Below are 64,885 nucleotides of genomic sequence, written 5' to 3'. Positions count from 1 at the left end.
CTAGATACTACCATGTTAACAGATTAACAGGAGAGGTCTTGATACTACAATGTTAACAGGTTAACAGGAGAGGTCTAGATACTACAATGTTAACCTGTTAACAGGAGATGTCTAGATACTTCAATGTTAACAGATTAACAGGAGAGGTCTTGATACTACAATGTTAACAGATTAACAGGCGAGGTCTAGATACTACAATGTTAACAGATTAACAGGAGAGGTCTAGATACTACAATGTTAACAGATTAACAGGAGAGGTCTTGATACTACAATGTTAACAGGTTAACAGGAGATGTCTAGATACTACAATGTTAACAGGTTAACAGGATAGGTCTAGATAGTACGTTACCAGATTAACAGAAGAGGTCTAGATACTAAAATGTTAACAGAATAACAGGAGAGGTCTAGATACTACAATGTTAACAGAAGAGGTCTAGATACTACAATGTTAACAGGTTAACAGGAGAGGACTAGATACTACAATGTTAACAGATTAACAGGAGAGGTCTAGATACTACAATGTTAACATATTAACAGGAGAAGTCTACATACTACAATGTTAAAAGGTTAACAGATGAAGTCTAGATACTACAATGTTAACAGATTAACAGGAGAGGTCTACATACTACAATATTAACATATTAACAGGAGAGGTCTAGATACTACAATGTTAACAGATTAACAGGAGAGGTCTAGATACTACAATGTTAACAGATTAACAGGAGAGGTCTAGATACTACAATGTTAACAGGTTAACAGATGAGGTCTAGATACTACAATGTTAACAGTTTAACAGGAGAGGTCTAGATACTACAATGTTAACACATTAACAGGAGAGGTCTAGATACTACAATGTTAACAGATTAACAGGAGAGGTCTAGATACTACAATGTTAACAGATTAACAGGCGAGGTCTAGATACTACAATGTTAACAGTATGACAGGAGAGGTCTATAGATACTACAATGTTAACAGGTTAACAGGATAGGTCTAGATAGTACGTTACCAGATTAACAGGAGAGGTCTAGATACTAAAATGTTAACAGAATAACAGGAGAGGTCTAGATACTACAATGTTAACAGATTAACAGGAGAGGTGTAGATACTACAATTTTAACAGATTAACAGGAGAGGTCTAGATATTACAATGTTAACATATTAACAGGAGAGGTCTAGATACTACAATGTTAACAGATTAACAGGAGAGGTCTTGATACTACAATGTTAACAGGTTAACAGGAGAGGTCTAGATACTACAATGTTAACAGATTAACAGGAGAGGTCTAGATACTACAATGTTAACAAATTAACAGGAGAGGTCTACATACTACAATATTAACATATTAACAGGAGAGGTCTAGATACTACAATGTTAACAGATTAACAGGAGAGGTCTAGATACTACAATGTTAACAGATTAACAGGAGAGGTCTAGATACTACAATGTTAACAGGTTAACAGATGAGGTCTAGATGCTACAATGTTAACAGATTAACAGGAGAGGTCTAGATACTACAATGTTAACACATTAACAGGAGAGGTCTAGATACTACAATGTTAACAGATTAACAGGAGAGGTCTAGATACTACAATGTTAACAGGTTAACAGGATAGGTCTAGATAGTACGTTACCAGATTACCAGGAGAGGTCTAGATACTACCATGTTAACAGATTAACAGGAGAGGTCTTGATGCTACAATGTTAACAGGTTAACAGGAGAGGTCGAGATACTACAATGTTAACCTGTTAACAGGAGAGGTCTAGATACTACAATGTTAACAGATTAACAGGAGAGGTCTTGATACTACAATGTTAACAGGTTAACAGGAGATGTCTAGATACTACAATGTTAACAGGTTAACAGGATAGGTCTAGATAGTACGTTACCAGATTAACAGAAGAGGTCTAGATACTAAAATGTTAACAGAATAACAGGAGAGGTCTAGATACTACAATGTTAACAGATTAACAGGAGAGGTGTAGATACTACAAATTTAACAGATTAACAGGAGAGGTCTAGATATTACAATGTTAACAGATTAACAGGAGAGGTCTAGATACTACAATGTTAACAGATTAACAGGAGAGGTCTAGATACTACAATGTTAACAGATTAACAGGAGAGGTCTAGATACTACAATGTTAACAGATTAACAGGAGAGGTCTAGATACTACAATGTTGACAGGTTAACAGGAGAGGTCTATAGATACTACAATGTTAACAGATTAACGGGAGAGGTCTACATACTACAATGTTAACAGATTACCAGGAGAGGTCTAGATAGTACGTTACCAGATTAACAGGAGAGGTCTAGATACTACAATGTTAACGTGTTAACAGGAGAGGTCTAGATACTACAATGTTAACAGATTAACAGGAGAGGTGTAGATACTACAATTTTAACAGATTAACAGGAGAGGTCTAGATACTACAATGTTAACATATTAACAGGAGAGGTCTAGATACTACAATGTTAACAGGTTAACAGGAGAGGTCTAGATACTACAATGTTAACAGATTAACAGGAGAGGTCTAGATACTACAATGTTAACGTGTTAACAGGAGAGGTCTAGATACTACAATGTTAACAGATTAACAGGAGAGGTCTTGATACTACAATGTTAACAGGTTAACAGGAGAGGTCGAGATACTACAATGTTAACAGGTTAACAGGAGAGGTATTGATACTACAATGTTAACAGGTTAACAGGAGAGGTCTAGATACTACAATGTTAACAGATTAACAGAAGAGGTCTAGATACTACAATGTTAACAGATTACCAGGAGAGGTCTAGATACTACAATGTTAACAGATTAACAGGAGAGGTCTAGATACTACAATGTTAACAGATTAACAGGAAAGGTCTTGATACTACAATGTTAACAGGTTAACAGGAGATGTCTAGATACTTCAATGTTAACAGATTAACAGGAGATGTCTTGATACTACAATGTTAACAGATTAACAGGAGAGGTCTAGATACTACAATGTTAACAGATTAACAGGAGAGGTCTTGATACTACAATGTTAACAGGTTAACAGGAGAGGTCTAGATACTACAATGTTAACAGGTTAACAGGATAGGTCTAGATAGTACGTTACCAGATTAACAGGAGAGGTCTAGATACTACAATGTTAACAGGTTAACAGGAGAGGTCTACATACTACAATGTTAACAGATTAACAGGAGAGGTCTAGATACTACAATGTTAACAGGTTAACAGGAGAGGTCTAGATACTACAATGTTAACAGATTAACAGGAGAGGTCTAGATACTACAATGTTAACAGGTTAACAGGAGAGGTCGAGATACTACAATGTTAACAGGTTAACAGGAGAGGACTAGATACTACAATGTTAACAGATTAACAGGAGAGGTCTAGATACTACAATGTTAACAGGTTAACCGGAGAGGTCTAGATACTACAATGTTAACAGATTAACAGGAGAGGTCTAGATACTACAATGTTAACAGATTAACAGGAGAGGTCTAGATACTACAATGTTAACAGATTAACAGGAGAGGTCTAGATACTACAATGTTAACAGATTAACAGGAGAGGTCTAGATACTACAATGTTAACAGATTAACAGGAAAGGTCTTGATACTACAATGTTAACAGGTTAACAGGAGAGGTCTAGATACTACAATGTTAACAGATTAACAGGAGAGGTCTAGATACTACAATGTTAACAGATTAACAGGAGAGGTCTAGATACTACAATGTTAACAGATTAACAGGAGAGGTCTAGATACTACAATGTTAACAGATTAACAGGAGAGGTCTAGATACTACAATGTTAACCGATTAACAGGAGAGGTCTAGATACTACAATGTTAACAGGTTAACAGGAGAGGTCTACATACTACAATGTTAACAGGTTAACAGGAGAGGTCTAGATACTACAATGTTAACAGATTAACAGAAGAGGTCTTGATACTACAATGTTAACAGGTTAACAGGAGAGGTCTAGATACTACAATGTTAACAGGTTAACAGGAGAGGTCTTGATACTACAATGTTAACAGATTAACAGGAGAGGTCTAGATACTACAATGTTAACAGAAGAGGTCTAGATACTACAATGTTAAAAGGTTAACAGGAGAGGACTAGATACTACAATGTTAACAGGTTAACAGGATAGGTCTAGATAGTACGTTACCAGATTAACAGGAGATGTCTAGATACTACAATGTTAACAGATTAACAGGAGAGGTCTAGATACTACAATGTTAACAGATTAACAGGAGAGGTCTAGATACTACAATGTTAACAGATTAACAGGAGAGGTCTAGATACTACAATGTTAACAGATTAACAGGAGAGGTCTAGATACTACAATGTTAACAGATTAACAGGAGAGGTCTAGATACTACAATGTTAACAGATTAACAGGAGAGGTCTAGATACTACAATGTTAACAGATTAACAGGAGAGGTCTAGATACTACAATGTTAACAGATTAACAGGAGAGGTCTAGATACTACAATGTTAACAGATTAACAGGAGAGGTCTAGACACACACTGTAGATGGTACTCCTTACTCATTTTTCTTGGACTGTTTTTTACCTGCTTGATTTATAGACTCATAAAGACAGTAAACTAATGTTATTGAACATTTGATCAATATCTTGGACTCTCAACAATGTGATCACACCTACATTAAGCTAAATTTGTTTTACAAGATCCACATAATATAACCAGTATCACAGCTTCACGATAGTCATAGTCTTCTCTATCTCCAACCCTCTGGGGACAGTGTGAACATCTGGTAACAGTGCTGCTCTATTCTGGGACAAGCATAACCACCCAGCCCATGTAAATCTCAGTTTCACTCCCACAGCTACAGGTCTAGTAGTTAGACTGGGACATATATGAGTGACTGGTTTAAACCTCTATGGTGGATTCAGGTTAGTTACAATTACAGATATTATGACAGATCAAATGTATATTATTCAAACATATTTCATGTTTGAGCCCAGCATCATGTCTCATTCACAGATGTAACAGACCTGCTCATCAAGATAGTTCATATATTGCTCGATGATCACATCACATGTTTGGTTGTGAGGTTCATATGGAGATTCGATTTATGGGGCTGATGCTGATGTAACATCACCATTGTTCATTTTTTACATCTGTGGATCTGACTCTGATTATGAACAGGTAATGTGTGTTTTAAAACTTCATATAACTTTTATAAGTGAACTTCACGACCATGACAATAAATATTCACAAGTGTGATGAGGATGATGGGGAACTTGTGATCTGAATGATGCTTTGTAAACATACTCAAAGTTGACCTCCTCTACTGACCAGTGTTCCATGTCACTGTCTACCCCTCAGCACCTGGGATAAGTTTACATTATAGACACCATCACTGATATATTTAGCTCAGTGTAATTTAGTTCAGTCAGTGTTCCATGTCAATGTCTATTCCTCCTCAGCACCTGCAGTAGGTCCCAGCTGTATCAGTACAGTCACTGTGCAGTCTGACTGAGGGAGGTTTTTGTACGGCTCTATATCACTGTGTGAACACATGTTTACTATTGGGATAGTGGAAACTCTGACAGTAGTAATCTCCTGTATCTTCAGCCTGGACTCCACTGATGGTCAGAGTGAAGTCACTCCCAGATCCACTGCCACTGAATCTAGATGGAGTCCCAGACTGAAGTGTTGTAGCTGAGTAAATAAGGAGTTTAGGAGCTCCTCCAGGTTTCTGTTGGTACCAGGCTAGATAGTTATTAGAATACACATTACTGCTGGTTTTACAGTTCAGAGAGACTGTCTGTTCTGGGAGAACAGCTTTCACTACCGGAGTCTGTGTCACAACGTACTGTCCTCTGGATTCTGAAAAATATAGTAAAAACATTTATAGGAATGGAATGTTACATATAGTAATGAATAGTTCTGAATAGAAATATTAACATTGATACATGTAAACACTGTAGATTTAATTCATTTTCAACAATACATTCTCAAAATTGTAACCTTGTATGTAGAAAACAAATGTCCAGATGAATATGGTGATAAAAGTCATGGTTGTTGTGGGTTCTGTTGTCATGAAGAACAGATCTCAGTCATGAAGTGTTCAACTCACAGGGATATAAATGCTCTTAGAGCAGCGGAGCAGATGCATTATGCAAATTAATGTTTCAAATCTATTTCAGGTTCCAAGTAGTTTCCCATCAGAATACATTTTGAGATTAATTTTATAATAATTAGGTGGGTAATTAAATTTGTCTTATTTCACACAGTTTTATGCCCAAGTGTGAATTGGAATTATTTATTTTTGCATATCCCAACTCCCCCTGAGACAACCTCGGAGAGTGGGGTCAAGGCCAGGGTCTGCCGTTGCCAACGGCGACCCTGGAGCAATTAGGGTTAAGTGCCTTGCTCAAGGTCACATCAGCATATTTTTCACCTTGTCGACCCAGATATTTGAACTAGTGACCTTTCAGTTACTGGCCCAACACTCTAACCGCTAGCTACCTGCTGCCCCTTTTACAACATCAAACAGCAACTGTTTTATCTGATAACTAATGTATGGTAACTTTTATGTCACACCACCATTATATTATTATTCTGATGATGATCAGATATAATGAACTGTCTGTTCACTCATGCTCGGTCTCTCATGTAAGTTCCTCTAATCAGTTAGTGAACACTTCTCTAAACTAAAGCTGGTAGGATTCCTCTGGTAGTGTTGTCTGTCCTCTGTGACTTTACCACCACTGTTAAATCTGAGATCAACATGTTTAATAAAGGAATATACAACATGGATCACTATCACTACTGCTGCTGCTGTTGTCTTTCATATGGACAATATGGAGGAATACTAGCAACACTGATCTAATGCTGGACTGTACCTCCAGACTAGGAGAACCTGATACACAGAGGAAGGAAAAATGACTCATATCTGGATTTAAGATACAATTCATATTTGTATTATCTAGAAACAGCTAATTTGAAGTGTTTGTTCTACCTGCAAGATGTTAAAGTGTATCTGTGTTGATTATGATTCTGTATGAGTGATCTTCACTGTAACAGCTGCAGCATCACAACACAGAGGTTTTTGTACCAGCAGTAATAGTGATTGTATCACTGTGGTGAACTTTTGGTAGCGGCACCAGACTTGATGTTGGAAGTAAGTAAAGTCCAAATGATTTATTCCAAACTATTTATTCAACTTTTGATGTCGTGTTTCAATTTCTCTATACGTTTTGACTTGATATTGAGGATTTTTCAAATTAACTTTTTTAGATGATTTAAACAAAACACACAAGCCCTACACATACTATGGCCACTTTTAATATGAATGTTATTACATCTAATCAAATCTGACCTGCCTTTAAACTATGAAGTGATTAGCCTACATTTTAGATTAGTTGTATGAATAAACATGCTGCACCTACAGTAGTAGGAGATGTACAAGAAAAAGTCAGGTTTGGTCCATGTTAAGGAAATCAACATGAAAAACACTTTATTTCTAATTGAGTAGAATAATTCATTTCTGAAATGTATTCATACTATAGTAGAGTTAATTATTTGAACCACAGTCTAAAGAAATGAAGAGTGCCAAACATGCAGGAGGTTGTTGTACCAGCAGTAATAGGGATTGTATCACTGTGGTACACTTTTGGTAGCGGCACCAGACTAGATGTTGGAAGTAAGTAACACGCTCTTTGATATTTCTTTCTGATTCTTTTTGGGGGTATTTTACTCTGTGAAACTTCGTCTATCTGAATATATTGCGATTTTTCATATTTTACTTCCTAAAAAATATATATTTTTTGTATTACTTTTGACTAAGCCTTCTTTCAAATGAAATGTTATTTAAATAACATGTTCAAATGTAGGTGTTTATTTAAATGTGTGGTTTGATGGATTGCAGAGGAGAGTTCCAGTATGATAACTATTTAATAATATGGAATATGGTTGTTGCATTGTGTATTACTGTTTGTGTGCCATTTTTTAGTTCTATTTTTATTATCTTTAACTCAAAAAATGTTGGTTAAATTTAGATTTTGACTGAGCCTTCTTTCAAATAAATATTTATTGAATCAAAATGATAAATTGTAGGTTTAAATACATGTCTTATTTGTATAATTGCAGAATATAACTCCTAATTCTGGTATAATAACTAATAGTATTTTATATAGTATTCATCATTGTTGCATTGTGTTCATGGTAGACTTCACTGTTAGTGTGAAGACAAAGGATCTCAGTTATGGTTGTAACTGACTTCATAATCCAACATGGATGATATGTGATGTAAATACTATGAATATGACTTGGCAGTTCTGATCAGATCCATTCCTAAACAATATCTGTATAACATGTATAACTGACACCATATGACTAGTAACTCTAGTTATTTAACCACTTTATACTTGTTTGGTTCATAAATCTGCTTTGTATCCTATTACTTTATTGTTTTCTCCACATCTTTTAAATAATCCAACTTCTACATTCATATTTAGAGGGCATTTCCAATTCACTTTATTTGGTTGTGGACCTTAATGGAGATAATCTCTTAGTGTTGCTGTACTTGTTGTAATTACTTAGTTGATGTGTTCTGTTTGTTCCAGGTAACAGTGCCCCCACCCTCACCGTCCTGCCCCCCTCTAGTGAGGAGCTGTCCAGTACAACAACAGCCACACTGACGTGTCTGGCCAACAAGGGCTTCCCCTCAGACTGGACCATAAGATGGAAAGTGGACGGGACCAGTCAGAAGCAGGAGACCAGTTCTAGGGTCCTGGAGAAGGATGGCCTGTACAGCTGGAGCAGCACCCTGACTCTCACTGGCCAGGAGTGGACCAAGGCAGGAGAGGTGACCTGTGAAGCCCAGCAGAATTCCCAGACTCCAGTCACCAAGACCTTGAGGAGGGCTGACTGTTCTGGGTAGAACCCTTCAGTGACACAACCCTGTGGAGGGAGGCTGCTGGTTCCTCTGCTTTGACTCTGTTCTGAGATCAGATGTTCTCTGTCTTATTGATCACTGACATGTAGACTAACAGGGGGCTTTGCTTGAGTTCATGTGTCAATCGTCTCTGTAGACTGATGATGTATCAGTGTTAGATGTGATGTGTTCTGTTATATAACTATTAGAATCTGTAGGAATGTTTGCTTTGATGCTTTGATGAATAGATGAAAATAAAGACTTATCTTAGAAACAAATATGTTTTTGTCTCTTTCAATAATTTTACTTTAGTCTTAAATGTTGAATGACATAGAACATTTTTCATAAAGTAGGACTCACAGTTTCTATGAAAACTATCTGACCTAAACCTTATTGCTTAGTTATTTATGTTCTAACCACAACGTCATTAACAGGTAGTTCATACTAACAAAGGATACTACTATTTTCACAGATTAACAGGAGAGGTTTAGCCATTTGTAGTACAGTAGGTACTCTTTATTCATATTTCTCAGAAGTTTTTGACCTGCTTGACTTCTAGATTTATAAATACAATAATGTAATGCTATTGAACATTTGATCGATATCTCACACCTGCATTTAGCTACATTTATTTAAAAAGTTGTCCACATAATATTACCAGTATCACATCTGCAAGATAGTCATAGAGTCTTCTCTACCTCTAACACCCTGGTAACAGAGTGAACATCTGGTGACATTAGAGCTCTATTCTGGGACATGCAGGACCACCCAGCTCTGTCTATGTAAATTTTAGTTTCACTCCCACAACTTCCAGTCTAGCTGATGAACAGTTTCACTGCCTGAAATATCCTGGACTGGGCCAGATGTGGGGGAGTGGACTGGTTTGAACGTTTATGGTTGATTCAGGGAGGGAGACATAACAGATACATAAGTAATCAGTAATAAATGGACCATACTTAAATTAGATATGTGCATAAACATGTCTCATATTTGAGCCCAGCATCATGTCTCATTCACTAATGTAACAGTCAGTAACCTGCTCATCAAGATAGTTAATATAATGCTAGATGATCACATCACATGTTTGGTTGTGAGGTTCATATGGAGATTCTATTTATGGTGCGGATGCTGATGTAACATCACCTCACTTGAATATGGACTGATATTGTGTGTGTTTTATAGCATCAAATAACATTTATAGGTGTACTTTCAGACTGTGACAAATATAATGAGTCAACCATGACATGATGATGATGATGGTGATGTTGGTGATGATGATACTGTTGATGACAATGGAGAACATGTGATCTGAATGAAGGTTTCTAACGTTATTCAAAGTTTTGTCACTGATCAGTGTTCCATGTCACTGTCTCTTCTCCCTCAGTCACTGTGCAGTCTGACTGAGGGAGGTTTTTGTACGGCTCTGTATCACTGTGTGAACACCCAAACACTGTTGGGGTAGTGTAAACTCTGACAGTAGTAATCTCCTGCATCTTCAGCCTGGACTCCACTGATGGTCAGAGTGAAGTCACTCCCAGATCCAGTGCCACTGAATCTAGATCGAGTCCCAGACTGAAGTGTTGTAGCAAGGTAAATAAGGAGTTTAGGAGCTCCTCCAGGTTTCTGTTGGTACCAGGCTAGGCGATTATTAGAATACACATTACTGCTGGTTATACAGTTCAGAGAGACTGGCTGTCCTGGGACAACAGCTTTCACTACCGGAGTCTGTGTCACAACGTACTGTCCTCTGGCATCTGAAAAAGACAAAAATAAACATTTATATAAATGAAATATTACATATTGTAATGAATAGTTCTGAATATAAATATTAACATTGATATACTCTACATGTATACACTATAGATTAAATTAATCTCAAACAATGAATTCTGAAAACTGTAACCTTGAAAGCAGAAAACAAGTGTCCAGATGAAGATGGTGATAAAAGTCATGGTTGTTGTGGGTTCTGTTGTCATGAAGAACAGCTCTCAGTCATGAAGTGTTCAACTCACAGGGATATAAATACTATTAGAGCAGTGGAGCAGATGCATTATGCAAATTAATGTTTCAAATCTATTTCAGTTTCCAAGTAGGTTCCAGTTATTGGAGTATTTTATCCTTCATGTCACAGCTTTTCTATCAAACAGCAACTGTTTACTCAGATAACTAATGTATGGTAACTTTTATGTCACACCACCATTATATTATTATTCTGATGATGACCAGATATAATAAAATGTTATTGGTCACATACACATGGTTAGCAGATGTTAATGCGAGTGTAGCGAAATGCTTGTGCTTCTAGTTCCGACAATGCAGTAATAACCAACAAGTAATCTAGCTAACAATTCCAAAACTACTACCTTATAGACACAAGTGTAAGGGGATGAAGAAGAATATGTACATATAAATACATGGATGAGCGATGGCCGTGCGGCGCAGGCAAGATACAGTAGATGGTATCGAATACAGTATTTGCATAAGAGATGAGTAATGTAGGACATTTAAACATTATTAAAGGGGCGTTATTTAAAGTGACTAGTGATCCATTTATTAAAGTGGCCAGAGATTGAGTCTGTATGTTGGCAGCAGCCTCTCTATGTTAGTGATGGCTGTTTAACGGGCTGATGGCCTTGAGATAGAAGCTGTTTTTCAGTCTCTCGGTCTCAGATTTGATGCACCTGTACTGACCTCGTCTTCTGGATGATTGCAGGGTGAACAGGCAGTGGCTCGGGTGGTTGTTGTCCTTGATGATCTTTTTGGCCTTCCTGTGACATATGGTGCTGTAGGTGTCCTGGAGGGCAGGTAGCTTGCCCTTGGTGATGCGTTGTGCAGACCGTACTACCCTCTGGGGTTGCCATACCAGGCGGTGATACATCCCAACAGAATGCTCTTGATTGTGCATCTGTAAAGGTTTGTGAGTGTTTCTGGTGACAAGTCAAATTTCTTCAGCCTCCTGAAGGCGCTGTTGCGCCTTCTTCACCACGCTGTCTGTGTGGGTGGACCATTTCAGTTTGTCTGTGATGTGTATGCCGAGAAACTTAAAACTTTTCACCTTCTCCACTACGGTCCCGTCGATGTGGATGGGGGTGGGGGGTGATCCCTCTGCTGTTTCCTGAAGTCCACGATCATCTCCTTTGTTTTGTTGACGTTGAGTGAGAGGTTATTTCCTGACACCACACTCCGAGGCCCCTCACCTCCTCCCTGTAGGCTGTCTCGTCGTTGTTGGTAATCAAGCCTACCACTGTAGTGTCATCTCCAAACTTGATGATTGAGTTGCAGGCGTACATGGCCAAGCAGTCATGGGTGAACAGGGAGTACAGAAGAGGGCTGAGAACACACCCCTGTGGGGCCCCAGTGTTGAGGATCAGCGGAGTGGAGATATTGTTTCCTACCTTCACCACCTGGTGGGCGGCCCGTCAGAAAGTCCAGGACCCAGTTGCACAGGGCGGGGTCTCGACCCAGGCTCTCAAGCTTAATGATGAGTTTGGAGGGTACTATGGTGTTGAATGCTGAGCTGTGGTCAATGAACAGCATTCTTACATAGGTATTCCTCTTGTCCAGACGGTGTGATGGCATCGTCTGTGGACCTATTGGGGCGGTAGACAAATTGGAGTGGGTCTAGGGTGTCAGGTAGGGTGGAGGTGATATGATCCTTGACTAGTCTCTCAAAGCTCTACATGATGTCAGAAGTGAGTGCTATGGGGTGATAGTCATTTAGTTCAGTTACCTTAGCTTTCTTAGAAACAGGAATAATGGTGGCCATCTTCAAGCATGTGGGGACAACAGACTGGGATAGGGATTGATTGAATATGTCTGTAAACACACTAGACAGTTGGTCTGCGCATGCTCTGAGGACGCACCTAGGGATGCAGTCTGGTCCGGCAGCTTTGCGAGGGTTAACACGTGTAAATGTTTTACTCACATTGGCCACAGAGAAATAACAAAACTGAAACAGTTCCATGTGGAACAAACACTGACACGGAAAATAATCACCCACAACTCAAAAGTGAAATCAGGCTACCTAAGTATGGTTCTCAATCAGGGACAACGATTGACAGCTCCCTCTGATTGAGAACCATACCAGGCCAAACACAGAAATCACAAATTATACAAAAAGGAACATAGACTGCCCACCCCAACTCACGCCCTGACCATACTAAAACAAAGACAAAACAATGGAACTAAGATCAGAACGTGACAATGGTTTTATACAACCTGTTGGATTATCTTAATATACTGGAGATGTTAAGAGTATTCTGATCAGAGGCGTCCCGGGTGGCGCAGTGGTTAAGGGTGCTGTACTGCAGCGCCAGCTGTGCCATCAGAGACTCTGGGTTCACGCACAGGCTCTGTCGCAACCGGCCGCGACCGGGAGGTCCGTGGGGCGAAGCACAATTGGCCTAGCGTCGTCTGTGTTAGGGAGGGATTGTCTCATCGCGCACCAGAGACTCCTGTGGCGGGCCGGGCGCAGTGCACGCTAACCAAGGTTGCCAGGTGCACGGTGTTTCCCCTGACACATTGGTGCGGCTGGCTTCCGGGTTGGATGCGCGCTGTGTTAAGAAGCGCGGCTTGGTTGGGTTGTGTATCCGAGGATGCATGACTTTCAACCTTCGTCTCTCCTGAGCCCGTACGGGAATTGTAGCGATGAGACAAGAACTAAAACTAAAAACAATTGGGGAGAAAAGGGGGTACAATTTATTCTGATCAGAAACAATCCTAAGATATCTGACATACTAGTAATGCTAAAGGTAACCACTTACACTTGTCTCATATTGTTCATAAATCTGCATTGTATCATATTATGTTTTGTGTTTTCTTCAAATCTTTTATAAAAATAAAAAAAGAGTATTCTGATCAGAAACAATTCTAAGATATCTGACATACTAGTAATGCTAAAGTTAACCACTTACACTTGACTCATATTGTTCATAAATCTGCATTGTATCATATTATGTTTTGTGTTTTCTTCAAATCTTTTATCAATCTAACTACACTATATTTAGAAGGCATTTCCAAATCAATATATTTGTATATCTATTGCTTTTATAAATCTTTTGGACATAGTTGATGCAGTTGATGTGTTCTGTTTGTTCCAGGTAACCGTGCCCCCACCCTCACTGTCCTGCCCCCCGCTAGAGAGGAACTGTCCAGTACAACAACAGCCACACTGACGTGTCTGGCCAACAAGGGCTTCCCCTCAGACTGGACCTTGAGCTGGAAAGTGGACGGGACCAGCCAGAAGCAGGAGGCCAGTTCTAGGGTCCTGGAGAAGGATGGCCTGTACAGCTGGAGAAGCACCCTGACTCTCACTGCCCAGGAGTGGACCAAGGCAGGAGAGGTGACCTGTGATGCCCAGCAGAAATCCCAGACTCCAGTCACCAAGACCCTGAGGAAGGCTGACTGTTCTGGCTAGGATGATAACAGATTAACAGGAGAGGTCTAGATACTACAATGTTAACAGATTAACAGGAGAGGTCGAGATACTACAATGTTAACAGATTAACAGGAGAGGTCTAGATAATACAAAGTTAACAGATTAACAGGAGAGTTCTAGATAATACAATGTTAACATATTAACAGGAGAGGTCGAGATACTACAATGTTAACAGATTAACAGGAGAGGTCTAGATACTACAATGTTAACAGATTAACAGGAGAGGTCTAGATACTACAATGTTAACAGATTAACAGGAGAGGTCTAGATAATACAAAGTTAACAGATTAACAGGAGAGGTCTAGATAATACAATGTTAACAGATTAAGAGGAGAGGTCTAGATACTACAAAGTTAACAGATTAATAGGAGAGTTCTAGAAAATACAATGTTAACAGATTAACAGGAGAGGTCAAGCCACATGTAGTGCATGGTACTCCTTATTCATCTTTCTTGGAAAGTTTTTTAACCTGCTTGATTTATAGACTTAGTCTAATGCTATTGAACATTTGTTTGATATGTCGGACTCTCACCAATGTGATCATTCCTGTATTTTGCTTAATTGCAATACATTTAATATTATGTGGACAAATGTATCACATCTTCAAGATAGTCTTCTCTACCTCCAACCCCCTGGGAACAGAGTGAACATCTGGTGACAGCGCTGCTCTATTCTGGAACAAGCAGAACCACTCAACCCTGTCTATGTAAATCTCAGTTTCACTCCCACAGCGACCAGTCTAGCAGTTGAACAGTTTCACTGTCTGAAATACCCTGGATTGGGCCAGATGTGAGGGAGTGACTGGTTTTAACCTCTATGGTGGATTCAGGAAGGGAGACATAACAGATATGCCAACATGTAATGAATGACAGATAAAATGGGTATTATACTTCATGATGATAGTTTATGGACAAGTAGTTTACATGTGTCTCATGTTGAATCCAGCGTCAGGTCTCATTCACAGAGCTAACAGTCCGTAACCTACTCATGAAAAAAGTTAATATGCTGCTGTTGATGATCACATCCATTGGATTTCCACAGCTGGTTGTAAGGTCTATTTGTGGATTTTTTGAGGGCTTGGGAGCCTGAAGCGATTGTAACTTTCAAGTAATATTAAATTACGTGAATAAAAAGGGCATAAATACAATGCTATTATTGGTTATTGGTTGTTTTTTAGCAAGACAAAACTATAATGAATAATGGAGATTTTTAAAAGTCATATATCATGTAACTTCTGAACATATATCACTTTCTGTTTATTATTGTTATGGTAATATGCTATGGTAACATATTGATATCCATGGAAACCAGTCAGTTTCCACCTTTCAGTGATCATTGGCACGGCCAGCCCGCTCATTAGGCAGGATTAGGTGGCGTTAGATTGACGAGGGCGGCATTTTCTGAGCTAAACTGACCAGTACACACATACAGGAACACATAAAACCTTGCATAATTCTGCCCAAAAACAATGATAATTTCTCTCGCCAGTGGCATATGGGCTTTTTAGGTGAGCGCTGATGCAGCCCTATGATAAGCAGTGCCCACTTTGACAAAGGCAGGGGCGCAAAACATTTTGCTTGTCCATTCCCAGTGCGCCTCTCCAGGGTGCTGTTGGAGAGACACATCGCTGCGGCGTTCCACCAACGTTCTGTCGAAAATAATCATGTAACATAAATCATGTTGGGGATATAGGATATGGTAGAAAGAGTATGTGGATTTTCTGTCACCTACAGGACAGAGATAAAACTTAAAAAAGTGTAATGAGATGGACACTTACATCATGCAGGTTTCTCTGATCAATTCCTCTATTTATTTCACCTTTATTTAACCAGGTAGGCCAGTTGAGAACAAGTTCTCATTTACAACTGCGACCTGGCCAAGATGAAGCAAAGCAGTGCGACAAAAACAACAACACAGACTTACACATAAACAATCGTACAGTAAATAACACAAAAGAAAAGGAAAATTGAAAAAGCTATGTACAGTCTGTGCAAATGCAGAAGAGTAGGGAGGTAGGCAATAAATAGGCCCGAGAGGCAAAAATAATTACAATTTAGCATTAATACTGGAGAGATACAGTGCCTTGTGAAAGTATTCGTCCCCCTTGAACTTTGCGACCTTTTGCCACATTTCAGGCTTCAAACATAAAGATATAAAACTGTATTTTTTTGTGAAGAATCAACAACAAGTGGGACACAATCATGAAGTGGAACGACATTTTTAGGATAATTCAAACTTTTTTAACAAATCAATAACTGAAAAATTTGGCGTGCAAAATTATTCAGCCCCCTTAAGTTAATACTTTGTAGCGCCACCTTTTGCTGCGATTACAGCTGTAAGTCGCTTGGGGTATGTCTCTATCAGTTTTGCACATCGAGAGACTGACATTTTTTCCCATTCCTCCTTGCAAAACAGCTCGAGCTCAGTGAGGTTGGATGGAGAGCATTTGTGAACAGCAGTTTTCAGTTCTTTCCACAGATTCTCGATTGGATTCAGGTCTGGACTTTGACTTGGCCATTCTAACACCTGGATATGTTTATTTTTGAACCATTCCATTGTAGATTTTGCTTTATGTTTTGGATCATTGTCTTGTTGGAAGACAAATCTCTGTCCCAGTCTCAGGTCTTTTGCAGACTCCATCAGGTTTTCTTCCAGAATGGTCCTGTATTTGGCTCCATCCATCTTCCCATCAATTTTAACCAGCTTCCCTGTCCCTGCTGAAGAAAAGCAGGCCCAAACCATGATGCTGCCACCACCATGTTTGACAGTGGGGATGGTGTGTTCAGCTGTGTTGCTTTTACGCCAAACATAACGTTTTGCACTGTTGCCAAAAAGTTCAATTTTGGTTTCATCTGACCAGAGCACCTTCTTCCACATGTTTGGTGTGTCTCCCAGGTGGCTTGTGGCAAACTTTAAACGACACTTTTTATGGATATCTTTAAGAAATGGCTTTCTTCTTGCCACTTCCATTAAGGCCAGATTTGTGCAATATACGACTGATTGTTGTCCTATGGACAGAGTCTCCCACCTCAGCTGTAGATCTCTGCAGTTCATCCAGAGTGATCATGGGCCTCTTGGCTGCATCTCTGATCAGTCTTCTCCTTGTATGAGCTGAACGTTTAGAGGGACGGCCAGGTCTTGGTAGATTTGCAGTGGTCTGATACTCCTTCCATTTCAATATTATCGCTTGCACAGTGCTCCTTGGGATGTTTAAAGCTTGGGAAATCTTTTTGTATCCAAATCCGGCTTTAAACTTCTTCACAACAGTATCTCGGACCTGCCTGGTGTGTTCCTTCTTCTGCGCTTTTAACGGACCTCTGAGACTATCACAGTGCAGGTGCATTTATACGGAGACTTGATTACACACAGGCGGATTGTATTTATCGTCATTAGTCATTTAGGTCAACATTGGATCATTCAGAGATCCTCACTGAACTTCTGGAGAGAGTTTGCTGCACTGAAAGTAAAGGGGCTGAATAATTTTGCACGCCCAATTTTTCAGTTTTTGATTTGTTAAAAAAAGTTAGAAATATCCAATAAATGTCGTTCCACTTCATGATTGTGTCCCACTTGTTGTTGATTCTTCACAAAAAAATACAGTTTTATATCTTTATGTTTGAAGCCTGAAATGTGGCAAAAGGTCGCAAAGTTCAAGGGGCCCGAATACTTTCGCAAGGCACTGTAGATGTGCAGATGATGATGTGCAAGAATAGATACTGGGGTGCAAAAGAGCAAGAGGGTAAGTAATAATATGGGGATGAGGTAGTTGGATGGGCTATTTACAGATGGGCTATGTACAGGTGCAGTTATCTGTGAGCTGCTCTGACAGCTGGTGCTTAAAGTTAGAGAGGGAGATATAAGACTCCATCTACAGATATTTTTTCAGTTCGCTCCAGTCATTGGCAGCAGAGAACTGGAAGGAAAGGCGGCTTTGGGGATGACCAATGAGATATACCTGTTGGAGTGCGTGCTACGGGTGGGTTTTGTTATGGTGACCAGTGAGCTGAGATAAGGCAGAGCTTTACCTAGCTAAGACTTGTAGATGACCTGGAGCCAGTGGGTCTGGCGACAAATATGTAGCGAGGGCCAGCCGACGAGAGCATTCAGGTCGCGGTTATGGGTGGTATATGGGGCTTTGGTGACATAATGGATGACACTGTGAAAGACTGCATCCAGTTTTCTGAGTAGTGTTGGAAGATATTTTGTAAATGACATTGCTGAAGCTGAGGATCGGTAGGATAGTCAGTTTGGCAGTGTGCGTGAAGGAGGCTTTGTTGTGAAATAGGAAGCCGATTCTGGATTTAATTTTGGATTGGAGATGTTTAATATGAGTCTGGAAGGAGAGTTTACAGTCCAGCCTTGCACCTAGGTATTTGTAGTTGTCCACATATTCTAATTCAGAACTGTCCAGAGTAGTGATGCTAGTCGCACGGGCGGGTGTGGGCAGCAATGGGTTGAAGAGCACACATTTAGTTTTACGAGTTTTTAAGAGCAGTTGGAGGCCACGGAAGGAGTGTTGTATGGAATTGAAGCTTATTTGGAGGTTTGTTCACACAGTGTCCAAATAAGGGCCAGCTGTATACAGAATGGTGTCATCTGCGTAGAGGTGGATCAAGGAATAACCCGCAGCAAGAGCGACATCTTTGATATATACAGAGAAAAGAGTCGGCCCGAGAATTGAACCCTGTAGCACCCCCATAGAGACTGCCAGAGGTCCGGACAACAGGCCTTCCGATTTGACACACTGAACTCTATCTGAGAAGTAGTTGGTGAACCAGGAGAGGCAGTCATTTGAGAAACCAAGGCTGTTGAGTCTGCCAATAAGAGTATTTTAATGTATTGACAGAGTTGAAAGCCTTGGCCAGGTCGATGAAGACGGCTGCACAGTACTGTCTTTTATCGATGGCGGTTATGATATCGTTTAGAACCTTGAGCGTGGCTGAGGTGCACCCGTGACCGCTCGGAAACCGGATTGCACAGCGGAGAAGGTACGGTGGGATTCGAAATGGTCAGTGATCTGTTTGTTAACTTGGCATTCAAAGACTTAAATGCTGCTGACTGACTTCATTTAAAAACATATAAATATATATATTTTTAAATGTACTATGTAGGCAAGTCAGTTAAGAACAAATAATGTTTTGCTATGACTCCCAATCACTGCTGTTTGTGATTCAGCCCGGGATCGAACCAGCATCTGTAGTGACGCCTCTAGAATTGAGATGCAGTGCCTTAGACTGCTGCGCCACTCAGTAGCCCAACTTATCTAAAAGGGAGATCTCCAGAGCTCTGGAACTACCATAGAGGTGTCTGACTGAGGGAGGTTTTTGTACGACTCTGTATCACTGTGTGAACCACTGAGTGCTACCAGGCCAGTGTAAACTCTGACAGTAGTAATCTCCTGCATCTTCAGCCTGGACTCCACTGATGGTCAGAGTGAAGTCACTCCCAGATCCACTGCCACTGAATCTAGATGGAGTCCCAGACTGAAGTGTTGTAGCATGGTAAATAAGGAGTTTAGGAGCTCCTCCAGGTTTCTGTTGGTACCAGGCTAGGCGATTAATAGAATACACATCACTGCTGGTTATACAGTTCAGAAAGATGTTCTGTCCTGGGAGAACAGCTTTTACAGTAGGAGTCTGAGTCACAACGTACTGTCCTCTGGATTCTGAAAAATATAATAAAAACATTTATATGAATGAAGTATTACATTTAGTAATCAATCATTTTGAAATAATTAGTAACATTGATATACATGTCGATAGTGTAAATTTAAATCATTCAAAAAATTGCAACCTTGGAAGCAGAAAGCAAGTGTCCAGATGAATACGGTGATAAAAGTCATGGTTGTTGTGGGTTCTGTTGTCATGAAGGACAGCTCTCAGTCATGAAGTGTTAAACTCACAGGGATATAAACACTCCCAGAGCACTGAAGCATGTGCTGTCTATGCAAACTGTCCTTACTATTCAAACATACTTTTTGGTGCCACAGGGATAATGTAGTTGACAGGATCTGTGTGAACAGCAGCATTTTAATGATTGAGGCTGATTGTCCAGCCAGTCATGGCCTTGAATGGTAAACAAGCCTCATCTGGGCTCAATCAAAGGCTGGGAATGTTCTGGAAGATTCTAGCCAGGCGTGGCAGGAGAGAGGTTATAACTTGACAGAACCTTAGATCGTTTAAGTGGGTTTATAATCCTGTTATAATATCTCAAATCAAAGTGTCTTATATGTAATAATAAACTGGGTGTTTCGAGCCCTGAACGATGACTGGCTGACAGCCGTGGTCTATGAAACCGTGTACCATGGGTATGAAAACAACTTTTATTTATACTGCTCTAATTATGTTGGTAACCAGTTTATAATATAAATAAAGAACCTTGGGTGTTTGTGATATATGGCCAATATACCTGTCTAAGGGCTGTGTCCAGACACACCGTGTTGCGTTGTGCTTAAGAACAGCCTTTGGCCACAGTATATTGGCCATATATAACACCTCCTCTGGCTTTTTCACTGAAATACTCTTCCTGGACAGTCAGATGTTATTAATAAATGTTGTGTGATGTAGAAACCTGATAGCTATGTAATCACTGACATGGTTTCTGATATAAGTGCTGAATGAGGACTGATATATTGATTATAGACATCTACAAATGGAGCATATTGTTATTACTGTGTTATTAGACCAGATAGTAGCTGCTTTATGTCTCCCTCCAGTGGTCAGGCTCAGTAACTGCAGTCTGTGATGCTGCTGACTGACTGATCTAAAAGGGAGATCTCCAGAGCTCTGACGTCTCCAGTCTCCTGCATCACCTGCTGCTCTCTGGAACTACCACAGTAGTGTGAGGGAGGATGTATGGGTAATGTTTAGTGGCTTTATTGTATCTGTTTGAATCATGTTGATTGAATTCTAGCTTTTCAAAACACAAGTCATCTTTAGGGGTTTTGATAATTGCACAATATCTCCATTCAGATTGGTTGATGGTTACTTAACAGAGTCAACATGTAGTTAATGTTCAGGAGAAGCATTTAGTGATCAGTTATGATGTAAGGTCTTCTAGACATAGCTCTAGTTTGACTCTATTGTTGTTCAGCTCTACTACACACTGCGTCATTGTACTGGATCATCTCCTCCCCTCAGCACCTGCAGTAGGTCCCAGCTGTATCAATACAGTCACTGTACAGTCTGACTGAGGGAGGTTTTTGTACGACTCTGTATCACTGTGTGAACACCCAGCCACTGTTGGAGTAGTGTGCACTCTGACAGTAGTAATCTCCTGCATCTTCAACCTTGACTCCACTGATGGTCAGAGTGAAGTCACTCCCAGATCCACTGCCACTGAATCTAGATGGAGTCCCAGACTGAAGTGTTGTAGCACGGTAAATAAGGAGTTGAGGAGCTCCTCCAGGTTTCTGTTGGTACCAGGCTAGATAGTAACCACTGTGAACATCACTGCTGGTTTTACAGTTCAGAGAGACTGTCTGTTCTGGGAGAACAGCTTTCACTACCGGAGTCTGTGTCACAACGTACTGTCCTCTGGATTCTGAAAAATATAGTAAAAACATTTATATGAATTAAATATTACATATAGTAATGAATAGTTCTGAATAGAAATATTAACATTGATATACTGTACATGTAAACACTGTAGATTTAATTCATTTTCAACAATACATTCTGAAAATTGTAACCTTGTATGTAGAAAACAAGTGTCCACATGAAGATGGTGATAAAAGTCATGGTTCTGTTGTCATGAAGAACAGCTCTCAGTCATGAAGTGTTAAACTCACAGGGCTATAAATCCTCTTAGAGCAGCGGAGCAAATTAATTATGCAAATAATGTTTCAATTCTATTTCAGGTTTCAAGTAGTATCCCATCAGAATACATTTAGAGATTTATTTTATAATAATTAGGTGGGTAATTAAATTTGTCTTATTTCACACAGTTTTATGCCCAAGTGTGAATTGGAAATATTTATTTTTGCATATCCCAACTCCCCCTGAGACAACCTCGGAGAGTGGGGTCAAGGCCAGTGTCTGCCGTTGCCAACGGCGACCCTGGAGCAATTAGGGTTAAGTGCCTTGCTCAAGGTCACATCAGCATATTTTTCACCTTGTCGACCCAGATATTTGAACTAGTGACCTTTCAGTTACTGGCCCAACACTCTAACCGCTAGCTACCTGCTGCCCCTTTAACAACATCAAACAGCAACTGTTTTATCTGATAACTAATGTATGGTAACTTTTATGTCACACCACCGTTATATTATTATTCTGATGATGATCAGATATAATGAACTGTCTGTTCACTCATGCTCGGTCTCTCATGTAAGTTCCTCTAATCAGTTAGTGAACACTTCTCTAAACTAAAGCTGGTGGGATTCCTCTGGTAGTGTTGTCTGTCCTCTGTGACTTTACCACCACTGTTAAATGTGAGATCAACATGTTTAATAAAGGAATATACAACATGGATCACTATCACTACTGCTGCTGCTGTTGTCTTTCATATGGACAATATGGAGGAATACTAGCAACACTGATCTAATGCTGGACTGTACCTCCAGACTAGGAGAACGCCTGATACACAGAGGAAGGAAAAATGACTCAGATCTGGATTTAAGATACAATTCATATTTGTATTATCTAGAAACAGCTAATATGAAGTGTTTGTTCTACCTGGAAGATGTTAAAGTGTATTAGTGTTGATTATGATTCTGTATGAGTGATCTTCACTGTAACAGCTGCAGCATCACAACACAGAGGTTTTTGTACCAGCAGTAATAGTGATTGTATCACTGTGGTGTACTTTTGGTAGCGGCACCAGACTTGATGTTGGAAGTAAGTAAAGAACAAATGATTTATTACAAACTATTTATTCAACTTTTGATGTCGTGTTTCAATTTCTCTATACATTTTGACTTGATATTGAGGATTTTTCAAATTAACTTTTTTAGATGATTTAAACAGAATACATAAGGCCTACACATACTATGGCCACTTTGAATATGAATTTTATTACATCTAATCAAATCTGACCTGCCTTTAAACTATGAAGTGATTAGCCTACATTTTAGATTAGTTGTATGAATAAACATGCTGCACCTACAGTAGTAGGAGATGTACAAGAAAAAGTCAGGTTTGGTCCATGTTAAGGAAATCAACATGAAAAACACTTTATTTCTAATTGAGTAGAATAATTCATTTCTGAAATGTATTCATACTATAGTAGAGTTAATTATTTGAACCACAGTCTAATGAAATGAAGAGTGCCAAACATGCAGGAGGTTGTTGTACCAGCAGTAATAGGGATTGTATCACTGTGGTACACTTTTGGTAGCGGCACCAGACTAGATGTTGGAAGTAAGTAACACGCTCTTTGATATTTCTTTCTGATTATTTTTTGGGGGTATTTTACTCTGTGAAACTCTGTCTCCATGAAAATATTGTTACTTTACTTCCTAAAAAATATATTTTTGTTCAATTACTTTTGACAAAGCCTTCTTTCAAATGAAATGTTATTTAAATAACATGTTCAAATGTAGGTGTTTATTTAAATGTGTGGTTTGATGGATTGCAGAGGAGAGTTCCAGTATCATAACTATTTAATAATATGGAATATAGTTGCATTGTGTATTACTGTGTATTACTGTTTGTGTGCGATTTTTTAGTTATATTTTTATTATCTTTAACTCAAAAAATTTTGGTTAAATTTAGATTTTGCCTGAGCCTTCTTTCAAATAAATATTTATTGAATCAAAATGATAAATTGTAGGTTTAAATACATGTCTTATTTGTATAATTGCAGAATATAACTCCTAATTCTGGTATAATAACTAATGGTATTTTATATAGTATGCATCATTGTTGCATTGTGTTCATGGTAGACTTCACTGTTAGTGTGAAGACAAAGGATCTCAGTTATGGTTGTAACTGACTTGATAATCCAACATGGATGATATGTGATGTAAATACTATTAATATGACTTGGCAGTTCTGATCAGATCCATTCCTAAACAATATCTGTATAACATGTATAACTGACACCATATGACTAGTAACTCTAGTTATTTAACCACTTTATACTTGTTTGGTTCATAAATCTGCTTTGTATCCTATTACTTTAGTGTTTTTTCCAAATCTTTTCAACAGTCCAACTTCTACATTCATATTTAGAGGGCATTTCCAATTCACTATATTTTGATGTGTACTTTTCTGAAGATAATCTCTTACTAAAGCTGTACTTGTTGTAATTACTTAGTTGATGTGTTCTGTTTGTTCCAGGTAACAGTGCCCCCACCCTCACCGTCCTGCCCCCCTCTAGTGAGGAGCTGTCCAGTACAACAGCCACACTGATGTGTCTGGCCAACAAGGGCTTCCCCTCAGACTGGACCTTGAGCTGGAAAGTGGACGGGACCAGCCAGAAGCAGGAGGCCAGTCCTACGGTCCTGGAGAAGGATGGCCTGTACAGCTGGAGCAGCACCCTGACTCTCACTGGCCAGGAGTGGACCAAGGCAGGAGAGGTGACCTGTGAAGCCCAGCAGAAATCCCAGACTCCAGTCACCAAGACCTTGAGGAGGGCTGACTGTTCTGGGTAGAACCCCTCAGTGACACAACCCTGTGGAGGGAGGCTGCTGGTTCCTCTGCTTTGACTCTGTTCTGAGATCAGATGTTCTCTGTCTTATTGATCACTGACATGTAGACTAACAGGGGGCTTTGCTTGAGTTCATGTGTCAATCCTCTCTGTAGACTGAGATTTAATCGGTGTTAGATTTGATGAGTTCTGTTTTGTTACTATTAGATACTGTAGGAATGTTTGCTTTGATGCTTTGATGAATAGATGAAAATAAAGATTTCCCTTTGGAACACATATTTCTGTTGTCTCTTTTAATAATTAGACGGCAGTCTTAAATGTTGTTGAATGGTATAGACATACATTAATCAAGCCTGATTCACAGTTTCTTAGAAAACTTTCAGACCTAAATGTCATTGCTTAGTTATTTATGTTCTCACTTGAAACCACACCTTCTGCCTATTGGCTGTCTCGTCATTGTCGGTGATCAGGCCTACCAATGTTGTGTTGTCGGCAAACTTAATTTATGGTGTTGGAGTCATGCTTGGCCATGCAGTCATGGGTGAACAGGGAGTACAGGAGGTGACTGAGCACGCACCCCTGAGGGGTCCTCGTGCTGAGAATCAGCGTTGCAGATGTGTTGTTACCTACCCTTACCACCTGGGGGCTGCCCGTCAGGTTGTCTAGGATCCAGTTGCAAAGGGAAGTGTTTATTCCCATGGTCCTTAGCTTATTGATGAGCTTTGAGGGCACTATGGTGTTGAAAGATGAGCTGTAGTCAATGAATAGCATTCTCACATAAGTGTTCCTTTTGTCCAGGTGGGAAAGGGCAGTGTGGAGTGCAATAGAGATTGCATCATCTGTGGATCTGTTGGGACGGTATGCAAATTGGAGTGGGTCTAGGGTTGCTGGGATGATGGTGTTGATGTGAGCCGTGACCAGCCTTTCAAAGCACTTCATGGCTACAGACGTGAGTGCTACGAGTTGGTAGTCATTTAGGCAGGTTACCTTAGTGTTCTTGGGCATAGTCACTATGGTGGTCTGCTTGAAACATGTTGGTATTAAAGACTCTGACAGGGACAGGTTGAAAGTGTCAGTGAAGAGACTTGGCAGTTGGTCAGCGCATGCTCGCAGTACACGTCCTGGTAATCCGTCTGGCCCTGCGGCCTTAAAAATGTTGACCTGTTTAAAGGTCTTACTGACATCGGCTGCCGAGAGCATGATCACACAGTGTCACTGTGCAGCTCTCGGCTGTGCTTCCGTTTGTAGTCTGTAATGGTTTGCAAGTCCTGCCACATCCGTCTAGCGTCAGAGCCAGAGTAGTACAATTCAATCTTAGTCCTGTATTGACGCTTTGCCTGTTTGATGGTTTGTCGGATGACATAGCAGGATTTCTTATAAGCTTCCGGGTTAGAGTCCTGCTCCTTGAAAGCGGAAGCTCTAGCCTTTAGCTCAGTGCGGGTGCTGCCTGCAATCCATAGCTTCTGGTAGGCGTATGTACGTACGGTCACTGTGGGGATGACGTCATCAATGCACTTATTGATGAAGCCAGTGACTGATGTGGTGTTCTCCTCAATGCCATCGGAGGAATCCCGGAACATGTTCCAGTCTGTGCCAGCAAACAGTCCTGTTGCTTAGAATCTGCTTCATCTGACCACTTTTTTATGGTGCTGGTGACCAGTCACTGGTGCTTCCTGCTTTGATTTTAGCTTGTACGCAGGAATCAGGAGGATAGAATTATGGTCAGATTTGCCAAATGGAGGGCGAGGGAGGGTTTTGCATGCGTCTCTGTATGCGGAGTAAAGATGGTCCAGAGGTCTTTTTCCACTTGTTGCACATTTAACAGGAGAGGTCTAGATACTACCATGTTAACAGATTACCAGGAGAGGTCTAGATACTACCATGTTAACAGATTAACAGGAGAGGTCTAGATTCTACCATGTTAACAGATTAACAGGAGAGGTCTTGATACTACAATGTTAACAGGTTAACAGGAGATGTCTAGATACTACCATGTTAACAGATTAACAGGAGAGGTCTTGATACTACCATGTTAACAGATTAACAGGAGAGGTCTAGATACTACCATGTTAACAGATTAACAGGAGAGGTCTAGATACTACCATGTTAACAGATTAACAGGAGAGGTCTTGATACTACCATGTTAACAGATTAACAGGAGAGGTCTTGATACTACAATGTTAACAGATTGACAGGACAGGTCTAGATACTACAATGTTAACCGATTAACAGGAGAGGTCTTGATACTACAATGTTAACAGGTTAACATGAGATGTCTGGATACTAACATGTTAACAGATTAACAGGAGAGGTCTTGATACTACAATGTTAACAGGTTAACAGGAGATGTCTAGATACTACCATGGTAACAGATTAACAGGAGAGGTCTTGATACTACAATGTTAACAGGTTAACATGAGATGTCTGGATACTAACATGTTAACAGATTAACAGGAGAGGTCTTGATACTACAATGTTAACAGATTAACAGGAGATGTCTAGATACTACCATGGTAACAGATTAACAGGAGAGGTCTAGATACTACCATGGTAACAGATTAACAGGAGAGGTCTAGGTACTACAATGTTAACAGATTAACAGGAGAGGTCTTGATACTACAATGTTAACAGATTAACAGGAGAGGTCTAGATACTACAATGTTAACAGATTAACAGGAGAGGTCTAGATACTACAATGTTAACAGATTAACAGGAGAGGTCTAGATACTACAATGTTAACAGATTAACAGGAGAGGTCTAGATACTACAATGTTAACAGATTAACAGGAGAGGTCTAGATACTACAATGTTAACAGATTAACTGGAGAGGTCTAGATACTACAATGTTAACAGATTAACAGGAGAGTTCTAGATACTACAATATTAACAGATTAACAGGAGAGGTCTAGACACTACAATGTTAACAGATTAACAGGAGAGGTCTAGATACTACAATGTTAACTGATTAACAGGAGAGGTCTAGATACTACAATGTTAACAGATTAACAGGAGAGGTCTAGATACTACAATGTTAACAGATTAACAGGAGAGGTCTAGATACTACAATGTTAACAGATTAACAGGAGAGGTCTAGATACTACAATGTTAACAGATTAACAGGAGAGGTCTAGATACTACAATGTTAACAGATTAACAGGAGAGGTCTAGATACTACAATGTTAACAGATTAACAGGAGAGGTCTAGATACTACAATGTTAACAGATTAACAGGAGAGGTCTAGATACTACAATGTTAACAGATTAACAGGAGAGGTCTAGATACTACAATGTTAACAGATTAACAGGAGAGGTCTAGATACTACAATGTTAACAGGTTAACAGGAGAGGTCTAGATACTACAATGTTAACAGATTAACAGGAGAGGTCTAGATACTACAATGTTAACAGATTAACAGGAGAGGTCTAGATAATACAATGTTAACAGATTAACAGGAGAGGTCTAGATACTACAATGTTAACAGATTAACAGGAGAGTTCTAGATAATACAATGTTAACAGATTAACAGGAGAGGTCTAGATACTACAATGTTAACAGATTAACAGGAGAGGTCTAGATACTACAATGTTAACAGATTAACAGGAGAGGTCTAGATACTACAATGTTAACAGGTTGACAGATGAGGTCTAGATACTACAATGTTAACAGGTTGACAGATGAGGTCTAGATACTACAATGTTAACAGATTAACAGGAGAGGTCTAGATAATACAATGTTAACAGGTTGACAGATGAGGTCTAGATACTACAATGTTAACAGGTTGACAGATGAGGTCTAGATACTACAATGTTAACAGATTAACAGGAGAGGTCTAGATACTACAATGTTAACAGATTAACAAGAGAGGTCTAGATACTACAATGTTAAGAGATTAACAGGAGAGGTCTTGATACTACAATGTTAACAGATTAACAAGAGAGGTCTAGATACTACAATGTTAACAGATTAACAGGAGAGGTCTAGATACTACAATGTTAACAGGTTGACAGATGAGGTCTAGATACTACAATGTTAAGAGATTAACAGGAGAGGTCTTGATACTACAATGTTAACAGATTAACAGGAGAGGTCTAGATACTACAATGTTAACAGATTAACAGGAGAGGTCTAGATACTACAATGTTAACAGATTAACAGGAGAGGTCTAGATACTACAATGTTAACAGATTAACAGGAGAGGTCTAGATACTACAATGTTAAGAGATTAACAGGAGAGGACTAGATACTACAATGTTAACAGATTAACAGGAGAGGTCTAGATACTACAATGTTAAGAGATTAACAGGAGAGGTCTAGATACTACAATGTTAAGAGATTAACAGGAGAGGTCTAGATACTACAATGTTAACAGGTTGACAGGAGAGGTCTAGACACACACAGTAGATGGTATTCCTTATTCATTTTTCTTGGACTGTTTTTTACCTGCTTGATTTATAGACTCATAAAGACAGTAAACTAATGTTATTGAACATTTGATCAATATCTTGGACTCTCAACAATGTGATCACACCTACATTAAGCTAAATTTGTTTTACAAGATCCACATAATATAACCAGTATCACAGCTTCACGATAGTCATAGTCTTCTCTATCTCCAACCCTCTGGGGACAGTGTGAACATCTGGTAACAGTGCTGCTCTATTCTGGGACAAGCAGAACCACCCAGCCCATGTAAATCTCAGTTTCACTCCCACAGCTACCAGTCTAGTAGTTAGACTGGGACAGATATGAGTGACTGGTTTTAACCTCGATGGTGGATTCAGGTTAGTTACAATTACAGATATTATGACAGATCAAATGTATATTATTCAAACATATTTCATGTTTGAGCCCAGCATCATGTCTCATTCACAGATGTAACAGACCTGCTCATCAAGATAGTTCATATATTGCTCGATGATCACATCACACGTTTGGTTGTGAGGTTCATATGGAGATTCGATTTATGGGGCTGATGCTGATGTAACATCACCATTGTTCATTTTTTTTTACATCTGTGGATCTGACTCTGATTATGAACAGGTAATGTGTGTTTTAAAACTTCATATAACTTTTATAAGTGAACTTCACGACCATGACAATAAATATTCACAAGTGTGATGAGGATGATGGGGAACTTGTGATCTGAATGATGCTTTGTAAAAATACTCAAAGTTGACCTCTTCTACTGATCAGTGTTCCATGTCACTGTCTTCCCCTCAGCACCTGGGATAAGTTTACATTATAGACATCATCACTGATATATTTAGCTCAGTGTAATTTAGTTCAGTCAGTGTTCCATGTCAATGTCTCTTCCCCCTAAGCACCTGCAGTAGGTCCCAGCTGTATCAGTACAGTCACTGTGCAGTCTGACTGAGGGAGGTTTTTGTACGACTCTGTATCACTGTGTGAACCACTGAGTGCTACCAGGCCAGTGTAAACTCTGACAGTAGTAATCTCCTGCATCTTCAGCCTGGACTCCACTGATGGTCAGAGTGAAGTCACTCCCAGATCCACTGCCACTGAATCTAGATGGAGTCCCAGACTGAAGTGTTGTAGCATAGTAAATAAGGAGTTTAGGAGCTCCTCCAGGTTTCTGTTGGTACCAGTCTAGATAGTTATTAGAATACACATTACTGCTGGTTTTACAGTTCAGAGAGACTGTCTGTTCTGGGAGAACAGCTTTCACTACCGGAGTCTGTGTCACAACGTACTGTCCTCTGGATTCTGTAAAATATAGTAAAAACATTTATATGAATTAAATATTACATATAATAATGAATAGTTCTGAATATAAATATTAATATTGATATACCGTACATGTAAAAACTGTAGATTGAATTAAAATTGTAACCTTGGAAGCAGAAAGCAAGTGTCCAGATGAATATCCGCAAAGGCGGAGGCGTTGCTAACATTTACGATAGCAAATTTCAATTTACAAAAAAAAAAATGACGTTTTCGTCTTTTGAGCTTCTAGTCATGAAATCTATGCAGCCTACTCAATCACTTTTTATAGCTACTGTTTACAGGACTCCTGGGCCATATACAGCGTTCCTCACTGAGTTCCCTGAATTCCTATCGGACCTTGTAGTCATAGCGGATAATATTCTAATCTTTGGTGACTTTAATATTCACATGGAAAAGTCCACAGACCCACTCCAAAAGGCCATCATCGACTCAGTGGGTTTTGTCCAACATGTCTCTGGACCCACTCACTGTCACAGTCATACGCTGGACCTAGTTTTGTCCCATGGAATAAATGTTGTGGATCTTAATGTTTTTCCTCATAATCCTGGACTATCGGACCACCATTTTATTACGTTTGCAATTGCAACAAATAATCTGCTCAGACCCCAACCAAGGATCATCAAAAGTCGTGCTATAAATTCACAGACAACACAAAGATTCCTTGATGTCCTTCCAGATTCCCTCTGTCTACCCAAGGACGCCAGAGGACAAAAATCAGTTAACCACTTAACTGAGGAACTCAACTTAACCTTGCGCAATACCCTAGATGCAGTTGCACCCCTAAAAACTAAAAACATTTCTCATAAGAAACTAGCTCCCTGGTACACAGAAAATACCCGAGCTCTGAAGCAAGCTTCCAGAAAATTGGAACGGAAATGGCGCCACACCAAACTGGAAGTCTTCCGACTAGCTTGGAAAGACAGTACTGTGCAGTACCGAAGAGCCCTTACTGCTGCTCGATCATCCTATTTTTCTAACTTAATTGAGGAAAATAAGAACAATCCGAAATTCCTTTTTGATACTGTCGCAAAGCTAACTAAAAAGCAGCATTCCCCAAGAGAGGATGACTTTCACTTTAGCAGTGATAAATTCATGAACTTCTTTGAGGAAAAGATTATGATTATTAGAAAGCAAATTACGAACTCCTCCTTAAATCTGCGTATTCCTTCAAAGCTCAGTTTTCCTGAGTCTGCACAACTCTGCCAGGACCTAGGATCAAGAGAGACGCTCAAGTGTTTTAGTACTATATCTCTTGACACAATGATGAAAATAATCATGGCCTCTAAACCTTCAAGCTGCATACTGGACCCTATTCCAACTAAACTACTGAAAGAGCTGCTTCCTGTGCTTGGCCCTCCTATGTTGAACATAATAAACGGCTCTCTATCCACCGGATGTGTACCAAACTCACTAAAAGTGGCAGTAATAAAGCCTCTCTTGAAAAAGCCAAACCTTGACCCAGAAAATATAAAAAACTATCGGCCTATATCGAATCTTCCATTCCTCTCAAAAATTTTAGAAAAGGCTGTTGCGCAACAACTCACTGCCTTCCTGAAGACAAACAATGTATACGAAATGCTTCAGTCTGGTTTTAGACCCCATCATAGTACTGAGACGGCACTTGTGAAGGTGGTAAATGACATTTTAATGGCATCGGACCGAGGCTCTGCATCTGTCCTCGTGCTCCTAGACCTTAGTGCTGCTTTTGATACCATCGATCACCACATTCTTTTGGAGAGATTGGAAACCCAAATTGGTCTACACGGACAAGTTCTGGCCTGGTTTAGATCTTATCTGTCGGAAAGATATCAGTTTGTCTCTGTGAATGGTTTGTCCTCTGACAAATCAACTGTAAATTTCGGTGTTCCTCAAGGTTCCGTTTTAGGACCACTATTGTTTTCACTATATATTTTACCTCTTGGGGATGTCATTCGAAAACATAATGTTAACTTTCACTGCTATGCGGATGACACACAGCTGTACATTTCAATTAAACATGGTGAAGCCCCAAAATTGCCCTTGCTAGAAGAATGTGTTTCAGACATAAGGAAGTGGATGGCTGCAAACTTTCTACTTTTAAACTCGGACAAAACAGAGATGCTTGTTCTAGGTCCCAAGAAACAAAGAGATCTTCTGTTGAATCTGACAATTAATCTTAATGGTTGTACAGTCGTCTCAAATAAAACTGTGAAGGACCTCGGCGTTACTCTGGACCCTGATCTCTCTTTTGAAGAACATATCAAGACCATTTCAAGGACAGCTTTTTTCCATCTACGTAACATTGCAAAAATCAGAAACTTTCTGTCCAAAAATGATGCAGAAAAATTAATCCATGCTTTTGTCACTTCCAGGTTAGACTACTGCAATGCTCTACTTTCCGGCTACCCGGATAAAGCACTAAATAAACTTCAGTTAGTGCTAAATACGGCTGCTAGAATCCTGACTAGAACCAAAAAATGTGATCATATTACTCCAGTGCTAGCGTCCCTACACTGGCTTCCTGTCAAAGCAAGGGCTGATTTCAAGGTTTTACTGCTAACCTACAAAGCATTACATGGGCTTGCTCCTACCTATCTCTCTGATTTGGTCCTGCCGTACATACCTACACGTACGCTACGGTCACAAGACGCAGGCCTCCTAATTGTCCCTAGAATTTTTAAGCAAACAGCTGGAGGCAGGGCTTTCTCCTATAGAGCTCCATTTTTATGGAACGGTCTGCCTACCCATGTCAGAGACGCAAACTCGGTCTCAACCTTTAAGTCTCTACTGAAGACTCATCTCTTCAGTGGGTCATATGATTGAGTGTAGTCTGGCCCAGGAGTGGGAGGGTGAACGGAAAGGCTCTGGAGCAACGAACCGCCCTTGCTGTCTCTGCCTGGCCGGTTCCCCTCTTTCCACTGGGATTCTCTGCCTCTAACCCTATTCAGGGGCTGAGTCACTGGCTTTACTGGGGCTCTCTCATGCCGTCCCTGGAGGGGGTGCGTCACCTGAGTGGGTTGAGTCACTGATGTGGTCATCCTGTCTGGGTTGGCGCCCCCCCCCCCCCCCTTGGGTTGTGCCGTGGCGGAGGTCTTTGTGGGCTATACTCAGCCTTGTCTCAGGATGGTAAGTTGGTGGTTGAAGATATCCCTCTAGTGGTGTGGGGGCTGTGCTTTGGCAAAGTGGGTGGGGTTATATCCTTCCTGTTTGGCCCTGTCCGGGGGTGTCCTCAGATGGGGCCACAGTGTCTCCTGACCCCTCCTGTCTCAGCCTCCAGTATTTATGCTGCAGTAGTTTATGTGTCGGGGGCTAGGGTCAGTTTGTTATATCTGGAGTACTTCTCCTGTCCTATTCGGTGTCCTGTGTGAATCTAAGTGTGCGTTCTCTAATTCTCTCCCTCTCTCTTTCTCTCTCTCGGAGGACCTGAGCCCTAGGACCATGCCCCAGGACTACCTGACATGATGACTCCTTGCTGTCCCCAGTCCACCTGGCTGTGCTGCTGCTCCAGTTTCAACTGTTCTGCCTTATTATTATTCGACCATGCTGGTCATTTATGAACATTTGAACATCTTGGCCATGTTCTGTTATAATCTCCACCCGGCACAGCCAGAAGAGGACTGGCCATCCCACATATGCTCTCTCTAATTCTCTCTTTCTTTCTCTCTCTCGGAGGACCTGAGCCATAGGACCATGCCCCAGGAATACCTGACATGATGACTCATTGCTGTCCCCAGTCCACCTGACTGTGCTGCTGCTCCAGTTTCAACTATTCTGCCTTATTATTATTCGACCATGCTGGTCATTTATGAACATTTGAACATCTTGACCATGTTTTGTTATAATCTCCACCCGGCACAGCCAGAAGAGGACTGGCCACCCCACATAGCCTGGTTCCTCTCTAGGTTTCTTCCTAGGTTGAGGCCTTTCTAGGGAGTTTTTCCTAGCCACCGTGCTTCTACACCTGCATTGCTTGCTGTTTGGGGTTTTAGGCTGGGTTTATGTACAGCACTTTGAGATATCAGCTGATGTACGAAGGGCTATATAAATAAATTTGATTTGATTTGATTTGATTTGATGGTTGTTGTGGGTTCTGTTGTCATGAAGGACAGATCTCAGTCATGAAGTGTCTCTTAAACTCACAGGGCTATAAACACTCCCAGACCACTGAAGCATGTGCTGCCAATGCAAAGTGTCCTCTCTATGCAAACTTACTTTCTTTGGTGCTACTAGGAAATTGTAGTTATTTTTATTATTATTTAGTTTTTTTTTTTAGACTACAACCCCCCCCAAAAAAGGTGTATTACTGCACTCAATTTATGTCGAAAAAAGGGAAAGGGGAGAAAAATGTTCCTAAAATAAAATCAACAAATATTTATGTACTCCATAGGTCAAAGTCACCTGTCTAATCAGGTCCCGACACAGTCTCAGGGGGCTGGCAGGGAGAAACATCTTCAGACAGTAGTCCCTGCAATGCTTCGGCTGTTAATTCCTGAAGACCCAAAAACCTTTCAGCTGCAGATACAATTATGTCCAGTTTCTTGGATTTCTTGTTTGGGCAGTACAATTTATCACCTGCACAATAAATGCCTCAAAATCCACCTTCTCAGGATCAGTGTATCAGGATCCTTCAAGGACATTCTCAGGCTCTGGGGCATCCACTGCCATAGGTTCCCCAGCTCAACTCCTACAACTATTTCCACCTCCTCCGTGTAAGAGACCTGTTGAAGAGGTTTGTGTGAGCAGCAGCATTTTAAAGGTTGGGGCTGATTGTCCAGGCAATCATGACCCTGATTGGTAAACTAGGTTTAACTGGGCTAAATTAGAGTCTGGCAAGGTGCTGGAAGGTTCTAGCAGGAGAGTGGTCTTGCTCTTGACTGAACCTCACGTTGTTTTTTGGGCTTATAACTTTGTTATACCATCTCAATAAACATGGTTGAATCTTTGCTTGAAATTCACTTCCTGACAGAGGGATCTTACAGAGACTGGGGCTTTTGTTCTGAAATGATGTGAGACACTTGTTGTTGCACAGAGTCCATTCAACGTATTATGTGACATGTAAAGGCAATGTTTACATATGAACTACAGCAACATAAGAGGAATACTAATGCAATCTGGACATATGGGTGTTATCACTTAAGGAATGATTTAACATGAAGGTGGATGAGTTGACATTACTGTCAGCATCACTGATATATTTATCTCAGTGTATTTCAGTTCAGTCAGAGTTCCATGTCACTGTCTCTTCCCCCTCAGCACCTCCAGTCACACTCAACTAGTGCAGTTACTGTGAAATCTGAGAGAGTTTTTGTACGGCTCTATATCACTGTGTGAACACATTCCCACAGTGGTAACTGACAGTAGTAATCTCCTGCATCTTCAGCCTGGACTCCACTGATGGTCAGAGTGAAGTCACTCCCAGATCCACTGCCACTGAATCTAGATGGAGTCCCAGAAATAAGAGTACTTCCTCGATAAATAAGGAGACCATCTGTCCTGGAAGAACATTTTCCACTGAAGGAGTCTGTGTCACAATGTTCTGTCCTCTGGATTCTGAATAGAATAAAAACATTTCTATCCCAAAAATATTACATAATAATCTATAGTTATGAAAATAAATATTAACATGAATATACTGTTTGTCATACCTTTGTGGAGATTCAATTCTTTTTCAACAATAAATTCTTGTCAGGTGCGTGAATGAGGACCCAAAAGCGAATTAACAAAAACAGAGTTTCTTTAATGATGAAACACACGTAGGCTCAGATGGACAGGCAGATTCCGACAGGACAGGACAAGGTTAGATGAACTGGCAGATTCTGACAGGACAGGACAAGGTTGCAGCAAACACGACGATAGTCTGGTTCAGGCATGAGAAACACAAACAAGAATCCGACAAAGACAGAAGCAGGAACAGAGAGAGATATAGAGACCTAATCAGAGGGAAAAAGGGAACAGGTGGGAAAAGGGGTGAACGAGGTAGTTAGAGGAGACAAGGAACAGCTGGGGGAAAGAGGGGAAGAAAAGGTAACCTAAAACGACCAGCAGAGGGAGACAGGGTGAAGAGAAAGAACAGGAACAAGACACAACATGACAATACATGACAGTACCCCCCCACTCACCGAGCGCCTCCTGGCGCACTCGAGGAGGAAACCTGGCGGCAACGGAGGAAATCATCGATCAGCGAACGGTCCAGCACGTCCCGAGAGGGAACCCAACTCCTTTCCTCAGGACCGTACCCCTCCCAATCCACTAGGTACTGATGACCACGGCCCTGAGGACGCATGTCCAAAATCTTACGGACCCTGTAGATAGGTGCGCCCTCGACAAGGATGGGGGGGGGGGGGGGGGGGAGACGAGCGGGGGCGCGAAGAACGGGCTTAACACAGGAGACATGGAAGACCGGGTGGACGCGACGAAGATATCGCGGAAGAAGAAGTCGCACTGCGACAGGATTAATGATCTGAGAAATACGGAACGGACCAATGAACCGCGGGGTCAACTTGCGAGAAGCTGTCTTAAGGGGAAGGTTCTGAGTGGAGAGCCAAACTCTCTGACCGCGACAATATCTAGGACTCTTAGTTCTACGCTTATTAGCAGCTCTCACAGTCTGCGCCCTATAACGGCAAAGTGCAGACCTGACCCTCTTCCAGGTGCGCTCGCAACGTTGGACAAAAGCCTGAGCGGAGGGGACGCTGGACTCGGCGAACTGAGATGAGAACAGCGGAGGCTGGTACCCGAGGCTACTCTGAAAAGGAGATAGCCCGGTCGCAGACGAAGGAAGCGAGTTGTGGGCGTATTCTGCCCAGGGGAGCTGTTCTGACCAAGACGCAGGGTTACGAAAAGAAAGACTGCGTAAGATGCAACCAATAGTCTGATTGGCCCGTTCTGCTTGACCGTTAGACTGGGGGTGAAAGCCAGAAGAGAGACTGACGGAAGCCCCAATCAAACGGCAAAACTCCCTCCAAAATTGAGACGTGAATTGCGGACCCCTGTCCGAAACGACGTCTGACGGAAGGCCATGAATTCTGAAAACATTCTCGATGATGATTTGTGCCGTCTCTTTAGCAGAAGGAAGCTTAGCAAGGGGAATAAAATGAGCCGCCTTAGAGAACCTATCGACAACCGTAAGAATAACAGTCTTCCCCGCTGACGAAGGCAGTCCGGTGATAAAATCTAAGGCGATGTGAGACCACGGTCGAGAGGGAATGGGAAGCGGCCTGAGACGGCCGGCAGGAGGGGAGTTACCGGACTTAGTCTGCGCGCAGACCGAACAAGGAGCCACGAAACGACGCGTGTCATGCTCCCGGGTGGGCCACCAAAAACGCTGGCGAATGGAAGCAAGCGTACCCCGAACGCCAGGGTGGCCGGCTAACTTGGCAGAGTGAGCCCACTGAAGAACGGCCAGACGAGTAGGAACGGGAACGAAAAGAAGGTTCCTAGGACAAGCGCGCGGCGACGGAGTGTGAGTGAGTGCTTGCTTTACCTGCCTCTCAATTCCCCAGACAGTCAACCCGACAACACGCCCCTCAGGGAGAATCCCCTCGGGGTCAGTGGAGGCTACTGAAGAACTGAAGAGACGAGATAAAGCATCAGGCTTGGTGTTCTTAGAGCCCGGACGATAAGAAATCACAAACTCGAAACGAGCGAAAAACAGCGCACAACGAGCCTGACGCGCATTAAGTCGTTTGGCAGAACGGATGTACTCAAGGTTCCTATGGTCAGTCCAAACGACAAAAGGAACGGTCGCCCCCTCCAACCACTGTCGCCATTCGCCTAGGGCTAAGCGGATGGCGAGCAGTTCGCGGTTTCCCACATCATAGTTACGTTCCGACGGCGACAGGCGATGAGAAAAATACGCGCAAGGGTGGACCTTGTCGTCAGAGAGGGAGCGCTGAGAAAGAATGGCTCCCACGCCCACCTCTGACGCGTCAACCTCGACAACGAACTGTCTAGAGACGTCAGGTGTAACAAGGATAGGTGCGGATGTAAAACGATTCTTGAGGAGATCAAAAGCTCCCTGGGCGGAAACGGACCACTTAAAGCACGTCTTGACAGAAGTAAGGGCTGTGAGAGGAGCTGCCACCTGACCGAAATTACGGATGAAACGACGATAGAAGTTCGCGAAGCCGAGAAAGCGCTGCAGCTCGACGCGTGACTTAGGGACGGGCCAATCAATGACAGCTTGGACCTTAGCGGGATCCATCTTAATGCATTCAGCGGAAATAACAGAACCGAGAAATGTGACGGAGGAGGCATGAAAAGTGCACTTCTCAGCCTTCACAAAAAGACAATTCTCTAAAAGGCGCTGGAGGACACGTCGAACGTGCTGAACATGAATCTGGAGTGACGGTGAAAAAATCAGGATATCGTCAAGGTAAACGAAAACAAAGATGTTCAGCATGTCTCTCAGGACGTCATTGACTAACGCCTGAAAGACAGCTGGAGCGTTAGCGAGGCCGAAAGGAAGAACCCGGTATTCAAAGTGCCCTAACGGAGTGTTAAACGCCGTCTTCCACTCGTCCCCTTCCCTGATGCGCACGAGATGGTAAGCGTTACGAAGGTCCAACTTAGTGAAAACCTGGCTCCCTGCAGGATCTCGAAGGCTGAAGACATAAGAGGAAGCGGATAACGATTCTTCACTGTTATGTCATTCAGCCCTCGATAATCTATGCAGGGGCGCAGAGACCCGTCCTTCTTTTTGACAAAAAAGAACCCCGCTCCGGCGGGAGAGGAGGAGGGGACTATGGTACCGGCGTCAAGAGCTACAGACAAATAATCTTCGAGAGCCTTACGTTCGGGAGCCGACAGAGAGTATAGTCTACCCCGGGGAGGAGTGGTTCCCGGAAGGAGATCAATACTACAATCATACGACCGGTGTGGAGGAAGAGAGGTGGCCCTGGACCGACTGAACACCGTGCGCAGATCGTGATATTCCTCCGGCACCCCTGTCAAATCACCAGGCTCCTCCTGTGAAGAAGAGACAGAGGAAACAGGAGGGATAGCAGACATTAAACATTTCACATGACAAGAGACGTTCCAGGAGAGGATAGAATTACTAGACCAATTAATAGAAGGATTATGACAAACTAGCCAGGGATGGCCCAAAACAACAGGTGTAAAAGGTGAACGAAAAATTAAAAAAGAAATGGTTTCGCTATGATTACCAGAGACAGTGAGGGTTAAAGGTAGCGTCTCACGCTGAATCCTGGGGAGAGGACTACCATCCAAGGCGAACAAGGCCGTGGGCTCCCTTAACTGTCTGAGAGGAATGTCATGTTCCCGAGCCCAGGTCTCGTCCATAAAACAGCCCTCCGCCCCAGAGTCTATCAAGGCACTGCAGGAAGCTGAGGAACCGGTCCAGCGTAGATGGACCGACAAGGTAGTGCAGGATCTTGAAGGAGAGACAGGAGTAGTAGCGCTCACCAGTAGCCCTCCGCTTACTGATGAGCTCTGGCTTTTACTGGACATGAAGTGACAAAATGACCAGCGGAACCGCAATAGAGACAGAGGCGGTTGGTGATTCTCCGTTCCCTCTCTTTAGTCGAGATGCGGATACCTCCCAGCTGCATAGGCTCAGCACCCGAGCAGGCAGAGGAAGATGGTAGTGATGCGGAGAGGGGGGCAACGGAGAACGCGAGCTCCTTTCCACGAGCTCGGTGACGAAGATCAACCCGTCGCTCTATGCGAATAGCGAGTTCAATCAAGGAATCCACGCTGGAAGGAACCTCCCGGGAGAGAATCTCATCCTTTACCTCCGCGCGGAGACCCTCCAGAAAACGAGCGAGCAAAGCCGGCTCGTTCCAGTCACTGGAGGCAGCAAGAGTGCGAAACTCAATAGAGTAGTCTGTTATGGATCGATTACCTTGACATAGGGAAGACAGGACCCTGGAAGCTTCCTCCCCAAAAACAGACCGATCAAAAACCCGTATCATCTCCTCCTTAAAGTCCTGATACTGGTTAGTACACTCAGCCCTTGCCTCCCAGATTGCCGTGCCCCACTCACGAGCCCGTCCAGTAAGGAGAGATATGACGTAGGCGATACGAGCAGTGCTCCTGGAGTAAGTGTTGGGCTGGAGAGAAAACACAATATCACACTGGGTGAGGAACGAGCGGCATTCAGTGGGCTCCCCAGAGTAACACGGCGGGTTATTGATTCTGGGCTCCGGAGATTCGAAAGCCCTGGAAGTGGCCGGTGGATCGAGGCGGAGATAGTGAACCTGTTCTGTGAGGTTGGAGACTTGGGCGGCCAGGGCAACGGCATGTCGAGCAGCAGACAATTCCTGCTCGTGTCTGCCTAGCATCGCTCCCTGGATCTCGACGGCTGAGTGGAGAGGATCCGAAGTCGCTGGGTCCATTCTTGGTCGGATTCTTCTGTCAGGTGCGTGAATGAGGACCCAAAAGCGAATTAACAAAAACAGAGTTTCTTTAATGATGAAACACACGTAGGCTCAGATGGACAGGCAGATTCCGACAGGACAGGACAAGGTTAGATGAACTGGCAGATTCCGACAGGACAGGACAAGATTGCAGCAAACACGACGATAGTCTGGTTCAGGCATGAGAAACACAAACAAGAATCCGACAAAGACAGAAGCAGGAACAGAGAGAGATATAGAGACCTAATCAGAGGGAAAAAGGGAACAGGTGGGAAAAGGGGTGAACGAGGTAGTTAGAGGAGACAAGGAACAGCTGGGGGAAAGAGGGGAAGAAAAGGTAACCTAAAACGACCAGCAGAGGGAGACAGGGTGAAGAGAAAGAACAGGATGAGGGTTGATGTGAGGAGAGAATTAACAGCGATGGCAAAGACTTGGATGCTACATTTTCGATTGACAGTGCATATATTTGAAACATCTGTAGGAGCTCAGCCATCCACAGACACGCGTGCAACTGACTAGGAACATTTTCACACTGAAACGTTTTACATGACTTCACAATCACAACAATTAAGAACTACTTCACACTGGGAAGATTTTTACATTACATCCTGTTGGTAAAAGCAAAGCAAGAAACAGATCATGACCCAAGTTGAGTGACAGAGCACCTGCTCCCTCTAATAAGAAGAAACACAAACATCACAAGTCCACTACAGGTTACCTTCACTGATTCAACTGCACCCAACTCCTTTCTGCCCCAACCTGAAACCAGAAATGGATCTGCCAAAAGGCAAGGGATTCCTATTGATCCAGATTCTTCTTTATCATGTCTGACACCATTCTTCCTCAACAAACATCTTCCCAATTCCCACATCTTCTCCTTCTTCCTCGCTGTCCACAATCACATCTATCTGTTCACCAAGCTCCTGCCTCTCCATCAGCTACATTGCTTACAGAGCACTGATGGTGTTTCTCCAAGACCCAACTTCTGTTCCTGACCTCTCCATGCTTCCTTCACCTTCCCACAACCTCCATTCATTGGAGAGATCTGTGTGAGCAGCAGCATTTTAAAGGTTGAGGCTGATTGTTCAGACAATTAGGGTCTTAAGTGGTTAACAAGCCTCAGATCGGCTCAATTAAAGGCCTGGGAACGTGCTGAAAGGATCTAGCCAGGTGTGGCAGGAGAGGCGTTTTGCCTTGACATAACCACAGGACGTTTTAGGGGGTTATAATAATGTTAGATAATCTCAAAAAATATTGTTGAATCTTTGCTTGAAATTCACTACCTGACTGAGGTACTTCAGGGAGGGAGACACAACAGATATGCCTCCATGTAATTAATGATAGATAATACTGTATGTCTGTTTGAGCCCAGCAGCTTGTTTCATTCACAGATCCAGCATCATTTCTCAATCACAGATGTAACAGCCAGTAACCTGCTCATTAAAATAGTTAATATAATGCTAGATGATCACATCACATGTTTGGTTGTGAGGTTCATATGGGGATTTGATTTAGGGGGCTGATGCTGATGTAACACCACCTTCTTTTTATTTACGTCTCTACATCTTGTTTTGCATATTGGACTGGTATTGTGACTATTTCAGAACTTCAAATAACTTTTGAAGGTGCACTACATTGATGATGATGATGATGATGATGATGATGATGATGGGTAACATGTGATTAGAATGATGCTTTCTAAACATATTCAAAGTTGACTTCACTAACCAGTGTTCCATGTCACTGTCTCTTGTATGACAGAACCTCAGGTTGTTATTATGGGTCATAATCATGTTATATGATCTCAGTAAATATAGTTCAATCTTAACTTGAAATGCACTACCCAATACAGGGGCCTAACAGAGACTGGGATACTTATTCTGAAATTATGTGAGACATTATTACTTCACATAGATGGAGTCTATTCAATTTATTGTCTGAAATGTTAATAAACTGTTTGTTAGCCACAGCAAAAGGGAAGACATATTTATGTAGTCTGGACCTATGGGTGTTGTCAGTTCAGGAATGATTTAACATGAAGGTGGATAAGTTGACATTATAGTCAGCATCACTGATATATTTATCTCAGTGTAATTTAGTTCAGTCAGTGTTCCATGTCACTGTCTCTTCCCCCTCAGCACCTGCAGTAGGTCCCAGCTGTAGCAGTACAGTCACTGTGCAGTCTGACTGAGGGAGGTTTTTGTACGACTCTGTATCACCGTGTGAACACTCCACCACTGTGTGCACTCTGACAGTAGTAATCTCCTGCATCTTCAGCCTGGACTCCACTGATGGTCAGAGTGAAGTCACTCCCAGATCCACTGCCACTGAATCTAGATGGAGTCCCAGACTGAAGTGTTGTAGCATAGTAAATAAGGAGTTTAGGAGCTCCTCCAGGTTTCTGTTGGTACCAGGCTAGGCGATTATTAGAATACACATTACTGCTGGTTTTACAGTTCATAGAGACTGTCTGTTCTGGGACAACAGCTTTCACTACCGGAGTCTGTGTCACAACGTACTGTCCTCTGGATTCTGAAAAATATTGTCAAACATTTATAGGAATGGAATGTTACATATAGTAATGAATAGTTCTGAATAGAAACATTAACATTGATATACTGTACATGTAAACACTGTAGATTTAATTCATTTTCAACAATACATTCTGAAAATTGTAACCTTGTATGTAGAAAACAAGTGTCCAGATGAAGATGGTGATAAAAGTCATGGTTGTTGTGGGTTCTGTTGTCATGAAGAACAGCTCTCAGTCATGAAGTGTTCAACTCACAGGGATATAAATGCTCTTAGAGCAGCGGAGCAGATGCATTATGCAAATTAATGTTTCAAATCTATTTCAGGTTCCAAGTAGTCTCCCATCAGAATACATTTTGAGATGTATTTTATAATAATTAGGTGGGTACTTAAATGTGTCTTATTTCACACAGTTTAATGTCCAAGTGTGAATTGGCGACCCTGGAGCAATTAGGGTTAAGTGCTTTGCTCAAAGTCACATCAGCATATTTTTCACCTTGTTGACCCAGATTTATGAAATCGTGACCTTTCAGTTACTGGCCCAACACTCTAACCGCTAGCTAGCTAACCTGCTGCCCCTTTAACAACATCAAACAGCAACTGTTTTATCTGATAACTAATGTATGGTAACTTTTATGTCACACCACCTTCATATTGTTATTCTGATGATGATCAGATATAATGAACTGTCTGTTCACTCATGCTTGGTCTCTCATGTAAGTTCCTCTAATCAGTTAGTGAACACTTCTCTAAACTAAAGCTGGTAGGATTCCTCTGGTAGTGTTGTCTGTCCTCTGTGACTTTACCACCACTGTTAAATGTGAGATCAACATGTTTAATAAAGGAATATACAACATGGATCACTATCACTACTGCTGCTGCTGTTGTCTTTCATATGGACAATATGGAGGAATACTAGCAACACTGATCTAATGCTGGACTGTACCTCCAGACTAGGAGAACCTGATACACAGAGGAAGGAAAAATGACTCATATCTGGATTTAAGATACAATTCATTGTATTATCTAGAAACAGCTAATATGAAGTGTTTGTTCTACCTGGAAGATGTTAAAGTGTATTTGTGTTGAGTATGATTCTGTATGAGTGATCTTCACTGTAACACCTGCAGCATCACAACACAGAGAGGTTTTTGTACCAGCAGTAATAGTGTAATGAACACGATGGGAGACAGAGAGCTGGTTTCAATGCAGGGCGCAGCAGGTGTTTGTTTGTAAAGGACAACATGAGGAGGCAGGTAGCTGTGTCCAGGGACAGGCAGAAGGTCATACACAGAGGTCCAAAAAGGCAACCGTACAGGCAGCGACAAGGCTAGGAATGTAGTCCAGGAGAGCAGGCAAGAGGTTGATAACAGGAAATCCGTTAGGCTGAAGTACAGGCAGGGAATAGGCAAAAGGCATCGTTAGTGAGGCAGGCCAAAAACGATCATACACAGGACTGAATACGGGACAAACAGAGCTCTGAATAGAAGTGTGTCACAAAACAAACAATACCTCACAATGACGGGGTGAAAAGAACTGAACTAAGTAGTGTGTGTAAATGACATACAGGTGTGTGAACAGAATTCAGGTGATTGGGATCTGGACAGTGAGCTAGAGGGGATCTAGGTGTTTGAGAGTGTGAGTTGGAAAGTGAGCTGCGTTCAGGGGATCTATGTGTTTGAGAGTGTGAGTTGGAAGCAGACGTTACAAATAGGGATTGTATCACCGTGGTACACTTTTGGTAGCGGCACCAGACTAGATGTTGGAAGTAAGTAAACAACAAAATGTATCATTTTATTCACTTTTGTTGTCGTGAGTCAATACTTTTGAATGAGCCTTCTTTCAAATAACATTTTATTGAATCAAAATGATAAATTATAAGTTTATTTACGTCTGGTTTGAATGATTGCAGACTATAACTCCCAATTCTGGTATAATAACTAATAGTATTGTATATAGTATTCATCATTGTTGCATTCTGTTCATGGTAGACTTCACTGTTAGTGTGAAGACAAAGGATCTCAGTTATGGTTGTAACTGACTTCATAATCCAACATGGATGATATGTGATGTAAATACTATTAATATGACTTGGCTGTTCTGATCAGATCCATTCCTAAACAATATCTGTATAACATGTATAACTGACACCATATGACTAGTAACTCTAGTTATTGAACCACTTTATACTTGTTTGGACCAAGGCAGGAGAGGTGACCTGTGAAGCCCAGCAGAAATCCCAGACTCCAGTTACCAAGACCTTGAGGAGGGCTGACTGTTCTGGGTAGGACCCCTCAGTGACACAACCGTGTGGAGGGAGGCTGCTGGTTCCTCTGCTTTGACTCTGTTCTGAGATCAGATGTTCTCTGTCTTATTGATCACTGACATGTAGACTAACAGGGGGCTTTGCTTGAGTTCATGTGTCAGTCCTCTCTGTAGACTGAGATTGAATCGGTGTTAGATTTGATGAGTTCTGTTTTTTTACTATTAGACACTGTAGGAATGTTTGCTTTGATGCTTTGATGAATAGATGAAAATAAAGATTTCCCTTTGGAACACATATTTCTGTCTCTTTTAATAATTAAACTGCAGTCTTAAATGTTGTTGAATGGTATAGACATACATTAATAAAGTCTGATTCACAGTTTCTTTGAAAAATATCAGACCTAAATGTCATTGCTTAGTTATTTATGTTCTCACTTGAAACCACATCATCTTCAACCAGCAAATCAAATCAAATGTTACTAATCACATGCGCCGAATACAACAGACCTTACAGAGAAATGCTTACTTACGAGAGCCCTAACCAACAACACAGCTTTAAAAGTACGGATAAGAGATAAAAGTAACAAGTAATTAAAGAGCAGCAGTAAAATAACAATAGTTAGACTATATACAGGGGGGAACCGATACAGACCTTCTGCCTATTGGCTGTCTCGTCATTGTCGGTGATCAGGCCTACCAATGTTGTGTCGTCGGCAAACTTAATTTATGGTGTTGGCATCATGCTTGGCCATGCAGTCATGGGTGAACAGGGAGTACAGGAGGTGACTGAGCACGCACCCCTGAGGGGTCCTCGTGCTGAGAATCAGTGTTGCAGATGTGTTGTTACCTACCCTTACCACCTGGGGGCTGCCCGTCAAGTTGTCTAGGATCCAGTTGCAAAGGGAAGTGTTTATTCCCATGGTCCTTAGCTTATTAATGAGCTTTGAGGGCACTATGGTGTTGAAAGATGAGCTGTAGTCAATGAATAGCATTCTCACATAAGTGTTCCTTTTGTCCAGGTGGGAAAGGTGAGTGTGGAGTGCAATAGAGATTGCATCATCTGTGGATCTGTTGGGGCGGTATGCAAATTGGAGTGAGTCTAGGGTTGCTGGGATGATGGTGTAGATGTGAGCCGTGACCAGCCTTTCAAAGCACTTCATGGCTACAGACGTGAGTGCTACGAGTTGGTAGTCATTTAGGCAGGTTACCTTAGTGTTTTTGGGCACAGTCACTATGGTGGTCTGCTTGAAACATGTTGGTATTACAGACTCAGACAGCGAGAGGTTGAAAGTGTCAGTGAAGAGACTTGCCAGTTGGTCAGCGCATGCTCGCAGTACACGTCCTGGTAATCCGTCTGGCCCTGCGGCCTTAAAAATGTTGACCTGTTTAAAGGTCTTACTCACATCGGCTGCAGAGAGCATGATCACACAGCCTTCCATGACAGTTGGTGCTCTCATGCATGTTTCAATGTTATTTGCCTCGAAGCGAGCATAGAAGTTATTTAGCTCATCTGGTAGGCTCGTGTCACTGTGCAGCTCTCGGCTGTGCTTCCGTTTGTAGTCTGTAATGGTTTGCAAGTCCTGCCACATCCGTCTAGCGTCAGAGCCAGGGTAGTACAATTCGATCTTAGTCCTGTATTGACGCTTTGCCAATTTGATGGTTTGTCGGATGGCATAGCAGGATTTCTTATGAGCTTCCTTGAAAGCGGAAGCTCTAGCCTTTAGCTCAGTGCGAATGTTGCCTGCAATCCATGGTTTCTGGTTAGGGTTTGTACGTACGGTCACTGTGGGGATGATGTCATCAATGCACTTATTGATGAAGCCAATGACAGATGTGGTGTACTCCTCAATGACCCTGAAGGAATCCCGGAACATATTCCAGTCTGTGCCAGCAAACAGTCCTGTTGCTTAGAATCTGCTTCATCTGACAACGTTTTTATTGATCAAGTCACTGGTTCTTCCTGCTTTAATTTTAGCTTGTACGCAGGAATCAGGAGGATAGAATTATGGTCAGATTTGCCAAATGGAGGGCGAGGGAGGGTTTTGCATGCGTCTCTGTATGCGGAGTAAAGATGGTCCAGAGATCTTTTTCCCCTTGTTGCACATTTAACAGGAGAGGTCTAGATACTACAATGTTAACAGATTAACAGGAGAGGTCTAGATACTACAATGTTAACAGATTAACAGGAGAGGTCTAGATACTACAATGTTAACAGGTTAACAGGAGAGGTCTAGATAGTACGTTACCAGATTAACAGGAGATGTCTAGATACTACAATGTTAACAGGTTAACAGGAGAGGTCTACATACTACAATGTTAACAGATTAACAGGAGAAGTCTACATACTACAATGTTAAAAGGTTAACAGATGAGGTCTAGATACTACAATGTTAACAGGTTAACAGATGAGGTCTAGATACTACAATGTTAACAGATTAACAGGAGAGGTCTAGATACTACAATATTAACAGGAGAGGTCTAGATACTACAATGTTAACAGATTAACAGGAGAGGTCTACATACTACAATATTAACAGATTAACAGGAGAGGTCTAGATACTACAATGTTAACAGATTTACAGGAGAGGTCTAGATACTACAATGTTAACAGATTAACAGGAGAGGTCTAGATACTACAATGTTAACAGATTGACAGGAGAGGTCTATAGATACTACAATGTTAACAGATTAACAGGAGAGGTCTAGATACTACAATGTTAACAGATTAACAGGAGAGGTCTAGATACTACAATGTTAACAGATTAACAGGAGAGGTCTAGATAATACAATGTTAACAGATTAACAGGAGAGGTCTAGATACTACAATGTTAACAGGTTGACAGATGAGGTCTAGATACTACAATGTTAACAGATTAACAGGAGAGGTCTAGATACTACAATGTTAACAGATTAACAGGAGAGGTCTAGATACTACAATGTTAACAGATTAACAGGAGAGGTCTAGATACTACAATGTTAACAGATTAACAGGAGAGGTCTAGATACTACAATGTTAACAGATTAACAGGAGAGGTCTAGATACTACAATGTTAACAGATTAACAGGAGAGGTCTAGATACTACAATGTTAACAGGTTGACAGATGAGGTCTAGATACTACAATGTTAACAGATTAACAGGAGAGGTCTAGACACACACAGTAGATGGTACTCCTTATTAATTTTTCTTGGACTGTTTTTTACCTGCTTGATTTATAGACTCATAAAGACAGTAAACTAATGTTATTGAACATTTGATCAATATCTTGGACTCTCAACAATGTGATCACACCTACATTTAGCTACATTTGTTTTACAAGATCCACATAATATAACCAGTATCACAGCTTCACGATAGTCATAGTCTTCTCTATCTCCAACCCTCTGGGGACAGTGTGAACATCTGGTAACAGTGCTGCTCTATTCTGGGACAAGCATAACCACCCAGCCCATGTAAATCTCAGTTTCACTCCCACAGCTACCAGTCTAGTAGTTAGACTGGGACAGATATGAGTGACTGGTTTTAACCTCTATGGTGGATTCAGGTTAGTTACAATTACAGATATTATGACAGATCAAATGTATATTATTCAAACATATTTCATGTTTGAGCCCAGCATCATGTCTCATTCACAGATGTAACAGACCTGCTCATCAAGATAGTTCATATATTGCTTGATGATCACATCACATGTTTGGTTGTGAGGTTCATATGGAGATTCGATTTATGGGGCTGATGCTGATGTAACATCACCATTGTTCATTTTTTACATCTGTGGATCTGACTCTGATTATGAACAGGTAATGTGTGTTTTAAAACTTCATATAACTTTTATAAGTGAACTTCACGACCATGACAATAAATATTCACAAGTGTGATGAGGATGACGGGGAAATTGTGATCTGAATGATGCTTTGTAAACATACTCAAGTTGACCTCCTCTACTGATCAGTGTTCCATGTCACTGTCAACCCCTCAGCACCTGGGATAAGTTGACATTATAGTCAGCATCACTGATATATTTATCTCAGTGTATTTTAGTTCAGTCAGTGTTCCATGTCACTGTCTCTTCATCATCAGCACCTGCAGTAGGTCCCAGCTGTATCAGTACAGTCACTGTGCAGTCTGACTGAGGGAGGTTTTTGTACGACTCTGTATCACTGTGTGAACACTCCACCACTGTGGTAACTCTGACAGTAGTAATCTCCTGCATCTTCAGCCTGGACTCCACTGATGGTCAGAGTGAAGTCACTCCCAGATCCACTGCCACTGAATCTAGATGGAGTCCCAGACTGAAGTGTTGTAGCATCGTAAATAAGGAGTTTAGGAGCTCCTCCAGGTTTCTGTTGGTACCAGGCTAGATAGTAACCACCGTGAACATCACTGCTGGTTTTACAGTTCAGAGAGACTGTCTGTTCTGGGAGAACAGCTTTCACTACCGGAGTCTGTGTCACAACGTACTGTCCTCTGGATTCTGAAAAATATAGTAAAAACATTTATAGAAATGGAATGTTACATATAGTAATGAATAGTTCTGAATAGAAATATTAACATTGATATACTGTATATGTAAACACTGTAGATTTAATTCATTTTCAACAATACATTCTGAAAATTGTAACCTTGTATGTAGAAAGCAAATGTCCAGATGAATATGGCGATAAAAGTCATGGTTGTTGTGGGTTCTGTTGTCATGAAGAACAGCTCTCAGTCATGAAGTGTTAAACTCACAGGGATATAAATGCTCTTAGAGCAGCAGGACAGATGCATTATGCAAATTAATGTTTCAAATCTATTTCAGGTTCCAAGTAGTTTCCCATCAGAATACATTTTGAGATTTATTTTATAATAATTAGGTGGGTAATTAAATGTGTCTTATTTCACAGAGTTTTATGCCCAAGTGTGAATTGGAATTATTTATTTTTGCATATCCCAACTCCCCCTGAGACAACCTCGGAGAGTGGGGTCAAGGCCAGGGTCTGCCGTTGCCAACGGCGACCCTGGAGCAATTAGGGTTAAGTGCCTTGCTCAAGGTCACATCAGCATATTTTTCACCTTGTCGACCCAGATATTTGAACTAGTGACCTTTCAGTTACTGGCCCAACACTCTAACCGCTAGCTACCTGCTGCCCCTTTTACAACATCAAACAGCAACTGTTTTATCTGATAACTAATGTATGGTAACTTTTATGTCACACCACCATTATATTATTATTCTGATGATGATCAGATATAATGAACTGTCTGTTCACTCATGCTCGGTCTCTCATGTAAGTTCCTCTAATCAGTTAGTGAACACTTCTCTAAACTAAAGCTGGTAGGATTCCTCTGGTAGTGTTATCTGTCCTCTGTGACTTTACCACCACTGTTAAATGTGAGATCAGCATGTTTAATAAAGGAATATACAACATGGATCACTATCACTACTGCTGCTGCTGTTGTCTTTCATATGGACAATATGGAGGAATACTAGCAACACTGATCTAATGCTGGACTGTACCTCCAGACTAGGAGAACCTGATACACAGAGGAAGGAAAAATACTACTATCTGGATTTAAGATACAATTCATATTTGTATTATCTAGAAACAGCTAATATGAAGTGTTTGTTCTACCTGGAAGATGTTAAAGTGTATTAGTGTTGATTATGATTCTGTATACGTGATCTTCACTGTAACAGCTGCAGCATCACAACACAGAGAGGTTTTTGTACCAGCAGTAATAGTGATTGTATCACTGTGGTGGACTTTTGGTAGCGGCACCAGACTTGATGTTGGAAGTAAGTAAAGAACAAATTATTTATTACAAACTATTTATTCAACTTTTGATGTTGTGTTTCAATTTCTCTATACATTTTGACTTGATATTGAGGATTTTTCAAATGAACTTTTTTAGATGATTTAAACAAAATACACAAGGCCTACACATACTATGGCCACTTTTAATATGAATGTTATTACATCTAATCAAATATGACCTGCCTTTAAACTATGAAGTGATTCGCCTACATTTGAGATTAGTTGTATGAATAAACATGCTGCACCTACAGTAGTAGGAGATGTACAAGAAAAAGTCAGGTTTGGTCCATGTTAAGGAAATCAACATGAAAAACACTTTATTTCTAATTGAGTAGAATAATTCATTTCTGAAATGTATTCATACTATAGTAGAGTTAATTATTTGAACCACAGTCTAATGAAATGAAGAGTGCCAAACATGCAGGAGGTTGTTGTACCAGCAGTAATAGGGATTGTATCACTGTGGTACACTTTTGGTAGCGGCACCAGACTAGATGTTGGAAGTAAGTAACACGCTCTTTGATATTTCTTTCTGATTATTTTTGGGGGTATTTTACTCTGTGAAACTTCGTCTATATGAATATATTGTGATTTTTCATATTTTCCTTCCTAAAAAAAATATATTTTTTGTATTACTTTTGACAAAGCCTTCTTTCAAATGAAATGTTATTTAAATAACATGTTCAAATGTAGGTGTTTATTTAAATGTGTGGTTTGATGGATTGCAGAGGAGAGTTCCAGTATGATAACTATTTAATAATACGGAATATAGTTGTTGCATTGTGTATTACTGTTTGTGTGCCATTTTTTATTTCTATTTTTATTATCTTTAACTCAAATATTTTTGGTTAAATTTAGATTTTGAATGAGCCTTCATTCAAATAAATATTTATTTAATCAAAATGATAAATTGTAGGTTTAAATACGTCTTATTTGTATAATTGCAGAATATAACTCCTAATGCTGGTATAATAACTAATGGTATTTTATATGGTATTCATCATTGTTGCATTCTGTTCATGGTAGACTTCACTGTTAGTGTGAAGACAAAGGATCTCAGTTATGGTTGTAACTGACTTCATAATCCAACATGTTTGATATGTGATGTAAATACTATTAATATGACTTGGCTGTTCTGATCAGATCCATTCCTAAACAATATCTGTATAACATGTATAACTGACACCATATGACTAGTAACTCTAGTTATTTAACCACTTTATACTTGTTTGGTTCATAAATCTGCTTTGTATCCTATTACTTTAGTGTTTTTTCCAAATCTTTTCAACAGTCCAACTTCTACATTCATATTTAGATGGCATTTCCAATTCACTATATTTTAATGTGTACTTTTCTGAAGATAATCTCTTACTAAAGCTGTACTTGTTGTAATTACTTAGTTGATGTGTTCTGTTTGTTCCAGATAACAGTGCCCCCACCCTCACCGTCCTGCCCCCCTCTAGTGAGGAGCTGTCCAGTACAACAACAGCCACACTGACGTGTCTGGCCAACAAGGGCTTCCCCTCAGACTGGACCTTGAGCTGGAAAGTGGACGGGACCAGCCAGAAGCAGGAGGCCAGTCCTACGGTCCTGGAGAAGGATGGCCTGTACAGCTGGAGCAGCACCCTGACTCTCACTGGCCTGGAGTGGACCAAGGCAGGAGAGGTGACCTGTGAAGCCCAGCAGAAATCCCAGACTCCAGTCACCAAGACCTTGAGGAGGGCTGACTGTTCTGGGTAGAACCCCTCAGTGACACAACCCTGTGGAGGGAGGCTGCTGGTTCCTCTGCTTTGACTCTGTTCTGAGATCAGATGTTCTCTGTGTTATTGATCACTGACATGTAGACTAACAGGGGGCTTTGCTTGAGTTCATGTGTCAATCGTCTCTGTAGACTGATGTTGTATCAGTGTTAGATGTGATGTGTTCTGTTATATAACTATTAGATACTGTAGGAATGTTTGCTTTGATGCTTTGATGAATAGATGAAAATAAAGACTTATCTTAGAAACAAATATGTTTTTGTCTCTTTCAATAATTTTACTTTAGTCTTAAATGTTGAATGACATAGAACATTTTTCATAAAGTAGGACTCACAGTTTCTATGAAAACTATCTGACCTAAACCTTATTGCTTAGTTATTTATGTTCTAACCACAACGTCATTAACAGGTAGTTCATACTAACAAAGGATACTACTATTTTCACAGATTAACAGGAGAGGTTTAGCCATTTGTAGTACAGTAGGTACTCTTTATTCATATTTCTCAGAAGTTTTTGACCTGCTTGACTTCTAGATTTATAAATGAACATTTGATCGATATCTCACACCTGCATTTAGCTACATTTATTTAAAAAGTTGTCCACATAATATTACCAGTATCACATCTGCAAGATAGTCATAGAGTCTTCTCTACCTCTAACACCCTGGTAACAGAGTGAACATCTGGTGACATTAGAGCTCTATTCTGGGACATGCAGGACCACCCAGCTCTGTCTATGTACATTTTAGTTTCACTCCCACAACTTCCAGTCTAGCTGATGAACAGTTTCACTGCCTGAAATATCCTGGACTGGGCCAGATGTGGGGGAGTGGACTGGTTTGAACGTTTATGGTTGATTCAGGGAGGGAGACATAACAGATACATAAGTAATCAGTAATAAATGGACATCATACTTAAATTAGATATGTGCATAAACAAGTCTCATATTTGAGCCCAGCATCATGTCTCATTCACTAATGTAACAGTCAGTAACCTGCTCATAAAGATAGTTCATATAATGCTAGATGATCACATCATATGTTTGGTTGTGAGGTTCATATGGAGATTCTATTTATGGTGCGGATGCTGATGTAACATCACCTCACTTGAATATGGACTGATATTGTGTGTGTTTTATAGCATCAAATAACATTTATAGGTGTACTTTCAGACTGTGACAAATATAATGAGTCAACCATGACATGATGATGATGATGGTGATGTTGGTGATGATGATACTGTTGATGACGATGGAGAACATGTGATCTGAATGAAGGTTTCTAACGTTATTCAAAGTTTCGTCACTGATCAGTGTTCCATGTCACTGTCTCTTCTCCCTCAGTCACTGTGCAGTCTGACTGAGTTAGGTTTTTGTACGGCTCTGTATCACTGTGTGAACACCCAGACACTGTTGGGGTAGTGTAAACTCTGACAGTAGTAATCTCCTGCATCTTCAGCCTGGACTCCACTGATGGTCAGAGTGAAGTCAGTCCCAGATCCACTACCACTGAATCTAGATGGAGTCCCAGTGAACTTGTTGTTTATCTGATAAATGAGGAGTTTAGGAGCTTCTCCAGGTCTCTGTTGGTACCAGTGCAGATAATTACTGTATATACCACTGCTGAGTTTACAGCCAATGTTGACCGTCTCTCCATTGCCATCAGCTTTCACTGCAGGTGTCTGAGTCAGAGTGTACTGTCCTCTGGATTCTGAATATTGAATGGTGAGAGAAACAAACAAAACATATCTGAAATGATGTAATGAATACGTTATTATGAGATAATCATGCATTACTTACTCAATTATTGTTACTTAGATAATCATAATTCTTATACCTTGTATGTAGAAGACAAGTGTCCAGATGAAGATGGTGATGAAAGCCATGGTTGTTGTGGGTTCTGTTGTCATGAAGAACAGCTCTCAGTCATGAAGTGTTCAACTCACAGGGATATAAATGCTCTTAGAGCAGTGGAGCAGATGCATTATGCAAATTAATGTTTCAAATCTTTATCAGTTTCCAAGTAGGCTCCCATCAGAATATATTTTGTCCCGTATGAGCTTTCTTTTAGAATAACTAGGCGGTGCTCATATTTGTCCTATTTCACGCATGTGTAAATGAAAAATGTTTATGTTTTTATATCCCAACTCCCCCTGAGACAGCCTCAGAGAGTGGGGTCACGGCCAGGATCTGCCATTATCAAATGCGACCCTGGAGCAATTAGGGTTAAGTGCCTTGCTAAAGGGAACATCGACAGATGTTTCACCGTGTCGGCCTGGGGATTTGAACAAGCAACCTTTCGGCTACTACGGCTACGGTCACACCACCATTATATTTTGTTCTGATGATGATCAGATATAATGAACTGTCTGTTCACTCATGCTCGTTCTCTCATGTAAGTTCCTCTAATCAGTTAGTGAACACTTCTCTAAACTAAAGCTGGTAGGATTCCTCTGGTAGTGTTGTCTGTCCTCTGTGACTTTACCACCACTGTTAAATGTGAGATCAACATGTTTAATAAAGGAATATACAACATGGATCACTATCACTACTGCTGCTGTTGTCTTTCATATGGACAATATGGAGGAATACTAGCAACACTGATCTAATGCTGGACTGTACCTCCAGACTAGGAGAACCTGATACACAGAGGAAGGAAAAATACTACTATCTGGATTTAAGATACAATTCATATTTTTATTATCTAGAAACAGCTAATATGAAGTGTTTGTTCTACCTGGAAGATGTTAAAGTGTATCTGTATTGATTATGATTCTGTATGAGTGATCTTTACTGTAACAGCTGCAGCATCACAACACAGAGAGGTTTTTGTACCAGCAGTAATAGTGTAATGAACACGATGGGAGACAGAGAGCTGGTTTCAATGCAGGGCGCAGCAGGTGTTTGTTTGTAAAGGACAACAGGAGGAGGCAGGTAGCTGTGTCCAGGGACAGGCAGAAGGTCATACACAGGGGTCCAAAAAGGCAACAGTACAGGCAGCGACAAGGCTAGGAATGTAGTCCGGGAGAGCAGGCAAGAGGTTGATAACAGGAAATCCGTTAGGCTGAAGTACAGGCAGGGAATAGGCAAAAGGCATCGTTAGTGAGGCAGGCCAAAAACTATCATACACAGGACTGAATACGGGACAAACAGAGCTCTGAATAGAAGTGTGTCACAAAACAAACAATACCTCACAATGACGGGGTGAAAAGAACAGAACTAAGTAGTGTGTGTAAATGACATACAGGTGTGTGAATAGAATTCAGGTGATTGAGGTCTAGACAGTGAGCTAGAGGGGATCTAGGTGTTTGAGAGTGTGAGCTGGAAAGTGAGCTGCATTCAGGGGATCTATGTGTTTGAGAGTGTGAGTTGGAAGCAGACGTTAAACAGCAAAATGTACCATTTTATTCACTTTTGTTGTCGTGAGTCAATACTTTTGAATGAGCCTTCTTTCAAATAACATTTTATTGGATCAAAATGATAAATTATAAGTTTATTTACGTCTGGTTTGTATGATTGCAGACTATAACTCCCAAATCTGGTATAATAACTAATAGTATTGTATATAGTATTCATCATTGTTGCATTCTGTTCATGGTAGACTTCACTGTTAGTGTGAAGACAAAGGGTCTCAGTTATGGTTGTAACTGACTTGATAATCCAACATGGATGATATGTGATGTAAATACTATTAATATGACTTGGCAGTTCTGATCAGATCCATTCCTAAACAATATCTGTATAACATGTATAACTGACACCATATGACTAGTAACTCTAGTTATTTAACCACTTTATACTTGTTTGGACCAAGGCAGGAGAGGTGACCTGTGAAGCCCAGCAGAAATCCCAGACTCCAGTCGCCAAGACCTTGAGGAGGGCTGACTGTTCTGGGTAGGACCCCTCAGTGACACAACCGTGTGGAGGGAGGCTGCTGATTCCTCTGCTTTGACTCTGTTCTGAGATCAGATGTTCTCTGCCTTATTGATCACTGACATGTAGACTAACAGGGGGCTTTGCTTGAGTTCATGTGTCAATCCTCTCTGTAGACTGAGATTTAATCGGTGTTAGATTTGATGAATTCTGTTTTTTTACTGTTAGATACTGTAGGAATGTTTGCTTTGATGCTTTGATGAATAGATGAAAATAAAGATTTCCCTTTGGAACACATATTTCTGTCTCTTTTAATAATTTGACTGCAGTCTTAAATGTTGTTGAATGGTATAGACATACAGTAATCAAGCCTGATTCACAGTTTCTTTGAAAAATATCAGACCTAAATGTCATTGCTTAGTTATTTATGTTCTCACTTGAAACCACCTCATCTTCAACCAGCAAATCAAATCAAATGTTACTAGTCACATGCACCGAATACAACAGACCTTACAGAGAAATGCTTACTTACGAGAGCCCTAACCAACAACACAGCTTTAAAAATACGGATAAGAGATAAAAGTAACAAGTAATTAAAGAGCAGCAGTAAAATAACAATAGTTAGACTATATACAGGGGGGAGCCGATACAGACCTTCTGCCTATTGGCTGTCTCGTCATTGTCGGTGATCAGGCCTACCAATGTTGTGTCGTCGGCAAACTTAATTTATGGTGTTGGCATCATGCTTGGCCATGCAGTCATGGGTGAACAGGGAGTACAGGAGGTGACTGAGCACGCACCCCTGAGGGGTCCTCGTGCTGAGAATCAGCGTTGCAGATGTGTTGTTACCTACCCTTACCACCTGGGGGCTGCCCGTCAGGTTGTCTAGGATCCAGTTGCAAAGGGAAGTGTTTATTCCCATGGTCCTTAGCTTATTAATGAGCTTTGAGGGCACTATGGTGTTGAAAGATGAGCTGTAGTCAATGAATAGCATTCTCACATAAGTGTTCCTTTTGTCCAGGTGGGAAAGGGCAGTGTGGAGTGCAATAGAGCATTTGCATCATCTGTGGATCTGTTGGGGCGGTATGCAAATTGGAGTGGGTCTAGGGTTGCTGGGATGATGGTGTAGATGTGAGCCGTGACCAGCCTTTCAAAGCAATTCATGGCTACAGATGTGAGTGCTACGAGTTGGTAGTCATTTAGGCAGGTTACCTTAGTATTTTTGGGCACAGTCACTATGGTGGTCTGCTTGAAACATGTTGGTATTACAGACTCAGACAGGGAGAGGTTGAAAGTGTCAGTGAAGAGACTTGCCAGTTGGTCAGCGCATGCTCGCAGTACACGTCCTGGTAAAAATGTTGACCTGTTTAAAGGTCTTACTCACATCGGCTGCAGAGAGCATGATCACACAGCCTTCCATGACAGTTGGTGCTCTCATGCATGTTTCAATGTTATTTGCCTCGAAGCGAGCATAGAAGTTATTTAGCTCATCTGGTAGGCTCGTGTCACTGTGCAGCTCTCGGCTGTGCTTCCGTTTGCAGTCTGTAATGGTTTGCAATGGTTTTGCAAGTCCTGCCACATCCGTCTAGCGTCAGAGCCAGGGTAGTACAATTCGATCTTAGTCCTGTATTGACGCTTTGCCTGTTTGATGGTTTGTCGGATGGCATAGCAGGATTTCTTATAAGCTTCCGGGTTCAAGGAGTCCTGCTCCTTGAAAGCGGAAGCTCTAGCCTTTAGCTCAGTGCGAATGTTGCCTGCAATCCATGGTTTCTGGTTGGGGTTTGTACGTACGGTCACTGTGGGGATGACGTCATCAATGCACTTATTGATGAAGCCAATGACAGATGTGGTGTACTCCTCAATGCCATTGGAGGAATCCCGGAACATATTCCAGTCTGTGCCAGCAAACAGCTTCCTGCTTTAATTTTAGCTTGTACGCAGGAATCAGGAGGATAGAATTATGGTCAGATTTGCCAAATGGAGGGCGAGGGAGGGTTTTGCATGCGTCTCTGTATGCGGAGTAAAGATGGTCCAGAGGTCTTTTTCCCCTTGTTGCACATTTAACAGGAGAGGTCTAGATACTACAATGTTAACAGATTAACAGGAGAGGTCTAGATACTACAATGTTAACATATTAACAGGAGAGGTCTAGATACTACAATGTTAACAGATTAACAGGAGAGGTCTAGATACTACCATGTTAACAGATTAACAGGAGAGGTCTAGATACTACAATGTTAACATATTAACAGGAGAGGTCTAGATACTACAATGTTAACGTGTTAACAGGAGAGGTCTAGATACTACAATGTTAACAGACTAACAGGAGAGGTCTAGATACTACAATGTTAACAGATTAACAGGAGAGGTCTAGATACTACAATGTTAACAGGTTAACAGGAGAGGTCTAGATACTACAATGTTAACAGATTAACAGGAGAGGTCTAGATACTACAATGTTAACAGATTAACAGGAGAGGTCTAGATACTACAATGTTAACGTGTTAACAGGAGAGGTCTAGATACTACAATGTTAACAGACTAACAGGAGAGGTCTAGATACTACAATGTTAACAGATTAACAGGAGAGGTCTAGATACTACAATGTTAACAGGTTAAGAGGAGAGGTCTAGATACTACAATGTTAACAGATTAACAGGAGAGGTCTAGATACTACAATGTTAACAGATTAACAGGAGAGGTCTTGATACTACAATGTTAACAGGTTAACAGGAGAGGTCTAGATACTACAATGTTAACAGATTAACAGGAGAGGTGTAGATACTACAATTTTAACAGATTAACAGGAGAGGTCTCGATACTACAATGTTAACAGGTTAACAGGATAGGTCTAGATAGTACGTTACCAGATTAACAGGAGAGGTATTGATACTACAATGTTAACAGGTTAACAGGAGAGTTCTAGATACTACAATGTTAACAGATTAACAGGAGAGGTCTTGATACTACAATGTTAACAGGTTAACAGGAGATGTGTAGATACTTCAATGTTAACAGATTAACAGGAGAGGTCTAGATACTACAATGTTAACAGATTAACAGGAGAGGTCTAGATACTACAATGTTAACAGATTAACAGGAGAGGTATAGATACTACAATGTTAACAGATTAACAGGAGAGGTCTTGATACTACAATGTTAACAGGTTAACAGGAGAGGTCTAGATACTACAATGTTAACAGATTAACAGGAGAGGTCTTGATACTACAATGTTAACAGATTAACAGGAGAGGTCTTGATACTACAATGTTAACAGGTTAACAGGAGAGGTGTAGATACTACAATGTTAACAGATTAACAGGAGAGGTCTTGATACTACAATGTTAACAGGTTAACAGATGAGGTCTAGATAGTACGTTACCAGATTAACAGGAGAGGTCTAGATACTACAATGTTAACAGGTTAACAGGAGAGTTCTAGATACTACAATGTTAACAGATTAACAGGAGAGGTCTAGATACTACAATGTTAACAGATTAACAGGAGAGGTCTTGATACTACAATGTTAACAGGTTAACAGGAGATGTCTAGATACTACAATGTTAACAGGTTAACAGGAGAGGTCTTGATACTACAATGTTAACAGATTAACAGGAGAGGTCTTGATACTACAATGTTAACAGGTTAACAGGAGAGGTCTACATACTACAATGTTAACAGAAGAGGTCTAGATACTACAATGTTAACAGGTTAACAGGAGAGGACTAGATACTACAATGTTAACAGATTAACAGGAGAGGTCTAGATACTACCATGTTAACAGATTAACAGGAGAGGTCTAGATACTACCATGGTAACAGATTAACAGGAGAGGTCTAGGTACTACAATGTTAACAGATTAACAGGAGAGGTCTAGATACTACAATGTTAACAGATTAACAGGAGAGGTCTAGATACTACAATGTTAACAGGTTAACAGGAGAGGTCTAGATACTACAATGTTAACAGATTAACAGGAGAGGTCTAGGTACTACAATGTTAACAGATTAACAGGAGAGGTCTAGGTACTACAATGTTAACAGATTAACAGGAGAGGTCTAGATACTACCATGGTAACAGATTAACAGGAGAGGTCTAGGTACTACAATGTTAACAGATTAACAGGAGAGGTCTAGATACTACAATGTTAACAGGTTAACAGGAGAGGTCTAGATACTACAATGTTAACAGATTAACAGGAGAGGTCTAGACACTACAATGTTAACAGATTAACAGGAGAGGTCTAGATACTACAATGTTAACAGATTAACAGGAGAGGTCTAGATACTACAATGTTAACAGATTAACAGGAGAGGTCTAGATACTACAATGTTAACAGATTAACAGGAGAGGTCTAGATACTACAATGTTAACAGATTAACAGGAGAGGTCTAGATACTACAATGTTAACAGATTAACAGGAGAGGTCTAGATACTACAATGTTAACAGATTAACAGGAGAGGTCTAGATACTACAATGTTAAGAGATTAACAGGAGAGGTCTAGATACTACAATGTTAACAGATTTACAGGAGAGGTCTAGATACTACAATGTTAACAGATTAACAGGAGAGGTCTAGATACTACAATGTTAACAGATTAACAGGAGAGGTCTAGATACTGCAATGTTAACAGATTAACAGGAGAGGTCTAGATACTACAATGTTAACAGATTAACAGGAGAGGTCTAGATACTACAATGTTAACAGATTAACAGGAGAGGTCTAGATACTACAATGTTAACAGATTAACAGGAGAGGTCTAGATACTACAATGTTAACAGATTAACAGGAGAGGTCTAGATACTACAATGTTAACAGATTAACAGGAGAGGTCTAGATACTACAATGTTAACAGATTAACAGGAGAGGTCTAGATACTACAATGTTAACAGATTAACAGGAGAGGTCTAGATACTACAATGTTAACAGATTAACAGGAGAGGTCTAGATACTACCATGTTAACAGATTAACAGGAGAGGTCTAGATACTACAATGTTAACAGATTAACAGGAGAGGTCTAGATACTACAATGTTAACAGATTAACAGGAGAGGTCTAGATACTACAATGTTAACAGATTAACAGGAGAGGTCTAGATACTACAATGTTAACAGATTAACAGGAGAGGTCTAGATACTACAATGTTAACAGGTTAACAGGAGAGGTCTAGACACACACAGTAGATGGTACTCCTTATTCATTTTTCTTGGACTGTTTTTTACCTGCTTGATTTATAGACTCATAAGGACAGTAAACTAATGTTATTGAACATTTGATCAATATCTTGGACTCTCAACAATGTGATCACACCTACATTAAGCTAAATTTGTTTTACAAGATCCACATAATATAACCAGTATCACAGCTTCACGATAGTCATAGTCTTCTCTATCTCCAACCCTCTGGGGACAGTGTGAACATCTGGTAACAGTGCTGCTCTATTCTGGGACAAGCAGAACCACCCAGCCCATGTAAATCTCAGTTTCACTCCCACAGCTACCAGTCTAGTAGTTAGACTGTGACAGATATGAGTGACTAGGTTTAACCTCGATGGTGGATTCAGGTTAGTTACAATTACAGATATTATGACAGATCAAATGTATATTATTGAAACATATTTCATGTTTGATCCCAGCATCATGTCTCATTCACAGATGTAACAGACCTGCTCATCAAGATAGTTCATATATTGCTCGATGATCACATCACATGTTTGGTTGTGAGGTTCATATGGGGATTTGATTTATGGGGCTGATGCTGATGTAACATCACAATTGTTTATTTTTTACATCTTTGGATCTGACTCTGATTATGAACAGGTAATGTGTGTTTTAAAACTTCATATAACTTTTATAAGTGAACTTCACGACCATGACAATAAATATTCACAAGTGTGATGAGGATGATGGGGGACTTGTGATCTGAATGATGCTTTGTAAACATACTCAAAGTTGACCTCCTCTACTGATCAGTGTTCCATGTCACTGTCTCATCCTCCTTAGCACCTGCAGTAGGTCCCAGCAGTATCAGTACAGTCACTGTGCAGTCTGACTGAGGGAGGTTTTAGTACGACTCTGTATCACTGTGTGAACCACCGAGTGCTACCTGGATAGTGGAAACTCTGACAGTAGTAATCTCCTGCATCTTCAGCCTGGACTCCACTGATGGTCAGAGTGAAGTCACTCCCAGATCCACTGCCACTGAATCTAGATGGAGTCCCAGACTGAAGTGTTGTAGCAAGGTAAATAAGGAGTTTAGGAGCTCCTCCAGGTTTCTGTTGGTACCAGGCTAGATAGTTATTGTTGTAAACATTACTGCTGGTTTTACAGTTCAGAGAGACTGTCTGTTCTGGGACAACAGCTTTCACTACCGGAGTCTGTGTCACAACGTACTGTCCTCTGGATTCTGAAAAATATAGTAAAAACATTTATATTAATTAAATATTACATATAATAATTAATAGTTCTGAATAGAAATATTAACATTGATATAATGTACATGTAAACACTGTAGATTTAATTAATGTTCAACAATAAATTCCAAAAACTGTAACCTTGAAAGCAGAAAACAAGTGTCCAGATGAATATGGTGATAAAAGTCATGGTTGTTGTGGGTTCTGTTGTCATGAAGAACAGCTCTCAGTCATGAAGTGTTAAACTCACAGGGCTATAAACACTCTCAGAGCACTGAAGCATGTGCTGTCAATGCAAAGTGTTCTCTCTATGCAAACAGACTATTGGTCCCCCAGGGAAACTGTAGTTGAAGAGCTCTTCTTCTTTGGGATTGGGTTAGAGGATCACATCTAATTTAAAGGTGTACACACCACCCCCTACTGTACTAAATTGTAAGGCCAGTCACTGCCTACAATATCAACATTAAATTATCTTTATTATTCCTGTTCCTAAAAGGACAAACTTTCCCCACCAACTAACCCTACATACCACTATTTCATACAAATAAAATCACCCCATGAACTGTTCTAGTGTAAAACCTCATACACCAGGTACTTCTCTTCAGCTACCACCTACCCATTAAAACCCACTACCCCATTTCCACTACTTTGACCCTATCGACTCCTGCACCATGCCAACGACCTGGCAGGACGGGACACCACCACTCAACACACCCTGCAACTCTTCTTAAGTGAAATCTCATATACCCAAATACTTCTCTGCAGCTGCCACCACAACAGCTATTTCCAAAAATGTACATTCCATTTCTATGGTACAGTTGATAATGAATGCTATAAACGCTAAGACAACCTTACTGAAGCATAATTCACTCACTGCCCTATCCCCCTGTGCTGGCACAAATCTACTACTCACTGGGATCCCTCACCCTTCACCCATCCTCTTCCACTTCCTTCATTGCCTCAGCATACGACATCCTCTGCACTACTCTGACTCTGGTCATGTCAACCTGCCTCTCTCGCACCTGACACTTACGATCTCCAACAACATCAGCACCCCTACTGTTGACACAACTTTATCCAGCAAAACTACACAATCCTCTGTCCCATGCCCTTCTGCACACATCTTGGAATCTCCCTCCTACACACTGCTGCAATATGACCATGAACGTTGTACCTGAAACAGTACAGTGGATTCTGCACAAAAGCTCTAAC

The 64,885-nt window shown here is 40.9% G+C and overlaps 1 long non-coding RNA gene, 1 pseudogene and 4 gene segments (V, D, J or C); 5 read left to right on the top strand and 1 right to left on the bottom strand.

Annotated features, from left to right (window-relative positions):
• Positions 1-6,336: 6,336 nt before the first annotated feature.
• LOC110499921 (Ig kappa-b4 chain C region-like) lies at positions 6,337-9,185 on the top strand. The segment is given in 2 exon segments: positions 6,337-7,674; positions 8,597-9,185. Coding segments are annotated over 2 exon segments (402 nt in total).
• A 3,024-nt stretch (positions 9,186-12,209) lies between these two features.
• LOC118943000 (Ig kappa-b4 chain C region pseudogene) lies at positions 12,210-14,323 on the top strand (annotated as a pseudogene).
• A 9,097-nt stretch (positions 14,324-23,420) lies between these two features.
• LOC110499926 (Ig kappa-b4 chain C region-like) lies at positions 23,421-25,210 on the top strand. The segment is given in 2 exon segments: positions 23,421-23,703; positions 24,625-25,210. Coding segments are annotated over 2 exon segments (399 nt in total).
• Positions 25,211-29,625: 4,415 nt separating this feature from the next.
• LOC118942907 (uncharacterized) lies at positions 29,626-34,729 on the top strand. Its single transcript, XR_005038548.2, has 3 exons — positions 29,626-29,716; positions 29,808-29,975; positions 34,080-34,729. It is a non-coding gene; the product is annotated as an uncharacterized LOC118942907 (long non-coding RNA).
• Positions 34,730-51,839: 17,110 nt separating this feature from the next.
• On the top strand, positions 51,840-53,641 carry LOC118942899 (Ig kappa-b4 chain C region-like). The segment is given in 2 exon segments: positions 51,840-52,132; positions 53,053-53,641. Coding segments are annotated over 2 exon segments (402 nt in total).
• A 1,133-nt stretch (positions 53,642-54,774) lies between these two features.
• LOC149972976 (putative non-functional immunoglobulin kappa variable 6D-41) lies at positions 54,775-55,272 on the bottom strand. The segment is given in 2 exon segments: positions 54,775-55,097; positions 55,224-55,272. Coding segments are annotated over 2 exon segments (372 nt in total).
• Between the last annotated feature and the right edge of the window lie 9,613 nt (positions 55,273-64,885).

The sequence above is a fragment of the Oncorhynchus mykiss genome, chromosome 21 (genome assembly GCF_057628025.1).
Source record: "Oncorhynchus mykiss isolate SJ-2025 chromosome 21, ASM5762802v1, whole genome shotgun sequence".
Lineage (NCBI taxonomy): Eukaryota > Metazoa > Chordata > Actinopteri > Salmoniformes > Salmonidae > Oncorhynchus > Oncorhynchus mykiss.
Note: the sequence above shows the minus strand (reverse complement) of the source record. Positions and strands in the feature narration are given on the sequence as shown.